The sequence below is a fragment of the Lygodium microphyllum genome, chromosome 4 (assembly GCF_053477565.2).
Source record: "Lygodium microphyllum isolate KBCC chromosome 4, Lygodium_microphyllum_v1.1.10, whole genome shotgun sequence".
Lineage (NCBI taxonomy): Eukaryota > Viridiplantae > Streptophyta > Polypodiopsida > Schizaeales > Lygodiaceae > Lygodium > Lygodium microphyllum.
In genome coordinates this window covers 148,439,952-148,512,040 of record NC_141138.1, presented here as the reverse complement: position 1 = coordinate 148,512,040, position 72,089 = coordinate 148,439,952, and positions in this window count along the sequence as shown.

The following is a 72,089-nucleotide window of genomic DNA, read 5'->3' as shown; positions in this document are numbered from 1 at the left end:
GAGGAGGGGGAGGGGGAGGAAGAAAGAGGTGGAGGTGCAGGAGGTGGCAGGGGAAGATGGAGCTACTAACTAAAGTGAGGTTAAAAACTATCCAGAGTGAGGTTAAAAACTAACTAGAGTGAGGTTGTGGTGGTGGAGGTGGAGGTTGTGGTGGTGGTGGTGGTGGGGGAGGAGGAGGGGGAGGAGGAGGAGGGGGAGGGGGAGGAGGAGGAAGAAAGAGGTGGAGGTGTAGGAGGTGGCAGGGGAAGATGGAGCTGTGGCGGCAGCACCGGCACTGACGGGGCGGCGGAGGAGGGAGGCGACGGCCGTCAATGAGGAGGTGCTGGGCATTGGTGGAGGCAATCCGAGCGGCGGCCGAGGCGGGAGTGGACGACGTAGGGTGTTGTGTAGGGTGAGGACGGCGAAGGCGGCGGCAACGGCGCTGATGGGGCGGCGGAAGAGGGATGCGGCAACACGGCCTGGGCGAACGAGGGAGGCATCAACAGGCGCGGGTGAAGGGCAGTGTCAAGAGGGAAGACGAGGGGGGGGAGAGAAGAAGGAGGAGGAGGAGAAGAGGAAGAAGAAAGAAGAGAAGGGGAAGTGGAAGAAAGAGGGAGGAAGGGAGGAGGAAGAAGGAGCAGGAGGGGAGAAGAAGGGGAGGGAGAGGAGACGTGCACGAAACAGCAAACAGGTAGGTGTTTTTTTTGTCCTTTTTCTTTTTTCCTTTGTGTTGGTTTTTTCTCTTCTTGGGTTCTTTCTGTTAGTTTTTTTTCTTTTTATTTTTTTCTTGCTTGGTTTTTTTCTTTTTTCTTTTCTTTCCTTTTCGTTCTTTTTCTCTCGTTTTTCTAAATTTTGTATAAAATGGTATTTTATTTTTTGTTTTTTAAAAAATGGAAAATAAATAAATAATAAAAAAGGAAAATAGAGGGGCAAGAAACACACCCCCGGCTCGTGCGCATGCGCGGGCAGGGGTTAAAAAAAAAATTGCAGTGACGGGGTCAAATGGGATAGGGACGGCGACGCGCGATCCACAGACGCCACGGGGGTGTCCCAAGGTGCGTAAAACCAGAAACAGGTGCGTTCACGTGCGACACGAGAAACGCGATCACACGGGAAAAATGAAGAAAAATTAATAAAATCCAAACCGTTCGTCGGATCAAAAATCCATAAAAAGGAAAAATGTGTCAGAAGACGAGGGAAAAATAATGGAAATATACAACACCGGGTCTGGGGCAAAATTAAGGTGTTCACATGGGAAAAACACAAAAAAAAAACCCGAAAACACATACGAGTATTAATATCGAAAAATCCGCGCATCGAAATGAAGTGCAGAAAGAAGGAAAATTGTGCAGAATAAGGTCGCCAACAATCCTATCATGATAAAATACAGTTTTGATCGAGATAAGATGCATTCACATGGGAAAAACCCCAAAAATAATCTTGAAAATGGACTCGAAAATTAATACGGGAAGAACCATGCACCGGAATAGAGGATAGTAAAAAGAAAAAATATCCAAAAAAAGAGATTCACAGGGCTGGTATATCAAAACTCAGTTTGGGGAAAATTAGGAGGGGTTCACGTGGAAAAACACAAAAAATGCATTCGAAAAACACTCGGAAAAATTAATAACTAAAAATCCGGTAGGTGGAAGAGGGGGGAGGAAAAAGTAAAAAGTGGGAGAAAGGCTGGCAAAACACAGTTGTCAAATCAAACTGGAATGCCGGTAAAAATAGGGCAGGTTCACATGGAAAAATGTGAAAAATAAGCACGAAAAGGTTCCAAAACTCGTAAAAATTAATAACGGATGAATCGTGCATCAGAATGACATGGAGTAAAAAGGAAAAATGTCAGGGGGAATAGGTAGGACATGTATGGTGCATCAAACTAGGGTTATGAATCAATAAAGATGCATTCACATGGAAAACCATTCAATTTACGAGAATTACTTCAAAAATTAATATCTTGCGAATCGTCTGTCAGAACAGGGGTTGGTAAAAAGAAAAAATAGGCAGTTCAAAGGGACAAACAGGCTGTTAGGTTGGATTGAGTTTTCGGTGAATATAAGATCCGTTCGTATGAAGGAGGCGAAAAACCAAGAATAAGGGCAAATGGTCAAGAAACAACCTCGGGGACAGGGTAAAATAGAACGGAAGGGTGGGGAAGGGCCCCCAACAGGATAAAATGAATTCATGGCATGGATCCATGAGCAAAAGAGGGTATATGCATGGGGGTGTACAACATGGACGCACAGGGACACGTCCCCACACTTAAAACCTTAGCAGGAAGGGTACACCGAACATCAAGGACTGACTACCATACATCAGACCAACCACGAATGTCCCCACACTTAAGACATAACCATCATTGAGAAATAGAAGGTGTAGGGTTATAAAAACTTGGCCCATATTGTCGAGGAGGAACGTCGACTATTGAGGTTGCGTCTAGTGTGGTCATCGGCTGCAGGAGGTAACAAGGTATCTTCACAGCACTCGTCCAACGTCCTTTGTGGCAGGGACCACGTGGCAGCATCCAGGGAGGTAGCTGGTTGAAGGAATCACAAGAAATTTATCGATGACAAGGGATATGGCACTCAAATCACGATCACTCAAATGGCATGAAAGAGCAGTCACTCGCCCCATGACTAATGTCACTCAAAGAAAATATTGATGAAAACCCAGAGCTCACACTCTGTGTAGAAATCGACAAAGGAATGGTGCAGAGGGAGTATGCAAGGGTGTACAATTAATGGTGCATCAGTGCGTCCAACCTCGTCGGGCATAAGTGCAAGGAGGAAGGCCAGGGAGCCTTGCAGTGCAATGTACAGAACGGAATGACGTGTCCTGTGCTGATGGCAGAGACCCATCCCGTGGGTACATAGGGGAATGGGAATGTACCGGACTCCAAGGGTCGTAATGTCCCTCAATCCTCACCTCTCAATAATTGATTGAAGAAACTCCAGTCACACTCAGCCCACCCTCTGTCTCACGCTCTGTTGATAGATACAAAGGGTAGCCCATTCGTGAAACCCATTGATGTAATCCTCACTGTCACTTGTGCAGAGGTTGTATGCCTCGTGCGCAATTGATGGTGCAACTATGCATCCCACCTTGTGCCACCATACAGTGCAAGAAGGAAGGTCAGGGAGCCTTATAGTGCAGTGCATAGGAACAGATCGTGCTTTGTGCATTGAGAGGCCCATCCCGTGCGTGCAACACTTCGTTCACACATCTCATCTCTCATTTGATCTAAAGGGAAAGATTGGTCACTCCCCCCACCCTCTGTCTCACGCTCTATTGATACAGAGGGCAGTCCATACTCACGTCCCTATCCTGTTAGGATGAAAGCTCACATCACTCAAGGGGTTGGTGATGAAGATTATGTCGGCTGTTGTTGTTATTAGGATCTTGAAGATGAGGCATACCCAGGGAGGCAGCCTACAAATCTCATACTTCAATGACTTGTAAGAAAGGTCGTCTGTTAGAAGGACAGACGGGCTGATATTGTAGAGATAGTGCACCAAGGGAGGTGGCTTCAAACTACTTTCTGAAAAGGTTATGCTGGTGATGAGTCAGCTATCCTGAACTGTGGGGTGTTACCACTTTTTCGACAGTCAGTTTCTCGCCCAAGGGTGTTTCCACCTTTTCTTGGAACGAGGACTGTTATGACAGGGAATTTCTTCCTTTTCTCCCATAACAGTTTTGTTTGTTTTGTTTTTCTTTCTCTTTTTTTGTTTTGTTTTCTTTTTTTTTTAAAATTAAGAAAGAGAATGGTAGAAATACCATATATCAAGACCAACCTCACCACCGTTGTTGATTACACGAAAAGAGAACAAGGTCGGGTTGAGATGTTCCTGCGAGGGGGTAGCAGAACGAGACTACCTCATGAGGAGAATCATAAGGGCTATCAGAAACACATCGAGAAGGACAGTGCGATGCCCAAAAGGAAAAGGGTAGGTCGACTGTGATTGTCAAGATCCCCAGGGAGGGAAGTACTTTTTCAAGTGATAGCCATTGATGAGGAAAGGATCATTGGAGGCATCAACGGTCTGCACCTGAACAGAGCCGTTAGGATTAACAACAAGTACCTTGTACGGGTCCATCCACCGTTGTTGAAGCTTGCCAGGAAACTTGCCAAATCTCGAATCATAGGCTAGAACAAGATCACCTTCTTTGAACTCCTTGTGCTTGATGAAATTGTCATGATAGGCTTTGTGTCGCGCTTGAGTGGTTTCCATGCACTGTAAGGCCATCCGCCGTATCTCATCCAAGCATTCCAAGTGCAGGAGATGGCGTTGAAGTGACTCATTATCTCCCAAGCGTTCTTTAACTGCCACTTACAAAGAGGGCAATTCTAGTTCAACAGGGAAGACGACTTTTGTACCATACAGTAGCTGGAAAGGGGTCTGGTCTGTAGCTACCTTATGGGAGGTTCTGTATGCCCAGAGGGCCTCTGTAAGTCGATCATCCTAGTCGCGATGATGTGTGGCAATTGTTCTTGTCAGAATCGAGCAAAGGATGCAATTGGTGACTTCAACTTGGACATTGGCTTTGGGGTAATAAGGAGTGGACTTGCGATGGCGGATCTTATACAGTTTCGTCAGCTCCTCCATGATTTTGTTAAGGAAATGAGTGCCTCTGTCACTCACCAGCTCAAGGGGACTACTAAAACGGGTGATAATGTTCTCGTACATGAACAGGGCTACACTGTTACCATCATCCCGCTTTACAGCTTTAGCTTCATAACACTTTGTGACATAATCTGTACATAAGGATGTATCTGTTCTGCTTCCATTTGGTGGGTGGATCAATGGGACCCACACAATCAATCCCCCACTTCTTGAACGGCTTTAGGGGAAGAATGGGTTGCAATGGCATGGCACTTGTTCTGGTGGGTTTCCCCATTTGCTGACAAGCGTCACATCTCTTGTAGTAATCATATGCATCCTTGTGGAGGTTCGGCCACCAATATCCTGCTAGCAGAGTCTTCCTGGCTGTCACTTCTCCTGGGAAGTGTCCACCACATGGTTCGTCATGGCATGCTTTCAATACTATGCCGATTTCATCCCCTGCAACACATCTTCGCAGCGCTTCATCTTTGCCTCTCTTGTATAGTGCACTACCTAGCAAAATGTAGGGGGCTGATTCTAACAGAAGCTTTTTCTTCTCATGGCTTGAGAAAATAACAAAAATCAATCAAAAATTCAGTCTTTTTCCACTCTTAGTAGAGACCCCAAAATCTAGATACCCTTAGTTAAACTCCAAGGGGAAGAGTTTACTATGTGAAATTGAAGGGGCAATTGCTACTAGATTAATCATCCCTTGAAACTTGCATGATTGATTGAAGACATCAATCTTGTTGGTGATTTTCTAGATTAGATCCTCATCAAATTAAGTATTGGAAGATATAAAAATTGAGGAGCCCTATACCTCCCCTAAGGATAGGTGTTGAATCCCCATACCAAGAGGGGATGTTTTTACCATCGTGGAAGCATGGACCAGCTTCAATGGTGAGAGGTCTCCCAATAGGGATCATATTAAGTAGGAGGTGGTTAGGGTGCGAGGGGGACTCTGGCTAGTAAATCCTTTATGCACATAAGAACTACTTGGTTCCTTGTATGGCCCAAGTTCTACTTGGGACACCTAAAAACATTAGCTATGGGTGGATTTGATCTTGGTGACATGTAGATATGCCGGATGAGGCAGCATGTGAAATTGTAATTTTTCTCATGTATGGGTAGGAGAACACACATTATGGAATATAATCAATGAATTTGTTTTATTATGATTGTATGTCTGTGAGAATTACACAAATGAACAATTGTGCATAAAAGAATTTTTAATTAATGGAGCTGTTTCTATATGTTTCACATAATGTGGTAGGTAATTAAATAACCAAGAACTTCCATAGAAAGAAGCAGGTGAATGGATTCCCGACCAATCTAGTCCTATGGCAGGGTGGTCTTGGTTAGTCAAGAGGTTTTCCAAAAAAAAGAAAAACACTAGGAAGAAACTCTAGGAAGGGCCGATTTGCTGACTTACCTAGGGTTTGGTCTTAGAACCAGAATTGTTAATTATCTTAGGGGAAAGGTATGGCGACTGTGCTAGAGCACTGCAAGGGATTTCATAAATCCTTAGCCTGCTACTCGAAAAAAGCATTGTACTCCATGAACCAAGGGTAATGGCAAATCACTCCTTTTGAAAAAGAAGCCTCTCGAAGGACATCTTTAGATGTGAGCTAGTTGTTGATAGGGGACTGTTAGGTCAATTAGGAACCTTCAGGTTGGTCCTCCATGGATAACGTCAGGACGCTTCCCTTGCGGGGTAGACCTAGGGTTAACTAATTGGACAAAATTCGATCATTCTCGTTAGAGTACGGAGTGGCGACGGCTGGAAGGTAAACTCTGGGCAACTACTAAAACGTTATCCGTCACGTAATCAAGGCTAGTATGTTTTAGAGATTGTGGCTTTGGGATGGAGAGGCAGAGGGAGAGGGAGAGGGAGAGGGAGAGGAAGAGAGAAAGAGAGAGAAGGAGAGCTTCTCATTGCTGTAGCCGCCGCCATATGCAAAGAAGAGAGAGAAGTGCACAAAGAAGAAAGAGGGGACGTCACGAAGAAGAGATGAAGAATCCATCCTCAGGCCTTGCGACAAGTACATTGTCTCGTCTTGGTTTGTTTTTGTACTTTCTTCTTTTCCTTTCTTTGTTTTTCTTGAGAATGAGATGCATTGAGGGAGAAAGAGAGGAAATGAGAGAGGGAGAAGAAGAAATAAAAAGGAAGAGAGAACGAGAGAGAGAGAATAAACATGAAAGATAACAAAGAAAGAGAGAATGAGAGAGAGAAAGGGAGGGAGAGAGGAGAATGAGTGAGAAAACAACGAGGGGGCGGAGATAAACAAAGAGAGGGGCAACAAAGAAAGAGAAAGAGAGGGGGAGAGAACACGAAACGAAGAGTGAAGGGAGAGGTAGATAAAAGCGTGAAGTAAAGAGAAGAAGGATAATGAGAGAGAGAGAGAGAGAGAGAGAGAGAGAGAGAGAGAGAGAGAGAGAGAGAGAGAGAGAGAGAGAGAGAGAGAGAGAGAGAGAGAGAGAGAGAGAGAGAGAGAGAGAGAGAGAGAGAGCAAGGAAGAGAGAAGAACGAGTGAGAAAACAAGGGGGCAGAGAAAGAAGAATGAGTGAGAAAACAATGAGGGGGTGGAGAGAAACAAAGAAAGAGAAAGAGAGAAAGAAAGAGAGGGGGGAGAGAACATGAAACGGAGAGTGAAGGGAGAGGTGGATAAAAGGGTGAAGTAAAGAGACAAAGGATAGTGGAAAAAAGAGAGAGAGAGAAAGAGAGGGAGAGAGGAGAATGTGAGAAAACAACAAGGGGACGAAGAGAAATAAAGAGAGAGGCAACAAAGAAGAGAAAGAGAGAAAGAAAGAAAGGGGGGAGAGAACACAAAGTGTCTCGTGGAGAGGTGGATAAAAGGGTAAAGTAAAGAGAAGAAGGGTAGTAGAAAAAGAGAGAGAGAGAGAGAAAGAGAGGATAATGAGTGAGAATACAACGAGGGGGCAGAGAGAAGCAAAGAGAGTGGCAACAAAGAAAGAGAAAGAAAGAAAGAAAGAGAGGAGGGAGAGAACACGAAACGGAGAGTAAAGGGAAAGGTGGATAGAAGGGTAAAGTAAAGAGAAGGATAAGGGGAAAAAAGAGAGAGCTAGAAAGAGAATTGAGAAAAAGAGACAAAAAGAGGGAGAAAAAGAGAGATAGAAAAAACAATAAATAAAGAGTGAGAGAAAGAGGGAGAAAATTGAAACAATGAGAGAATTAGAGAGAACAAAATTATAGAAAGAGAATGGTAGAGGGGGAAGAGAGGCATGAAGAGGGGTAGGGAGAGAAAGTCTTTCAATGCCTTGCTCTATGAGTTTTTGATTTTTGATTTTTGATTTTGATTTTAGCGAGATGCAGCGAGTGCAAATTGAAAGGAAAAGAGAGAAAAAGTGAGAGTGGAGAGGGAAGATGGGGGGGATAAAGAAACATTTATAGAAATGGAGGGGGAGAGAGAAGCAAAGAAGGATGAAGGGAGGAAAATAAAAAAGAAAAAGAGAGAGAGAACAAAAACCTATTGTTTGTCATAATGTAGAAAAAATGGAAAACAATGATGTTCGTGATGTCCAAGATTGCGAGGCGTATATTAATCAGTGTGTCCCGTGTCCTTGCTCTCAATGCAAGCTGGCAATCAGATGAAAGTGTCACTTGTCTATAAAACATGTAGGATGCTTCAGCGAGTTCCAATCAAAGATAATTGATCAAGCAATCTCAGACTTTGAGCGAATGGTAAGAAAAGCATATATCAATCATGCCTTACATTCTCAAACTAATTGAATATCATATACAAAAACATTAGATGTGGTTGTAAAATTTATATAGGGAGGTGACGTCTCATCCCAAGAAGGAAATTTATAACTTTTTGTGATTATTGTATGAGTCTAGCTGCACTTTAATCTTTTCTGCAGTTTATTACATATACCTTAGAATTCATCTTGCGATATGGAGATGCACTTTACTTCTTTTGATGTCCTCTGAAATGTATTTTGCAAGAACTTGTGCAAGGAGCAATGCACTTTGTGCAAGAAGTCATGCAAGAAAATTTTTGGGTAATTTACGATGCAATTACCTAATCAATTTCACCTATTATGATGTCATCTTACAACGAAATTTATCTTGTTTGTTACAAACATCACAACTAAATTCATACCTAGGCAATTATCAATCGCGTAATTAATATGATGCTTGCATGTGAATATGATTTTCACCATGATAATTATAACCTATGTTTTAACAATAGAGCAACCTGGGTTTGGAGTGATGTCTTGATTCGAGTGGTATTTATGCATGATAAACCGTTCACGATTGCGGTGCCGTCTTGATTCGAACCACCATCCACACTTGTAGGGTTTCCGGCCATCCTTGTGGATCTACGCTTCGGGGCCATACTCGAAGACACGTGTACGAGAGATAGAATTCTCGCACTCTCCTATGAAAAATTCTCGCCGCCTCTCCTTGAGTGGAGAAAAGATAATGAAGGGGAGTGTATTTTCAGAAATAATAGAGGGGACGTATGACCTCTCTTTAAGGGGAAAAAACGAACCCTCCAAAGCTTTCCTCTCTCTCTCTCTCTCTCTCTCTCTCTCTCTCTCTTTGTGCGATGACGATGGGGGCGTTTTCCTAATGACGAGGGGGGGGGGGGTTTCTGTCCACAATGGAGGGGAGGGCTCCCCTTTTAAAGTTGGGGGGGAGGGGTGGTTTATGGGGGGGGGAGACAACCATTAATGGTCGCTAGCCCTCCATCTGGGGGGCTGCATGCCCCCCTCTCTCTCTTGCACGATGATGCTCTGTAGGGCCGATGTGTCCTCCACCACCAACGCGAAGCCATTGCCTACAAGCCCGAACATGCACTTCATCTCTCCCTTAATCCCTCTCTCTCTCTCTCTCTCTCTCCCTGACATGTTGTCCGCGGGGAGAGAGAGAGGGAGTAAGAGAGTCCGAACACGCACTCCATCTCTCCCTTACTCCCTCCCTCTCTCTCTCTCTCTCTCCTCGACATGTTGTCGGTGGGGAGAGAGAGAGGGAGGTAAAAAAAATTGTACTAAATTTGAAAAAAAAATTGAAAAGGAGGGGGGGTTCTCATGGGGGAGGCATGGGGGGGGGGGGAGATATTACATCCTCTCCCCCTTAGAGGAATCAAGATGTCCTCATCTTGAGAAGACCTGGGGGTATTATTGGTTGAGAGTATTTTCATCCATCTAGGTGGCATCCTCTTTGGGATAATCTTTCCACTGGATGAGGTATTCTCTCAAGGTCCTTGATCTCACATGCCTCTCCCTAACATCTAGGATTCTATCAAGCCGTAGCTCAAGGACTCCTTGGCTAGGCATTACAATTTGCTAATCATCAAGTACATGATTCGGATTAGGTAGATACTTTTTCAATAGGCTAACGTGGAATACATTATGAATCTTTAGAGTTGCGGGCAGCTGTAGTCTGTAAGCATTAGGCCCTAGGCACTTGGTGATCTTATAAGGTCCACAATACCTTGGACTTAGCTTCTTGTACTCTCCCAAGGACAGTGAACTCTTTTTAGGGCATACACGGATGAAGACCATATCAGCTTCAATGAAGGACCTGTCTTGCCGTTTCAAGTCAGTGTAATCCTTCTGTCTATCCTTGGCAGCTTGAATATCTTATCTTATTGATTTGATTTGATCGTCCATGTCTTCCAGCATCTGTCTTGAAGCTTCTACCCTCAAAGTTGGATCCGAGAAGTTCAAAGGGGTACAACAATCATGCCCATACAATGCTTGGAAAGGGGTCATCTGAATACTCTATTGGTAAGAAGCATTGTAGGCAAACTCAACTAGTGGTAAGTATTGAATCCACTTTTTGGGTTCGTGACAACAGTATGCCCTAAGCATATCTTCAATGACTTGATTGACTCGTTCTGTTCGACCATCAATTTGGGAATGGTAAGCTATATTGAAATAGAGTTGAGTTTCAATAGCCTCAAAGATAGCCCTCCAGAAGTGTGATGTGAAAAGAGAGTCACGATCACTAATGATTCTTTTGGGTAAGCCATGAAGTTTGAATATTTCCTTGATGAATAATCTTGCGATGTCTGAAGCTTTATAGTTCATCTTGACAGGGATGAGATGTGCGACCTTGGTGAGCATATCTACTACAACCATAATAGAGTTATATCCTCCTTGAACTTGGGGTAAGCCAACAATGAAGTCCATACTAATGAATTCCCATTTCATTTGAGGAATGTCAAGTGGTTGCAATTTTCCAGGCATTTTAACATGTTCTACCTTAATGCGTTGACAAGACAAACATTCCATGACATGTTCGAGTACGTCTCCCTTGAGCCTTTCCCAATAATAGCTCTTTTTGACCGCAGTAAGGGTCTTGGCATAACCAGGATGTCCTGAGAAAGGGGAGTCATGGGCTTCCCAAAGTATCTTCTTCTTGAGAGTTTGGCTTACAGGGATACATAATCTTGTCCTAAAGTAGACAAGTCCACTATTGATGGAGAATTCTTGATACTTCGTCTTTAGCTTCGGGTCTTGATCCTTGATGGGGATCTCCCTTAGCATTTTCTGATAAACTGGGTCATGATATGCCCCTTCTTTTGGTAGCTCAAGAATCGGATTGTTTGGCATTGATACCTTTGTGGCTAGAGACCTTGCTATTGATGGATCTTGCAAAATGAGAGAATTTAGAAATGCCTTGTGACTGAGTGCATCGACAACCACATTCTCTTTTCCAGGCCTATATTTGATTTCAAAATCATATTCTTCCAGCATTTTGATCCATCGACGTTGCCTCATATTGAGCTCATTCTGGGTGAAAATCCATTTAAGACTCTTGTGGTCCGTTACTAAGGAAAATTTGTCACCTAGCAAGTAATGTCTCCAAAGTTTGAGAGGATGGATGACAGCCAACAGCTCCAAGTTGTGGGTAGCATAATTTCTTTCATGGCTCTTCAATTTTCTTGAAGAATATGCTATGGGATGACCTTCTTGCATAAGTACACATCCTAAAGCAAGTGTGCTAGCATCACTTACCACTGCAAACTCCTTACTAAGATTAGGAAGTTTCAGGATGGGTGGTGCTCATACTAACCTTTGCTTTAGTTTGTCAAAGCTGGTCTGTTTAGTAGTTGACCATGCAATTGCTACTTGCTTCTTTAGTAGATTAGTCAGAGGGGCTGCAATCAAAGCATAATCTTTGATGAAAATTCTGTACCACCTTGTCAACCCAAGAAAACTATGTATTTCTTTGACATAAGTTGTTGGCCATTCCAGAATGTCTTTGACCTTAGCTAGATCTACTGAAATTCCTTCTGCTGATACAATGAATCCCAGATATTCAATCAGTCGCTTGAAAAATGCACACTTTTTCTTCTTGGCATAAATCTTGTGTGCTCTCATTGTTTCAAGAACAATGCAAAGCTGGGGTTCATGATCCTTTCCTTGTTTTGAGTAGACTAGGGTATTGTCAAAAAAGACAAGTATGAAGTCATCAAGATAGGGCATAAAGATATCCTACATTAACCTATTGAAGATAGCAGGAGCATTCATCAGCCCAAATGACATCATTAGGAATTCGAAGTGTCCATACCTTGTACTGAATGCAATCTTCAGAATATCTTCTTCTTTGATCCTTATATGATAATATCCAGATCTGAGACCTATATTTGAGAAGATCTTCGCCCCTTGAAGACGGTCAAGTAGTTCATCTATTCTTGGAATGGGGTATTTATTTTTGATGGTTGCTTGATTCAACCCTCTGTAGTCAATGCATAGGCGAAGCATTCCATCTTTCTTCTTTTGGAACAACACTGGAGCTCCCCATGGAGAACTGCTAGGATGGATGTAGCCTTGATCTAACAGTTGCTTGAGTTGCTCTTTCAGTTTGATAGCTTCCGGGATGGACATCTTATACGGCCTCTTTGCCGGTGCAGCTCCTGGCATAAGTTTGATTTCGTGGTCGACTTCCCTTTGGGGAGGAAGCTCCGTCAGATTTTCAGGAAATACGTCTGCGTATTACTTTAACCATGAAGGTTCTTCTCTAGATTCCTGATTTTGTTCTAGCTTATTCAGTTTAATTAGATAGACAGGTAGGCCCTTTTGAACACCTTTTATTATCCGTGTTGCTTTTGCCAACTGTATTTTTGGCTTACCAGCTTCACCTTGAGTCGTGACTAGTTCCCCTTCAGAATTGTGGAGGGAGACTTGGCCCTTCCCACAGTGGATGTGGGCATCATTGGGTATTAGCCCATCCATTCTGAGTAAACATTTGTGGACACCTAGGTTCATTACCCTGAATCTCACAGAAGTTGGCTTCCCACCCAGTAGGTATTTCACCTTAGCAGTTTGCCTAGTACAAGTGACTTTATGACCATTTGCTAATTCCACAAGTAAAGTAGGTGCATCTATTGTGGTTATCCCTAATCTTTTTGCACAGATTGGTGAAATGAAGGAATGTGTGCTACCACAGCCAATCAAGGTTTTGAAGCTTTTACCTTGATATTCTGATGGAGTTTGAATCATCGAGAATTGGCGATTTGGACCCTTCTTGTGAAGAGTGGCGTGAACCGTTGCCCTCTCAATGTCCGCATCCATGGATGGATCTTCTTCATTGTCCAGCTCCTTGTTGGAAACACTGGAGGTTCTCCCTCTGGCCATAACGATGGTTCCTTGGCCATGAGTGGCTCTATTTTAACCTTGGAATTGCCCCTGGCGATGCCCTCTGCCAAGCTTGGGACACTCCCTCTTGAAGTGTCCAGCCTCATTGCAATGGAAGCAATGTGGGTTGCGATCATTGCTTTGTGTTGGAACAAAGTTGTTGATAGTATTGGCCCTGATTCTGACCCTAGCTTTCTTTCTTTGGCCCTAATTCTGACCCTGCGCTCTCTTAGTCTAAGCCTTAGACATATCCTTATTCTGATATTTGTAAGGCCAAATCCTGTTGTTCCTTGGTTTGGTTTGCACCTCCTGTATTATTGGAGCAGCTCGAATGAGTGTGTTTTGTAGGTCCGTTGGGTGCATTAATTCCAATCGAGTGTTTATGGGTGGATTCAACCCAACATAGAATTTTGACACTTGTTGTATTATATCCATTGGGGGTGCATACTTTAGGAGTGAAATAAACTTTGAATAATATGCTTCCAGGGATAATCCTAGCTGCTTCAAGTAATAGAATTCATTCATCTTTTGTGTGCAGTAGGCAGGTGGCAGATACCTCCCTCGCACAGCTTCCTTAAGCTTATCCCAAGTGACTGTCCCCTTCGAGATCGCTTGGTCTCTGCACCACTATTTCCACCAAAGTCTTGCTTTGCCTGTAAGCTTAAGTTTGGTGAGCATGGCTTGGTTAACAGGTGCAGTTCCTGCTGCCTCAAAATAGTCCTCCATGGACTCAATCCAGATCTCGGTGTTGGCTTGAATAGTCCTTCCCTTGCCATCAAACTCGGGTGGCCTAATTTGTTTGAGAAGGAATTTCTTCTCTTGAACCACAGTCAGGAGCCAGATTTGGAACCTGCGCTTGGGGTTGCATCTGAACAATAAGATCCCTTATGTTAACATCTTATTATACGTTCCCATATTATGTTGATATGACTAGCATAGCTTTTTAGCTAAGTGGTTTAATCACTTAAAACCTCAGTTAACATTTATGATCAAGATAGATAATTGTAAAAAGTCTTATTTATTCATGAAGGCATAACCCCTTGAGTATATTTATTTTGGATAAGTAGGACATGCTGATTGATACATTAGTTTGAGGAAAATAGGATTGTGTTACAATTGGCTACAGGGATAGAATAATAATATGGAGTGGGGTCATGGATTTTTAGGAAATGGTAAGTCATAGAAAGCTTGGGGTATCCCTTCCTTTGATACCCGTTCTTCTCATAGCGCCCTAACACTTTGATCCTGTCACAGCAGAGATTACCCGGGTCACTTCTTCATAGACATACTTGTTCTGCTTGACTTGCCGACCGCTAATGTGCAAAGTTGTGTTTATGCGAGCTTCGACAAAGATGAACAGCTCCACGATCTTTAAATCCTCCATCCACTTGATTTTCTTCAAGTTGGTATAAAGGTACACGAGTCGGTGGGCTGCTATGTAATATATTCCTGAGTCTCCCGTCCATCTCCACTCCGCATACAAGAGCGAAGGATTATAGATGCGGTCCAAAATATTCATCATTCCAAGCCTCTGACGATAATTCGAAGCATGCATTGCAGTCATGAACATGACCTCGAACACCAAGAACTTGCTCCATGCTTCGTGACTCTGTAACCCTGTTAACCGTCAGACAAATAAGATGGAAAATCTGGAAAAGCTAAAGCAGAAGACAAAGGCCAAGGCAAAGTGAAACGGAAGACAAAAGCGCACCAAGAAAAATCTAGAAACACGAGAGCGCAGAAAATTCCTAAATAAGAGAAAAGATGCACAAGGAAAAGCGCAAGTCAATACTTTTGTAAAAGAGTGTAAGCGCATCGTGATTTAATTTAAGGAGCGTCGGGCTCGCACCCGTGCAATTTGTAAATATAGACGGGCAGTGGAAAGGAAGCTAGGAAGATAGAAGGACAATGGGAAAAAGGGCCTAAGCCACGACTGGCCATGTAAAAAAGGGGATAAAGGGATGACCGCTCAAAAGAGATTAAGGGTTTTGTATATAAAGTTGAAAAGTAAATGAGAAGGTTATTCTTGTGTGTGGCCAAAAGTGGGTCTCCTCTTCTTCTTCTTCCTCTTCTTCTTCTTGCTTGCTTGAGCTTGTGCTTGAGAGAGGGAGTGTGAGAGTGTGAGGGAGTGAGTGTGTGAGGGTGAGGGACCGGGGAGGGTAAGCTTCCATCTTCTCCTCTCTTCTTCTCTTCTCTTCTCTTCTCTTGTCTTGCTTGCAGCTATGGAGCTTGGAGTGTGGAGCTTGAGGATGGAGCTTGCTTGAAGCTTGCACTTGGATCGTGGAGATACCGGAGTGTGTGGGAGAGGAGGTAACTTGATCGACATGGAGGTAAGCTCACTACACCCGTAGATATGGATGGTGCATCGGCTATGTGAGAGGTAGCCATTGGTGCTTGGCTTGGAACACTTGAAACAATAAGCGGTCCGTGGGTCTTTGCGATTGAGCGAAAGCTCCCACATTTTGGTTCCGTTGCTGGGACCAACGGATTCAAGCCTTGAGTGCTTGCATGCTTCGAATAGAGCATTGAAATAGGGTTTTCCCCGAACCGGTGCTTGAGGTAGATAGATAGGAAGTGAGGGAGTTTGAAGAGGTATTCGATCTCCTTAGCAAGTAGGTTTTTGTTGTTTGGACTTGGGAAAGCATGATGGAGTAGTGTAGGTATTTTTCTTATAAAATTTTCTTGCATTTAGGAAGGATAGGAGCAAAACATTGGAGCAAACAGTAGGGTTTTCTGTTGTTGTATAACAGGCTGAAACAGGGAAAAGAAGGGCAAGAAATGAAATTTTGGGTTAAATGTTAGAAACGGAAGCAAGAGTGAGGTGAGTGCAAGCCTGGATAGGGTGATAAGGCGCTAAGAGTGGCAAGAAGGGCCACATTGTGCATTGCAGGGTTTCAGGAGAGTAGGAGAGAGGAAGAAAGCTTCGTTGAGTGGATCCGCTTCGATCTTGCCATCCAGGAGATATTTGCCTAGCCTAGGTAATTCTACACCTTCCCCTACATGACTAGGTTGGATCTGGAGCTGCTCGACCAGGGGGAAGGCCTCCAATGCTCGGCGCGGCGAATTTGGTGAAGTCCGATGAAAAAAACGTGTCGTGCTCGGCATGTCCGAGTGATGGCGATTCTAGGCCGAGTCCCAGAATCAGCCCTCAGACCGGTTGACCATTCAGCCCTCGTCCCACTACCACTTGGACAACCTGACTCGGCCCACTCGACTCAGACACCCACTGCTCGGCCCATTCGAATTGACCATTTGGACCAACTTTGAAATTCTGCCTCGGCCCTGTCGACTTAGCTCAACCCCACTCGGACAAGTTGACATTCGACCCTTGACCCACCTGACTCGGCTCTCGGCCCACTCAGACAACCAGACATGGACTGGCCGAATTGGACATTCGGACCAATTACATTTGGCCCTTTCTGCTCGGCCCTCGAATGGGCCGAATCGGGCATTCGGCCTCTGCAATTCGGACCTATTGGGCCGAATTTGGATTTGTCCAAATTTTAAGCTGTAGATCCTGAAACTGACCGAGAGACCATATAGACCCGAGACCATATCATAGAGCAATCACTGGGCTGAAATCTAGAGCAAGTAGTTCAAAAATTTGGCTACAAACGGTCTTTCAAATCGCACATGGCATTTACCATAACGGCCATGCAGGCTGGGGGGGGACTGCTCCCTGGACCCCCACAGAGGGGGCTCTGTCCCCTCCGCACCTCCCCCGCGTAGGTTGGAGAGAAAATGCGCACTGTGACAGGTCCTCCAAATTAGAACCTAGTGTAGTAATGGCTCTACACGAGTATGGATTCTCACTTACAAAAGAGCAACCAAAAGCCCATACGCGAACAAAGACAAACAGAGACCCTAGAATCTCAATGGGCCAATCTAGCCAACAAGGGCAAAAAGGCCACACTGCAAAAACACATACGTGTTGCATTCGGACTGCATCTAGTCAAAGTGAAAAGCAACAACATCAAGCTACAACAGCGATAATGACTATGTACGACAGTCCTAACGATAGATGCACCTTGAATAGCATTGTGTAGGCGATGCAAGACATCAGTGGAGAATCCACATCTGGTCGTGTAGTTGGGGACTCAAGGGCATTTGTCAAAAGGCTTAAATTTACAAGCCAAGACCCGGAAGATGAAGACATAATACCACATGCTTATCTTAGGGTCAAACTCACTGTGAAAAGAGAGCATACCATCGATGCTCTAATTGATGAAGGAGCATATTTCAATATATTGACCTATGAAGCATGGACCCAACTAGGCCAACTAGAGCTCACATCGACTAATGCAACTCTTAGCCCTTACGGGGGACAACCACAAGCACTCATAGGGAAGTGCAAAATCCTTGTGACAATTGAGACTGAAAGCTTGCCTATCCTATTTCATGTTCCTCCAAATAGTGCTAATTGCGAGAAGAGAACCCTCCTTGGAAGACCCTTCAAGAGGGCGACCAAGTGTGAGGTTGACTATGTAGCACAGAGGATACACCTGACACTATCGGGTGTGAGGATAGTCACAACCTTTAGCAAGGGTGACATCATCGAACCTCGAGGGAAAGGCAAGGAAGGTGCTGACATAACAATCAAGCCTGCTAACGAGAGCAAGGACTTGTTGGAAGAGTTGATACAAGCACAGGTTAAACAATGAGAACCAGTGAGTGAGGCCATGCCTAAAACAAGAAGGTCAAGAGACAATGCCAAGGACGTGCTTTGGACTTACAAATATCGTAGAAGACCCCAAAAGAAGCCCAAGGCTTATAGATGAAGGCATCAATGGAGGGTCAATACAATGGTGAGATGGATATCTAAAGCATTGCTACGTGCTCAAGGGTATCATACAGGTAACTAATGGATTTGGGTACCAAAACCCCCTGCTAAACCACCTCTATCAGTTGAAGGCCAGATTGCATCAAAAGCAATGAAGCACAGGAGGAAATCTAAGAGAAACTCTAGGTCTCGAGGCAAGAAACCAAACATGAGTGTCCGAAAGAAAGATCCTTAGCCTAGCATGCTTAATAAGCAGATATCATATGTAACCATTGAGTGTGCACAAAGACCACTAGTGCTCAAGGAGATTTTGACTTCCCAACAGGATAATGAGCACCAGAGGCACAGCGCTGCTCGTGAGAAGACTGATTGCTCAACAAAGCAAATGGCACAATCGTCTAATAGCCTCGAGAAAATCATTCAGCCAGTGCCAAGTCCATGTAAGAGTCTTAGATCTCCTACACCCTCTTTTCCCAAACAGACACAGGAAGCACAACAGCAATCATCAAGGGTGGCTACTCAATCCCAATCTCTATCTCCATCTAAGCTTCCAAATTTCCAAGAGGTGGGGCATGACACCATCCGTAGCTCTTGGCCCAAGGATATGCCTATGCAACCTAAGGTGACTAGCTCAACTCATGCTCGATCTACACAAGTGAATGCTCAAAGGGCAACAAAAGACATGACCACTTCCGATCGCCCTAGGGACTTGATACCGCAATCCACCAAGAGTAGCCAGCCCACTAGACTAGCTGCTACTACTTCCAATCAGGGATCACAGCAGTCACAGCCCTTGGCCGTGACTATGCCCTGGCGGAGCGTGTCCTTAGCAGTACACTTGTGGAGGAGGTGCTACAACTAGTGTCCTTGACAACTCCAGCACTTCCAAAGCACTTAAAGCCTAGGCTTGAGGAGAAACCTCTCAAAGATGTGGCCAAGGAGATGGCGCATCTGACCAATCAACCTAGCAGGACTGTCCAGCACGTTGTAGCTACGTCCCATGAGGACACACCAGAGAAGGGAAAGCTGAGGCCCAACCAAGCAGATCAATGGCTGACCTAGTTCAAGATCCTGAGTCATTAAGTGATGCACCTTCACTAACCAAGAAAAAGAGGAGAAAACAATGAAAACAACAGCAGTTACAGGTGGTTGTGGACCCCAAGAACATTGAGACCATGAGAGCTAGAGAGTTGAGGAATAAAGCGTCGAGTCCATCCACCAATGAACCCATTGATGTATCTCCTAATAGCGGTGAAACCTCAGACACATCTGTGTGCTCTGAAAAATCAAAGCAGCCATTACTATCAATGGTTGCTTGCAACACTCAATCCACTGGCAACAGAACTCGCATTCACCAATCAAGAGTGGATACAATGCTGTCACAACAGGGTGACAAATTTATGCCAGTCACATCCAAGGAGAACCATGACGCAATAACAAAGCCTCAGGAGAAACATGGAAACTCCAAGAGCATAAGCAATCCTAGTGTTGACCAATCTTGCTCATCTAGGCCTGAGCCCCCAGCTATGCTAAAGCCTAGGCAAACTCCTAGAAGCTTGCATGAGATAGCAACCGAGCAAGCCCTCGTTGAACATAGAAGTGTCGCAAAATGCTTAACTGAGTTGGATGCTAAGCTCAAGGTGTTCGTACGTGTCTACGTCCTTGCAGACATGGGTGCATTCCCTAAGGATCAGCTTGGAGAATACTTGCCAATTTCCCTATCGTGGGAAGAGCAAGAACATCTTAATGAGCACTATGAAAAGCTCCTATATGAATGCATGCGACTCACCTTTGACGAGGAAGCTGACGAACTACGCTTAACTGTAACATTCAATGATGTGCTCTGCCAACCAAATCTCTTAGAGATAGAGCAACTAAAGCGACAATTAGAGGGTCCAAGTCAATTTGAAAAATGTTGCTTTGAAAACCGCGTTGCAATGGCCGAACTAGGAGCCCAGATTATGACAGTCTCAGAGGAGCGATTGGCCAAATGGTGGTCTCAAAGAGACCCAACCTATGTGGCACCAACGTCCTTTTGAGTGCTGACTACTATTCGGGGTATGGACTTAGCTGAAACTAGCCAAGAGAACTCTCTGTCTGATAAGGTTCTCACTGAGGAGGAGTTACATGTTGCCAGTAGACTCAGACAAGGTTCCATGCTACTCGATGTTGCAAAATATCTATCAGTATTGAGTAAGCTGCCACGAGTACTAGATGCATGTGACACACTTCAGTACAATCCGGAGTTCTACAATTGGCTTTTATCCTTGTGAAGTGACATGGATTCGTAAATATGTATATAAATAAACAATGACTTTTGTGACCTTGTATAGATAAGATAAACACACACAAGCAATGATAGTCAAGTGAAGGGAGAAGGGTTGAGTTTGATAGGCTGACCTCCTCAGGTCCTCCTCTCACTACACATTGAGAAGTCGTGTGACTATTCCTGCCTCCACGAGGAGGGCATGCAACCCTCATTATTGCCATGTGAAGCTCTGACCAACATCTCTGATGGTGTAGATGGGGCATCGTCCCTTTCTATACACCTTTCCCCTTTTTTGGTCTATCCTTCCACGGATGAGCCCTACTCCACTCCATGACAACCAGTCCATGCAACTTAGCATAAGCCAAGATTTGCCAATGGCTGGAGGCAAAACGAACATCATCATGGGGGCCATCCCTCTACAACAAACATTGCATGCCTCACCTCTCCCCTCCTCATCATATGCGCTTGATAACCCAATTTATAATCCCTTCCATGTGAATAATTTTATCCTGCCTCAAGGCCTAATCCTTGGCTCGCATTTTGCGGGTCCCTCTACGGTAGCCGACATGGAGCACCCAGTGTAGCTGGCTTGCAAGGACGCTGTCCATCGTCAAAGGGAGCATATAGCACAAGCTCCTCCGCCGGAACACTACGTACCTATCCTTAAAAGGTATGCAAAGAAACGAGGCCCCAAGAAACACCGCTCTGGACGTAGGCCAAAAAATCCCCAGGCCAGGGGAATAGAAGCTCAAGGGAGCACATGGGGCATGGCAACACCGGTCGTGCAGACTCCCACCAGATGCTTGGGCACTAAGCACTCGAAAGAGGAGAGGGCAGCTCAAGACAAGCAGGAATTTGACGCATTGTTTAAAATCATTCTAGAAATAGTTGCAGCTAGGGACTACACCATCCGGGTCCCAGCCAACATCTTCCCTGCTGCCCAACCTCACAGGAGCCTTGCACCAGCAGAACCTCAGTCGCCCGACTACCCAGACTTGCCCCACCTCATACAAATAGAGTAGCCCATGTTGCATAAAAGGCTTATTAAATGCTACCTGGCCATGATTTTTTGCCTTTAAATGGTTAAGTGCTGACATGTTTCCCAATTGTAGAAACTTTTCATATCTGCATTTAATGTATTTCACGTCTTTAGCAAATGAAAAAGCTAATCAAGTGCATGTGATAAGTATCTAAGTCAACACCATGGAATTCAAATAAGTGATGTCTCCTTGTGTTGCACTGGTTTATTATAGTTGTGGCATATGCCCTGCATGTACTCTCATGAAGTGACAAGTGGATGCAGGATGACGCAGGTCTTTGTGCGAAAGTGTTCAATGTCCAAGTCACCGCAAAACCACCAACCTCACAAAGAATCGCGACAAAGCCACGCTGCCGAAAGCAAAAATCACCCTTGTGAGTGCCCACGTCGCATGGCCCAAAGCATGCTCTTGACCACTTCCTCTCTATGGGTTACACTCTACGGTGGGCGCTCACGACTGCTGTTACCCCAATTGTACCAACATCACACGTTCCAAAGAGGGTTGTAATATCTCAAGTGTATCTCCCCATCTCAATGACTGCTTCTCTAACAATGAGGCTAGGGCACAATCATCACTGTAATATCCATTTCCTGAGCCTTTGAAGCTTGACATTTCCCAACCCATTGAAAGGATAATAGCCTCAACATATTGCAATGGTTGTACTCAGGCAAGTAAAAAAAGAAGAAGAAGAAAGAAATAAAGAAAGAAAAAAGAACAAGAAAAGGAAACGAAAAACAAAACGGAAAAGGAAAACAGAAAAGAAAAGAAAAGAAAAAAGCGAAAAGATATGAAGCACCCACAATCACAGCATAGCACCTAGGGGTCCTCAAATTAGGTACGTCTAGTGACCTTGGTTGACTGAATCCATCCCTAGTCCCCTAGCCCTTTAGCATCACCCACAATTGTTCAGGGCACATCAAGGGCAGGACATACCTAGGGAGCTTGTCTCGCCTATGTTAGACCTGTCACCCTGACCCATTCACATGATTCCCTCCTACATTCTGCCTTAATACCATTGCAATCAATTGTGGTAAGCACTGCATGAATGGCCATGAAAAGTACACTGTCCTCATCAAGCAAGTCCACTAGCTCCCAGCTATCGAAAGTGCCGTGTCCATGTGTTCAATTATGCTATGTTGTGCAGTCACAATGCAAAGGATGTCTCATACACCTTCACACATACTTCTTCTCCACATGGACAACTTTGCTTCATCCACACATTGTTGTGAGAAACCAGCCCGCGGTCTTCTAACTACGTAATATCTAAGTATGCACGAGCACTCATATAATATCTACACCAAATTATATACATAGTTTGGGTCCTCAAGTGCAGGACAATACTCTCAGCTTGTTTAGAGTTCAACCTGTCTTCCAAACTAATTGAACTATGTCTTGTGCATGATAGAGAAGACTAGCACTACCCCTAGGGAGAGACCACCTATGAGAGGTTTTCAATTTCAAGTATTGAAGACTCCAACGATAGTGTCATTCGCTCTTCATCGATACCCAACTCTGAATTCTTATCCTTTATCATCCTGCAAGCCCGCCAAGAATCGTCATGTGTCAAATCCCCAACAAACCAACACTTGTGCTGGCCATCAATGCAATCCCCAATAATGAACAGCCCCACCACCAACTCCAACAACCCTACCATCAGCCACCTAGGCCACCAATGTGCCCCCAACGACCTTCCTCCACACCACCGCCAACACTCCTCCACGGCAGCCACACCAATGTCCCTTCCACCCAAGTCTTTGGTGCATGCTAAAGCATGCTACCTATGACGGTGAGTGCCATGGGACTGACACTTGTCTAGGAGGGGGGTAATGTTAACCGTCAGACGAATAAGGTTGAAAATCTGGAAAAGCTAAAGCAGAAGACAAAGGCCAAGGAAAAGTGAAACGGAAGACAAAGGCGCGCCAAGAAAAATCTAGAAACACGAGAATCGTAGAAAAGTCCTAAATAAGGGAAAAGGTGCACAAGGAGAAGCGTAAGTCAATACTTTTATAAAAGAGCACAAGTGCATCGTGATTTAATTTAAGGAGCACCGGGCTCTCACCCGTGCAATTTGTAAATATAGATGAGCAGTGGAAAGGAAACTAGGAAGATAGAAGGACAATGGGAAAAAGGGACTAGGCCACGATCGGCCATGTAAAAAAGGGGATAAGGGGATGACCGCCCAAAAGGGATTTAGGGTTTTGTATATAAAGTTGAAAAGTGAATGAGAAGGTCATTCTTGTGTGTGGCCAAAAAAAGTGGGTCTCCTCTTCTTCTTCTTGCTTGCTTGAGCTTGTGCTTGAGAGAGGGAGTGTGAGAGTGTGAGGGAGTGAGTGTGTGAGGGTGAGGGACCGGGGAGGAGAAGCTCTCCATCTTCTCCTCTCTTCTTCTCTTCTCTTATCTTCTCTTCTCTTCTCTTGTCTTGCTCGCGGCTATGGAGCTTGGAGCGTGGAGCTTGAGGATAGAGTTTGCTTGAAGCTTGCACTTGGATCGTGGAGCTACCGGACTGCACGGGAGAGGAGGTAACTCAATTGGCATGGAGGTAAACTCACTACACCCGTAGATATGGATGGCGCGTCGGCTATGTGAGAGGTAGCCATTAGTGCTTGGCTTGGAACGCTTGAAACAATAAGGGGTCCGTGGGTCTTGGCGGTTGAGCAAAAGCTCCCACAAACCCAACATCCATAAGTCAATAAAGAAATGTTTTCAACAGAAAACACTGCTCTATTCTACTCACCTTCCCCTGTTTATCCCCTTCATCCCTTTATTTTCCTCCATTAAGTTCCCTTGTAATCTTTATATTTTGTTGGTTTGCTCTGATACCAACTGCAATGTGTCTGCTCGTCCACTTGTGGGACACGTCTTAGCAGCCCATCGGGAAGAGAGTCTAGAAAGCGCCACCTGGCACTCGTAAGGAATGTTACATGGTTTGCAATCTTGGTCTTCCCAAGTTTGCCCCGAGCGAAAGTATCCGACCCTTCCCACTTAGGATCGACCTGAAGTCAGGGTTTCTTTCCTATCAGCAAAGTCTCTAGGAAGTAGCTAGCGTCGAGCTCTAGATGAACCACTTTGCATAGGAGCAACAGAGTCGAAGTAGATTTATAATACACTTGGTTCATGGAGAATGGGAAACGAGAGGGATGTGAAGCTCAACCTCTCTGTCCATAAGGCATAGTCCCATTCCACTCCCCTAAAACAACATAAATTGGGTCTCTAACTCTACCAACTCTAGGTCTTCACAGTTTTGTTATCACGTCAACTAGGACCACCCTTCCGTAGGACGGACCCAAGTCACGTCCACCACACTTTCCTCGGTTTGCTTAGTTATCTAATTACCTACCACATTATGTTTGACATGCAAAAGCAGCTCCTTAATTAATCAATTTAAACACAGGTTCCTTCATGTAACTTAGGCACTGATACAAAAACAATATCAAGCAAGCTTCTTTTTCAAATATCTGATCTTTATTTATCATAGTCCTAGAATACATCAAGTATCATGTTCGAAGGCTATCTCAGCAATCAACAGGATTTTTGCTCCAAGTTTCGCCCATAGACTAGTACACGGGTCTCGAGATCCCATCTCGAGTCACATCGGCCTCTTGTGCGGGATCCGGAGGCAAGGAATTTACAGCTAGAGCCTCTCGTGGCACCCAAGCGTCCTCTCGCTCCAAGCAGCACCGACGAAGAGATCTCTCACGGCGGGTTCGGTCCATATACCTGGTGCGGCTAACAACTCCCTTGGATAGGGCTAGGCACGCAGTCGGAGGTAACTGAACCTCCCACTCCCTCCAGACTTTTAACCTGAAGCATTAAGTATTTTGCCTTGAATTAGTTCCTTGAGCAAAGAAGTTCAAACAATATACCTAAGCATACAATCATGATTATTTCAGTAGTCATTCGTATGACCAACTGCTAAGGTGTGATTCCTTCTTCCCAAATGCTCCCATCATTCGATCCTGGATCATTCGCGACTTGGCGAGATTCCAGGGGCTTGGCAAGCTAGGTTGCTTGTTTCCCCTTTTTCTTTGGGTTAGGGTTTGTACCCTACCGACCCTAATTATCCTTACCTTAGGTCTCCTTGTAAAATAGATCATGGACAACCCCGTCATCCTCGGTTGGTTAGCTTGCTTGTTATCTCCTAGATTCCTCGAAGTACCTATGTACCTTTATCTTTGATCTTAATTGATCAAGATTGTCTATCCCCTTGACCATGGCTGGTCAAGATGGTTCTATTTAGAACAGTTCCTACTCTGTCTTAAGTATAATCTTCTTAAGCTCTCTTAATAATGCTAACATGCACTAAGCTTTTACCTATCCCTCTTGAAGTCACCAAGGACTTTGACATGGGATTCATGGATCTCAGTCCCATTTGGTAAATTACAAACAACGTTGAATTTTCCCAACAACTTTAATGCACGCAACGTAATGCCATGCCTTCTTTTCAATGCTTACAAATTTGATATAATCCATACGATATTTTATGCCACACATGCAAAGGTATTTTCTATGCATGCAATCTTAACATTATTCTCTATGTAATTATTTACACGATCTATAACCTTCTTGAATGATTTGATCTTTATAACTTTTTGTGATTATTGTATGAGTCTAGCTGCACTTTAATCTTTTCTGTAGTTTATTACATGTACCTTAGAATCCATCTTGCGATATGGAGATGCACTTTCCTTCTTTCAATGTCCTCTGAAATGTATTTTGCAAGAACTTGTGCAAGGAGCAATGCACTTTGTGCAAGAATTCATGCAAGAATTTTTTTTTGGGGGTAATTTACGATGCAATTACCTAATCAATTTCACCTATTATGATGTCATCTTACAACGAAATTTATCTTGTTTGTTACAAACATCACAACTAAATTCATACCTAGGAAATTATCAATCACGCAATTAATGTGATGCATGTGAATATGATTTTCACCATGATAATTATAACCTATGTTTTAACAATAGAGCAACCTGGGTTTGGAGTGATATCTTCATTCCAGTGGTATTTACACCTGATAAACCGCTTGCGGTTGCGGTGCCGTCTTGATTCGAACCACCATCCGCACTTGCAGGGTTTTCGACCATCCTTGTGGATCTACGCTTCGGGGCCATACTCAAAGACGCGTGTACGAGAGATAGAATTCTCTCACTCTTCTATGCAAAATTCTCACTGTCTCTCCTTGAGTGGAGAAAAGATAATGAAGGGGAGTGTATTTTCAGAAATAATAGAGGGGGCGTATGACCTCTCTTTAAGGGGGGAAAAAAGAACCCTCCAAAGCTTCCCTCTCTCACTCGCTCTCTCTCTCTCTCTCTCTCTCTCTCTCTCTCTCTCTCTCTCTGTGCAATGATGATGGGGGGGCGTTTTCCTGATGAAGAGGGGCAGGGCCTGCTATCCACGAGGGAGGGGAGGGCTCCCCTTTTAAAGTGGGGGGGATGGGTGGTTTATGGGTGGGGGGGGGGGGGGGAGAGGTGGTTTATGCCCCCCCTCTCTCTCTTGCATGATGATGCTCTGTAGGGCTGACACGTCCTCCACCACTAGCGCGAAGCCATCGCCTACGAGCCCGAACACGCACTCCATCTCTCCCTTACTCCCTCTCTCTCTCTCCCCCCCTGACATGCTATTGACGGGGAGAGAGGGAGGGAGGTAAAACAATTTGTACTAAATTTAAAAAATAAAATAAAAGGGGGGGTTCTCATGGGGGAGGCACGGGGGGGGGGGGGGGGGAGATATTACAGATCAATATCTTGCCCTCCAAAAGAGGCACACATAATCAACCGGTTTGTTTAAATATGGAAAAATGAGTCATGCATCACATCATGTTAGAATTATTCTATGTTTACACCTGGCATAAAATGGCATTTATGGCCATTTCGGGTCTAGAATATTTGGGGCAATGTTTGAAGCCCAAACAATATAATACCTAGTGTCAAGACCATATAAGACACATGCATAAGTATAAATTTTATTTTTTTAGATATATAGAAAAGGTCATTTGAAAAACAGATCTTAGATACTATTCTAAATCTTTATTTAAAAAGTGCTCTAAAGTAGTTCTTCATCTTCATACCATGGTGTTGTACCACTATAGAGTTGTAAAATACCACTAGAAAAGTGGTACCTACCTTTAAAAAGTGGTCCACTAATTACTATTTCCAACTACTAGACAGTGGTAAGACACCACTAAATAGTGATCCTTCATGTTAAGACCATAGTAATACTAGAAATTGGTACTCATCACAAAAAAGTGGTCTACTAAGTGGTTTGGACCTCCAAAAAGTGGTGAGACCACTAAAAAAGTGGTCCTTCATGTTAAGATAGTGGTATTAAACCACTCTCTATTTGTAGAACAATATAAGAAAGTGGTACTCACCCCATTGAGAAATGTTACCCTACTTAGTAGTTTGGATCTCTAAAATGCAGTAAGATGCAAATAAAAAGTGGTACAGACCATTGAAAAGTAGTAGCCACCAACTAAAAAGTCATAAACACTATTAAAAGGTGGTAACCACCATGCAAAAGAGGTCTTGCAAGAAATGATGCATTTTAATGGTATATATAAAATAAAATGATAACCACCACTTAAAAAGGATCCAATAAAAAGTAATATCTACTAGTAAAAATGTGGTAACCACCATGAAAAAGAGGACTTGCAAGAAGTGATGAATTTTAATGGTATATATAAATTAAAATGATAACCAACACTTAAAAATGATCTAATAAAAAGTAATATCTACTACTAAAAATGGTAACTACCCCTTATAGGTGATCTCATAAAAGTGAGATGTACCATTAAAAAGTGGTGCCCAACAAATTAAAAGTGATACCTACCACTAAGTCATGGTACCAACCACTAAAAAGTGGTAATAGCCAAATTTAAAAGTGATGCCTACCACTAAAAAGTGGTAATGGTAGCAAAAGAGCGATTTCCATCAATAAAAAGATTTGGTACATACCACTAGATAGAGATACCCATCACTTGAAAGCTATGTTCCACCACTAAATTTGAAGATCCTAATAATAAACCCCCTCCAAAAAATGTCAAAAGAATCCTCCAGCCCCTATAGCACCCTTTGAAACTCTTAACTTAGCTTGCTACATAGCCTTTTTATAGTATATGCTCCATTGTAATTTCTTTTTTGACTTGTACATTTAATTATAATGGAGCGTCCACTTTTTTCCCATATTCTTGTTGATTTATATCCACTTATTATGGTGTCAAGATTGGTTTTGTGGTCAAGGTACACGTTTCAACTTCAAATTTTTTGCCCCTCTAGTTTCTCAAGACAAAGGGGGAGATATGCCTAAGTGGATAGTCATTGACATTGAAGTGCATAAAATAAATGCAATTGATAAGAGTTATCTAAAATATATAATTTTGAAAGGTTGTTACAATATGTTTTTGTCTCAAGCATAATTCAATTCAACAATTCAATGGTATATTTTATTATATAAATTTACTTAAGGGTTTTGAAGGCTTTGTGTAACATAATTTGCATATAGCAAGACTAGACTAGAGTAGAAGAAGAGATAGATGAACGATGCTAGACAAAAAGATACATGCAATTATTTAGATGGAGTAAAGGAAGATCCAAATGATGACCACCCTAGGATTGAGGAGATTTCACCGAATTGATAGGGATGGAAATATGTAGTTTCAAACTTGTAGGATTAAGAAACTTATCACTCTTGATCTAAATGGGTTGCTAATTAAACAAAAGAATTAAAAAAAAGAAAAAGTAAGGATAATTACACATCCACAACCTCCTTTCTCAACGCACATTGAGTTTACAAGGTTGATGAAGCACCTCTAGATTTATCACAAATAGGATGTTCCTTAATTTCTATGGGATCTAAGAAAAATCACAGATATGATGATCTAGAGCTCTTGCTCTATGCACAACATTGAGTTCATCATTAAGTTAAGCCAGCCATAGGTTTTCAATGTCATGGCTTATTACTTTTTGAATATTTTTTGAGTGGCACTATGAGAAGACATTTCTTAAGGCAATTCTTGATGCTCCAAAGGTGATTGGAGATAAGGCAATGTGTTTTAAGCTACTTTCTTGGGTCTTGAACATATTCTCTCATTATGATGCCAATTGCACACTATAGTTACAAAAACCTCCATAATGACTAGGACAACTAATCATCCCTTCCACTTTATGGTTAGTAGCCCCATACTCTTTGCAATATACAAAGTATAGCCCCTTCAATGACTTCAAGGATCATTGTATACTCTAGTTTATATCCACTTTGTACCACTAAAAGATAGTGAATGGAATGTACTATGATCTTTAAATAGCTTGAATATAGTATGACCTCTCACTAGTTTGTAATGTACTATGACCTCTTGATAGTCTGAAATGTATCATGAGCTTTGGATAGCTTACATAATACTTCTCTATAAATACATACACATTTAGACTCTTTGTGTGTTTATGCACTACTCCACGTTCTTTGAAATCTAAAATTTTAGAATCAATTTATGATTGTTTTGCACTTTAAAAGTAGCTAGTATTTTTTACAACTTTGAAGAAGTGATATAGTATTACTCTTCAATGGATGAAAATTGAATTCAAAGAAATGGTCTTATGCCATTGAGATGTTGTAACATTGTACTACTTTTGACCATACTTCAATGGTGTAGAACCACTTTTCAATAGTCTAGCACCACTTTTTGGTGGGTAGAACCACTTTTTAGTAGTCCCACAACAATCTTAGATGGTGTGGCTCCCTTAGTTAGTTCAACACCACTTTTTAGTTGGTAGAACCACCTTTTAGTAGTCCCACAAAAATATTAGATGTCGTACCTTTATTAGTTATTAAATTGAATATTGCAAACTTGAGAATCAGTTTTAGGCTTTTAGGGCGAGACTAAGTTTTACAAAGATGTAGCTTTGAATGATACATAACCACTTTTAGTAATTCAGAACCACTAAATAGGTCAAATGATGTTTTTAATCTTGAAAACTCACATAAAAATCTATTCTATAGTGCCTCATATTTTTCAAAACACACTTGACTTACCATTTAAAGGGCTTGTTATTGCATATAGCTTCATTATCTTCATTGGATAATTCAAACACTTTGGATATGCTATTGACCACTATAGGTTCCATAGGGAACATTATTTCCTTTATCAAATGGGAATATATGAAAGCTACTAGCTTATTATTCCACAACTCGTACAAGTTTTCTTATAGATACTTATACCAATGACCTATTACATAAAAGTCTGGGCCTATATCTTGTTGCCCCATACATCAATTTTCTCCTTACTTGAAAGATCGTTAGCTACAACACACTTCAAAATGTAGAAGTTAGTAGCCTTATCATCAAAAGGGAGAGCAAACTTGTTGCCATGTGAGAGAGAATCACTTAAAAGAATCATAGTGATCTACTTAGATGGAACCTTGAACCTCATTGTTTGAGCCTCCAACTTCCTAGGAATCCTAAAATATTGGCTTCAAAAAGTGTGGTATAGCCACATCTCTACATGTGATCTATTATTACAATGTCTCTGTTGGATACTTCTACAAGAAAAACAAAAGTATGACAACCATTTTATTCACAATGAAAACTATTGGTCGCAAAATACCCATTCACACAATGCATTGCACTTGAGATATTCAATGGCTTTTAGTCCCATTGTTGGGATCACTAAACACCACAAAGTTAGACCTCCCAAAAAACCATGCTAACTTACCTCCTTTGCTTACCATACATAGTAGTTTCTCATGTAATAAGGTAATCTCAAGAAAGCAATGAGTTCACCATCATAAGTCAAGTGAACACTATTTTTCTTGACTTACTCATAAGTTAGAGCCCCTTTTTTGACTAATCAAACCCCATTATGTTCTCCCTTCTCATGTTCTAAGCAAAGAAATTATCATACCAATAAGACGCCATATCTATAAACAAAGTAAAACATTCACTTTGCTTTCAATTGTGAAGCTACACCATCTAACTAAACCTAGTGTTTTGTTAAGCTGAGCCCTTGATATCAGCCATTGAGCATGTAAGAGAAAAGCATTTGCCCAAAAAAGGTCTCATGTTGTTTATCATCTAAGACAAAAAAGTGCATAGTCTTATTTATTACACCTGATGCATTGCAAAAATAAATAATCATGACAAAAATAGTAACCTACTTAGTATAACACTACATTGATTAAATCTTGTTTTTCTCCTTGAAGTAATAGTTCTCTGTGAAGTCTACAAAAGAGACCACTACCTCATTTGGAAACAAAGAAATTTAGTCCTTGAATTTTTGTGCTTGCCACCTGAACACAAAGTTGAGAATGACATACTTCTTCAAATAGTCTTAGTACACTTGCAGAAGTTGCAAGCAATATTTTCTTCTAGACAATGTCTCTCACACTCCTTCAAATGGGAGGCGCATAGCTTTAAGTGATAGTGCACTGTGGTGAAGCACTTGTAAGTGAATATAAGTGAAGCACAAAAACTGTGATGGGTAGTGTAGCACTTGTAAGTGGTAGAGCATCACTAGTAACTAGTCATGGGCCTCTTATTAGTGGTAGTAGAGTAGTGTTAGTGCTAGCGACCACCTGTGAGTTGTAGTACACCACTTGTACCTGGTTTCAATAAAATGAAAACTGGTTTATATACATAAGAGTGGCATATAAATTAAATATTTCTTTAGAGATAAAAAAGGAGTTATAGTGCACCACTTGTGGCTAGCTCCAATACAATGGAAAACTAGTTCAAAGAAAAAGGGACTCACATATATGCAAAATGATAAAGCGGTTTGGCAATATTTTGAAATAATAAAGCAAGATAACATTGCAAATTGTTACAAACTAGTATACTAAATTTTCAAATGTAAGGAATAAACCATTAGCTTTAGTTGCCACTACTAATTGATGTTTGATTGTATATAAGTTACTTTCATAGATTCTCACAAGCTTGGCAGCTTGTACTATGCTTATATTAGAGCTTTCCCCTCTTTCATAATTCAACAATATCATTGCTTTAAAAAAAAGACATATTGAAGCAAAAAATACATTTGGAATTGTTGGAGACTAGTATAGTAAATGTTTTAAGACTTCTTAGCACTGCAGCATGACTAGCAATGTGGTGCAATATACCCAAGTTAGGTTGTAATACCAATACACAATGATATGTACAAAACAAATTGCTAGCTGAGGCTCCTCACAAAGGTGGACTAGATATCTACATATGAACATCTAGCAAGTCTTTTACTACAAGTATTTTTTTTGTTGGGGGACATCCTTGTCACTTTCTTCCTAGGACATGCAATTATTCCAATGGTTAATTTCTCAAAGTGTCCTACCATATCATGTACCTATTTTATTCATCAAGCACCACATTATTGCATTTCATCCTAGATTAGACCATTTCCACATCTTGAGTCTACTTTTAAGAAGCCTAATATTCCATCTTTGTTGTCTTACACTAATCTTCAGCCTCTCTATTCATTAGTGAGGAGAGCTTGTGGATGGTTCCATTATCGCAAGGGATTTGCCTATAAAACTAGCAAGGCATATCATTAGTAGATGCTTCATTTATGTCAAAACATGAAAACATATTGTAGTGATTTGCAATAGTATTATCTATGTGTATAGAATGAGACAACTATAACCTAAGGAGGATGTATAGGAGTTGAGAAAGTGCACCCCAATTCTACATCAAAGTGTATTTATGTGTCATTATGGTGCTTCCACAGTTTTTTCACATGTGAGGCTTCCATAGGGGGGGAGAGAGAGAGATCACAGAGAGAGAGAGAGAGAGAGAGAGAGAGAGAGAGAGAGAGAGAGAGAGAGAGAGAGAGAGAGAGAGAGAGAGAGAGGTAATACAAAGCTATCATTACAAGGTACCTAAATTTGATATATAGATGGTACTAACTAAATATCTCTTTGTTATACTCTTGTAAAATAGCCAATTCCCCTTGGATTTATGTGCAATCTCCATGTTAGACAACTTGCATAGTTTGAATGTCCCTTATGCATGAATGGAGTGTATATGTCTACTTATGTCCTTAGCACATCTTTCTATAGTAAGGAATGCATATAGCGATGTGTTTAGTTATGTCCTTAGTGCATGTATCTATAGCTAGGAATGTGTCTAACGATATTTTGACTTATGTTCGTAGCACATGTATCTATAGTTATTAGGAACACATCTTATGATAGTTCATTATGCTTGACATAAAATTTGATGAGGCACCTTGCTTGTGATTATTCATGAAGTGTTAGGGAGGTACATTGTTATTAGGAACACATCTTATGATAGTTCATTATGCTTGACGTGAAATTTGATGTGGCATCTTGCTTGTGATTATTCATGAAGTGTTAGGGAGGTACAATGTTGTAGATATAGAGTTTGATATATAGAAACATTGTCTATTATGGACAACCTAAACTTTGATACATACATACATACATAGTGTACCTACATATTGGATATTCTTGGTTGATTGATGTAATAAAATGTATTTTATTTACAAGACCCCCTTGCTTCATTTCAACTTTTCCATTTTAATAGTCATTAATCTTGCTTCAAATAATGAGCATCAAGGTTACATTGTGTTTGTGTGTGCAAGATCTCACGTACATGCCTAATAAGAGTGTAGATTCACTTATCTTTCAACAATTCAGGTTTACTTGTTTTCTTGCATATATATTTATTATTATTATTCTCCATATTAATCATTGGGTTGGGAAAAATCTTTCCTTGCAACATTTCAAAATTTTTAAATAATGTACATTTGGTTATTTCTTAAATGCCAAAATAACCTTTCGTTTTAATGTGCCAAAATGCACATATCTATATGTGTATGCATGTTTTTAAAGTGTCAATGTGCCAGAGTACACCTCTCTCTCTCTCTCTCTCTATATATATATATATATATATATATATATATATATATATATATATACATCTATGGAGATTAGTATGTATCTGTGTTTATATGTATATGTGTAGATACACAAAAAGTGATTCAAGTAAATTTGATTATGGTATTTTAGGTACAATGTCTTTGTGTTTCAATGTGATTGGCTCCATCTTTGTTAATTCATATGACACAAAAAGAATAAACTTGTATGATTCAAAATATTTATGGGAATGTCTGTGAAGTTTAAGACACATATGATTGCACTATTGTAGTTTTTTAATGTGTGGTTGGGATTTTCATGCAACTAGGAACATCTAAAATGAAGCATGGCTTAGACTTTAGGGTTTCCTGTCTCAATAGCATTGTTAATACCTACACAAATATGAGCACTCATATTATATGCTCTTATATATGCTACTTTCAATTGGTTGGTATGTGCAATTGTAATGTCCTACAATTGTTGATTGTTGTCATGTCCACCATGGTATGTATTTGTGGAAACATGATTGGAAATGCCAATCATGTGGATCAAGAAGCACTAGCACTCAAGATGGATTGTGTGTGTTCTGATTATGCTAGCATGTGGTCACCAAGAATTGAGAGAGAGGAAGAAAAACAAGAAAGAGAGAGTAGTAGAATGATAAATATAAAAAATCTTATTTTAAAAAATTCATTAGATGCCTCTATGTAGGCTCAATACATCAAGTGAGAGTCAAGGTCTCCTTGCATCATAAGTGAGCTAGATGCCACTCTCCACCAAAACCTCTATCTAAATTCTAGCTACTAAGGCTTCCTTTCTCCACCACATTAGAGGTAGTTCTAATGCTATTTTCCATGTCAAACATTTAATGCTTACTTTTATGCTTTGCACCATAAAAATACATGTAAAAGGTCACATTTCACCCCCATTTTATAAATATGGATCTCTTTGGCTCATATGGACTTAGATTGATTTTACATCAATTGTCACATAGATTGTGTTGCTTATTTCCATCACCCCCCATCTGTCATCCCCTTTCTACATGGTTCTTAGACTCTTTAAATTCTAAAGCAATGGGAAAAATCCCGATTTGGTTTGGGGCTCTTGCCTCCCTCTCTTGTCTCTCCAAGTAAATGTATCCCCCAAACACTAAGGGCCATCCAAATGAGAGCAATCAAGTGTCTAGTAATCACAATGGAAACAATGCAAGTGGCACAAAGTATTAGAAGTGAATGTAGAAATGGAAGTGTATACATATGTTAAAATAGACTGCAGAGAGAGAAGAAGAACATTGTAAAAGAAGAGAACTTAGAAGAATGCTCAAGAAATGGAATCCATATACCAAGGCATAAGATCACACAAAACCAATGTGAGTTAGTGGGTGTGAAGCCATTGGCATTGGCTCCTCTCTCCAACAAAACTTGTAGATGACAAATGAATGATAATGAATGTGGAGGAGTGCTTGATGTAGGGAAAAATTAAATGCCAAGAATATGACAAGTTGGCTAGCATTAAATGCTAGCTGGCTAGTTAAAAAATGCCAAAAACCACATCAGAATGGCCAAAGAAGGACCTACTAGAATAGAAAACTACTAAAACAATTTAGCTTTCATCAATGTCTAAGGTATTGGGTCCTTTGTATTTGTTGATTATGTTTGCTAGATTAAGTTTTCCCAAGCTCTTTATGTTAATGGAGTCTTCAGTCACTTTTTTTTTAAAATCTCCAAGATCATTTGTTGAGTTTGAAATTCCACCATAGAAGTCCAAGAAATTTCAAGAGAGTGGCCATGCCTAATGTAAAAGCCTCCATAGAGTTGCTTTGTGTAGTGAGACTCCAACAAACCACTTGAAACATGTTGAATATGGCATGACAAAAAAAACTTAATGTTGATGTAGGAAAAAACTTGTTTTGTTTATTCATGAGGTGCCTCTTATATAGGCTTGATACATCAAGTGACAGTCAAGCTTCACTTATGTAAGTAAGGTAGATGCCACTCCCCACCAAACCTTCTTTCTAAGATTCTACCTCTACTAAGGCTCCCCCTAGCCACCACATTAGAGCTAGTTCTCATGATCTTTTGCATATCCAATATTTGGTGCTTATTCTTATGGTTTGCACCACAGCAATACATGTGAAGAACCACAATATTTTTAGTTTCTATAGGTCTATTATTATCACCAAGTTTTCATAGGTATGACAACATATCTAGGGGGATCATTCTTATTCCAATTCGCACATTAAAGTTCTGACATTTTTCTCCCCATCTACTTCTCTTCACTTTCATTATCTCTTAAAAGTGTGTGCATGTAAACACTTTCAGTTGGTTACACATGTTACCATTGGATGGATGCATGTCTATCAAAGTGTTAAAACAAATATTAATCTTATTTCCTCATAATGGTATGAAGGCTCATGTTTACCCCATTAGCTCTGCCATGAGCCTCACACATGAAAAACACCCATTCTTTCCATAAGGTTGATGATACATACTTTCTTTACTCTCCATTATTATGTATGTGGTTCATGTGAATATATCAATCATTTTCTTTTGTCTTTGTATGCTACTTGAAAATTTCCAAGTTTACAATTTCCACACATGAGTAATTGCTTTTATTTAGGGTTTAAGCCATAATTCCTTTTTATAAATCAACATGACAAACCAAGGTAACATGTCATTACCCCTTACCTTGAACCTTCTTGAGGCTCATTTGTGTTTGAGTGCACTCCTTCAATTCTTCCTGACCCCATGTAACATGACAATAGGCTATTATTTAGACTTGCTCTTGATTGCAACTACCACACTTCAAATCTTTTGCATTTGTGTGGATACAACAACCACTTTTCTTTCTCCATCATTGTGCCATTTCTCCACCTTGGATTTTGTTATGAATGCACATCCATGTCACTTGCTTCATCAAATGCATTTTTGAGTAAAAGGACTCAAGATTTTGTAACATCATTGGACAAGTTTTTAATATGGTCATTTGTAGAATTTAAGGGCAGCTTGCATAGGAAAATGCATTATTTTAACATTGTAAATTTGGGATGTTCAAAATAATTCAATATGTTTTCTTGGTACCCTTAACATTGTCTATATCTCTGCCATTTAGGGCACCAACTTGATATAGTGTACTTGACTTGATTTAGGATTCAGAAGATGATAAGGTGGTGTTAGACAATGAGATCCATCTAGGGCTACCTAATCAGCTTGTCTTCATCATTGAAGGATTGTAGATGCATTATATGTCACATAAGGATGTGTATCTACCCTCTATTCCTATGAAAATACATTTTTTTCCTATCGATATCCCCCAACTCCACCCATCTCTCTAGCTATTTCCATGTTGACACTCTATTTCAAATGCAATCATCCATCAACCCTTTCTCAAAGCCAATAACCTTGCTATCCTAAGATATCAAAATTCCCATCCTTTAAGTCAACTTCCCCTACCAATGATATGCAATGATGAATTTTACTTCTTTGGCCGCAAAAAGTGTGGATGAAGATTTGCAATCTAAAAATGGAGTAGCCAAGCAAGGCTACTGGGTACACAATTAAGGCTTTTTTAAAAAACAAGCAATATAAAAAATCACCTTTAGGGCATTGTGATATGTGAAACACCATACTTTGCTTTGATGAAAGAAGAGATAGGATTAAGAGGTTGTAGTTCAAGACTTGTGGCAAAAGATAAAGACCAATAAGATAAACGACAATGGATAGATGTTGTTGATCTTTGTATTGAAAATAGTTTAAGAGTATATTGGAAACAATCCTATGAAAAGTTTAAATGGCTTTCCTTATGTTAGAGAGAAATGCCTAATTGAGAGTGTAATATATCACTGTGAAAGATAGCTATTGGACTATGGTGATAACATAACATCTGAAGACATTCTTTTGTGAAGCGATCAGGTCTATCCTGACCTTGTGCCAAAAACCACCTCCTACTTTCTGGAGGTCAGGGTATCATCAGATTCGTATGCGAGAGGGTGATGAAGTCAAGACTGCTTTCAAGACTGATAGTGGGCTCTATCATTTCTTAGTGATGCCATTTGAGCTTACAAATGCTCCAGCTACCTTGCAAAGCCTGATGAATAATATTTTATAGCCTTTCCTCTTTCAGTTTGTCTTGGTGTTCTTTGATGACATTCTGATCTATAGCAAGACTTTATAGGATCACTTGGCACATATGAGGAGGTTTTTTGATGTATTGAGACATCATAGGCTTTTTGCTAAGGAGAAGAAGTGTTCTTTCATGCAGAGTGAAGTGGAATACTTGGGACATATTGTCAGTGAAAAAGGAATACAGGTTGATTCCAAGAAGGTGCAATGTATAAAAGATTGGCCAACACCTACTACTACTACCTCTCTTAGAGGATTCCTTGGTTTATCTTCATTCTATCGCCGATTCATTAAGCATTATGCAGCCATTGCAGCTCCTTTGACTGATAGGTTGAAGAAGAAGGCTTTCTTTTGGGATGCTCTTGCAGATAGCAGCTTCAACTAGTTAAAGGAACTCCTTACCTCTGCTCCTATCTTAGTATGCTCGGACTTTTCCAAAGAATTTACTATATAGTGTGATGCTAGTGGCTGTGGCATTGGGGATGTTTTGCTACAGGAGCATGGAGTGATTGCCTTTGAGAGCCGTAAGCTTATAGATAAATAAATGGCCATGAATGTTTATGACTAGGAGATGTTAGCTATCTTGCATGCAATTAAGAAGTGGCACCATTACTTGTATGGCAGCCAATTCAAAGTACACAGTGATCACAGGGTACTTAAGTATTTCCTTACTCAATCCAATCTTACTCCAAAGCAACGTCGTTGGGTAGCTACATTACAGAATTATGATTTTGACATCACTCATACAAGGGGCAAAGATAATATAGTGGCTGATTCTCTTTCTCGTATGTGGGCTTGTAAAGTTTTAGCTATGACAGAATTGCATAATGATTGGATTGAAGAATTACAGGAGGCTTATCTTCTGGATGAAGAATTCAGCCATACTTTTCAAAAATTACAGCAAGGTCTTATGGAAGAAAACTCACATTACCAGTTCAAAAATGGCCTTATTTGGTTGAAAGGCAAGATTGTTATTCCTTCTATCTCTTCTTTTACGCGAAAAATTATGGAGGAACTACATTCTTTGCCTCTAGCTGGACATTTAGGAGTTTTTAAGACCTATGACAGGATCAACAAAAGTTTCTATGGGAAAGGACTGTGGAAAGATGTCAAGGACTTTGTTATCAAGTGTATGCCTTGTCAGCAGAATAAGGACAACACCCATAAGCTAGGAGGTTTGTTACAGCCATTACCTATTCCTACAGGTAAATGGACTCATATTACTATGGATTTCATTATTGTCTTGCCTACTACCAAGAAGGGATGGAATAGTATATATGTGGTGGTAGACAGACTCACAAAGGCAGCTCATTTGATTCCAACCAAGATTCAATTTACTGCTTCTCAAGTGGCCAGTTAGTTTATGGAGCAGATTTTTAGACTACATGGATTACCGCAGGTGATTGTTCATGATAGAGACTCAAAGTTTATGAATAACTTTTGGCAGGCTGTATTTACATCTATGGGCACTAAATTGGCTCCATCTATGGCCTATCATCCCCAAACTGATGGACAGACAGAAAGAGCCAATAAATGGTCGGAGACTTATCTTCGCCATTTTTGCTATGATGTCCAAACTTCATGGGATTCTTGGTTACACTTGGCTGAGTTTGCTTATAACAATTCTACCCACGCTAGTATTGGAGTTTCACCCTTTGAGGCTTTGTATGGTTACAAGGTGCCCTTACCCACAGTCATATTTAATGAAAGGATCAATCCTCATGGGAAGGAAGAGTTAGAAAGAATGCAGACCCTTCTTCAGCAATGTAAGATGAATCTTAGGAAGGCTCAAGACCAAATGAAGATGTATGTTGATGAGAAGAGGTGGCCTTTAGAGTTCCAAGAAGGAGAGTTGGTTTTACTGAAGGTGCCCAAGTCCAAGTACTCTACATTAAAAGATGGATCTAGTAATAAGCTTGCCCACAGGTTTTATGGCCCGTACTGGATCCTTAAGCGAATTGGAGATTTGGCATACAGATTAGAGCTTCCCTCTTCCACAAAGATTTATAATGTCTTCCATGTTAGTCATCTCAAGCCCTTTTATGGTGATCTAGTGGATATAGTTGATGAGCTACCACCTATTGATGAAGAAGGTCTTATTCAGTACATCCCAGAGGCTGTTATAGGTCAACGTGAGAAGAAGCTTAGATCTCATTCTATTGTGGAATATTTGATCAAATGGAGAGGTTTACCACCTAAGGAAGCTTCTTGGAGGACTGATTCTATATTGGATGAGTTTCCTTTCTTAAGGGATACATTGGTGGGTGAAGCTTATTGATTATGGAGTTAGTGATGATGCAGATAGGATCAGGACAGCACGTTGTTTTGGAACAGTTTTTATCGTGCCTAATTTTCAGAATTAAGCTATCTACATAGGCTTAAAGTACTCTTCAAGAGCTTCATTTTGATATATGGTACGCCTCATTTGGACACTTCTACTAGAAGTTATGGCAGATTTGGTCCAATAGGGTCTATTTACACAGCAAGTTGTCTACTTTGTTTTGAGATTATTTGTTGAAGTCTTTATGGCTCCATATACTTTTGAAGTACTCCAGATCATGTATATAGTTTGTCACTCTTCTTCTCTCTTTTCCTGTAGTTATTCTCTCTCTTCTGCAGTTTCTCTCTCCTCTTTCTCTCTCCCTAGTTCACTTTCTGACAGAGCATACTGCTTCTATAGTAGCCATATACATTGAGACGTAGAGACTATCTCAATCTCAAGAAAATACTTTAGTTCACCAATGACTTTCACTCTGAATTCAGCTTGTAAACATGATTTAATTTCAGCAATGCCCTCTTCATCATCTTCAGTGATGATTAGATCATCTATATAAACCACTAGAAACACATATCCATGATCTGTATTCTTTGTGAATAGACAGTGATGTACATCACCCAATCTAAATCCATGTTGTTGTAAATAACTGTGATCCGAGCATTCCATGCTCTAGATACCTGTTTCAGCCCATATAAAGCCTTTTTCAGCTTACATACATGTGTAGGAAAGTCCGGGTGAACATGGCCTTCAAGTTGCTCCATATATACTTCCTCAACCAAATCATCATTCAAGAAAGCATTCTTGATGTCCATTTGCTATAGTTTCCAACCTTTGCATGCTGCCAAAGCAATGATAGTTCTGACTGTTGCCATTTTAGCCACCGGACTGAAAGTCTCCTCATAGTCAAGGCCATATTGTTGTGCATATCCTTTTGCAACCAGCCTTGCCTTATAGCATTCTAACGAACCATCTGACTTGCACTTAACCTTGTACACCCATTTGCATCCAATGGGGACTTTGACTTCAAGCAACTCAACCAATTTCCATGTCTCATTTTCAGTTAGTGACTCCTCATCCATGGCAGCACACCAATTATCATCTGTACTGCATCATCGAACTTTGCAGATTCTTTGTAACCTGTCACACTAGCCATGTATGCATAATGGCAGGTTGAGTAACCAGTGTATGTAAACCTCTCAATTGGTTTTCTGACTCTCTCAGGTCTCCATAATTATGGCTCACTCTGAGCTTGTCTCTCATGAGGCAGTACATAACGACTTTGCCTTGCTCCAGGTATCATAACAGATGGAATGCCCAACTCATTATCCAAACTCTCACTGTTAAATGACTCATAACTTGCTGTAAGGGGACCTGTCACATCCTCAAGCATATTTTCTTTTCCCTTATCTAATCTCCCCCTCACTGACATATCCGTATCAGTGGACATAGGAGTATGACTCTGCAAGCGTCCTGACCAAGGACTTACTGTAGGTGACCCATCACTTGTAGGACCACTCATAGATGTACTCATTGTAGGTGTATTACTAGTGTTGGATGATCCATCAGTAGCCACTGCAACAAGATTACCATACCACGATACCAGCTCATCAAAAACAACATTTATGCTAATCAATGTCTCATTTGTAGATGGTACATAACACTTGTAAGCTTTCCGATCTTGTGCATAACCAAGGAACACACTCTTGATAACTTTAGGATCCAATTTCTTCATCTTTTTATCAGGAACATGCACATATGCAATGCTGCCAAATACCTTCAAGTGTGAAATGTTAGGCTTATGACCATACAACCTCTCATATATGGAGTTAAATCATGAATCCCTACTGTAGGGGTTCTATTTAGCACATAGACAACACTCACTAGTGCTTCAGCCCAATAACCATTTAGAAAAATTTTCTCATTCATCATAGCTCTTGTAGATTCCATCAGTACCCTATTTGTCCTTTTTGCTACACCATTTTGTTGTGGTATATTGTTGCAAGTTAACTGTCTTCTGATCCCATGTTTAGCAAGGTGTTTATCAAAGTAATTAGAGACATATTCTCCACCTCCATCTGATCTAAGACATGAAATTTTACAGCTCAACTCATTTTCAACATGCTTCTTGAAGTCCTTGAATGCATCAAACACATCATCCTTATGTTTCAGTATGTAAAGCCAATGCTGAAATCATCAATGAAGGATACATAGTAATGAGCACCACCAAACGAAGCATTATGAGATGGACCCTATACATCTGAATGTACCAATTGCAAGGGTCATGACCTATTCCATACATGTCTCATAAATGGAAATCGCGTCTGCTTTCTAAACTGACATGCATCACATACATGTCCAAAGTCATGATACTTGAACTTAGGCAGTCCAAGCATAATCTCCTTCTACTGCATAGATTTTAGCTTTTGTACATTCACATGGCCAATCTGCTTATGCCATATCTCAACATCCTGTATAGCATCATCATCATGTGCAAACATGGCTGCTTTCAATTCTGGAATTGACGCATCAAGAGTAAACATTCTGCCATCTCTTCGGCCTCTAGCAATCAATTTGTAGCCATTACCATATTCTTCAACAAAGCATCCATCTCTATTTAATGTCACTTGTAGATTTTTGTTTTGCCATCTATCCAACTGATAAAATATTCTTGGTCATTGTAGGTACATGTAGCACATCATGCAGGCTCTTTTTCTTGCCATCAGGCATCAACAACGGAACAATTCCTATGTGCTGAATGTCATGTTGGGTGTCATCCCCAGTACACACATAACCATGTGAACCTACAACCATCTCATCAAACCATTCTCCATGAGGTGTCATATGATTTGAAGCCCCCGAATCAATGTACCATCTCTCATCTCTGTTCTGCCTAGATGCATTCTTAGACACATGTTGCATGGCAAACAATCAGTCAACCTGCTCATCATGCACAGCTAGAAGATCATAGTGCCCATGTTGTTTTCCCTTTGCCTTCATATCTCCCTGCTTCTTGTAACAATCCTTTGCAATGTGTCTATATCTGCCATAGTAATGACAATCCTTATCTCTATTTGACAAATCATTTGGCTGCCATGAGCCAAATCCACCACCTCTACTATGGGGTGATCTCCCCCTGCCTCTAAAGCTACCAGATCCATGCTGGCCCTGTGTATATGTGCCATGCCAGGCATTCTGCTGATGCTATCTATATAAGTGTTTCGAGTGTCTCCTTGGCCTCAAAAAGAGCCATGGCCTCTGTTGCCTCTACCACACTGGCTAGAGGAAAGAACATTGTCTCTGCTTTGAGACATACTAGAACCTGTATTCAGCCCAAGCTTAACTTCCTCATGTAGCAACAAAGCAATCAGCTCATCCCAATCAGGGGATTCAACTCTCACAGAAATAGACGTATCAAATTCTTTATACTCTTTGCCAAGTCCATTCAATGTCACTGTAATCATATCATCCTTAGACATTGAAGATCCAATGGTAGCAAGCTAATCCACTATGTTCTTGATCTCTGTAGTGTAGGCCTGAATGCTTATGCCATTCCTAGACATGTTATTGAACTGTTGCTTTAGCTGAATCTTTCTTGCATGTGCTACATTTCCATAATTCTTCATGAGTATGTCCCATGCATCCTTTGGAGAACTGCATTCGGTAATCTATATAACCATATCATCTGATATACATAAGGAAAACCAATGTAACACCTTGCATGCTCTCTTCGTCCATAGCTTATGAGCCCTTTTCTGATCATTTGTCGGATTCCTTTCATGCATTTCAAGTTCAACCTCATCACTTTGTACATAAGTCTCAATAACCTCTGCCAACCAAAAAATTCTTCATACGAAACTTCCATAAAGCAAAATTTTTGTTGTCCAGCTTTTCTTCCACAATTTGAGTGATATTGTCAGTGCCTTAAGTATTTGCCATAGTTGCAGCTTAGGTATTTAGTGATGTATATAACCTGTAAGTATCTGACTCCTTTTCCTACAGTTCAGGACCGGTTTTCGGCTATTCGGGACAGTTTCCTACAACTCAAGATAGTTTTCTTGACAATCTGCTTGCTGTAAACTGTATTCCAACAATGAAAAAACATAGTCAACTAAGCATAAATCAAGCTCAAATCAGTTTAAAACATTCTATGATAGTGGCAAAACATCCTAGCAACAAACTATGTCCATACAAATATCAATGTCTGTACTGTATGCAAGTAGCAATACCAAATATGGCCAGCCCACTGCTGAAATTAGTAGCATTTTCTATGTTAAAACAAGAGTATTCAGACCTCAAAACAGCCCCAAAACATCTCATTCAGTTGCCACTCTATGCAAGAGTTGATACATGTCCAACCGGTCAAAATATATTGCATGCAGTATGTCAAGTGAAGATGATAGGTATCCTTCCTGCAGACAATAACCAATCAATACCCTAGTATAACCAGCAACAAATCAGTCCAAACTTTGGACTTTCAGCACTCACAATATCCCAAAAATCATCTACCACTCGAGTGGTATGATCCAAGCATTTGTCACTAGCAAATAAGCATCATAGATACTTTAACCCTGTAGGTATATTGTTTCCAAATTCAGGACAACCACCAGTTCACTATTTCCAGCCTGCAAATAAGCTCCAAAACTGACCATTTAACACTCCAATATCATGCTCAAATGCATCATAATAAGGGCATATACATTGTTCGGATGAAAGCCACCAGTGCCCTGGAATCACTTGTTGTTTATTGCACTAAACAACCAGTCTGCACATGTTTGCACCGAATATCTCAAAATCTATGAGGAATTTGAAAAAACTTACTTCTGAAAAGTTATAGACCGTGTTGAAACGGTCAGGTCTTGAGGGCCATTTCTCCAAAAACTATTTCTATAGCAAGATATAGTTTCTGTAAAGAAACAGGCTGCAGGCACAGTTTCCTTTGATGACGTTTTCTTCAGAATTGATGTCTTGATGTCAAATGGCCACTGATAAGCCTTCAGGCTTTAGGAATTCAAGCTTTGATACCATGTTGGAAGAGAGGGAGAGAGACAAAGTGGAGTGGAAGACGAGCCTTAGCTCATTATTGTTCTTCTTCCATTATTCTTCCATCATACTAACTGAAAGAGACTTACATACATAGGTATGACTAACCAAGACTAACTGTGGTTAAGTTATTGACTACACCAACTTATTGAATGTCACACACGTGTACAGCTGCATCTAGCTAATGTCGGTCATACACATAAAGATAGATTGAGTGAAGAGTAACAGGAGCTTGATATTCTAACACTGTGCAGGAGTTCAGAACTCTTTGCTCTAGTATATCCAACTGCAACTGATTGTATCGCTCTTCAAACTCCCGTAACAACTCAGAAGCAACAAGACCTTTGTTGGGCTAATAGACCCACTCTCTGAATGTCTTCCGTGTAGCAATACCATAATCCTCTAGAAAATATTAATCTTTGAGCACTTTCTTGAAAACATTCGAGTTAGAGTCTTGCACAAATAAATTTGTCTCTCAAACCCGCAAAGTAGGCGTGACAAGCCGTAAGAAATAATTGCTCCAGTTGGTCGAAACTCCGAAGATGCGCATCTAGCTTTCAAAGGCTTTAAGGTAGGTTGAAACATTCTGGCCATCAAATAATTTGTGCTCACTAACCACAGCCTTGATCGCCTTGGTTGCACCAACCATATGCTCTTGTTCTTCTACAACATTTGTTGTTGATCGAATTATTGTTGATGTAACTGCTGGTGCTACTACATAGATAACTGCATGATTTGTTGATTCCGCATCATAATGGCTGAAGAAAGAGTTTGCAATAAAGTCTTCATCTCATCAGTCAAAAATGAAGAAGTAGTCAATGAAGAAGGTGGATTATTCGAAGAGTCTCCCATCTTGATGATCAGAAGCGACACTTTCACATTGGGTTCACCAGATGTTGAATGGGATTCGCGCAAGGGTTCATGGAAGTTGCTCGCCACAGGGACACTTTGAGATGGAAGAACTCCCTTCACGAAAGAAAATCCTAAAAAATGGAGCTTTTAGTTTTGATCACTTATACTATTCATTACACTTGAGTTAGAGATGTCCAACTCATATGTTTGACTTTGTTTGTAAAATATAGAGATAATTCTTTGATGTGGAGACACTTGCATATAGGTAAGCCTTGAGGTTAAGAGACAAATAATATTTCATAGGTACAGCCTTGGCCTCACCAAATCAATTGATAAGAAAGTCAATCAATAGAACTAAAAATTATGGTCCTTAGGCCAATCTTTTATTTCGAGGGTTTGAAAATAGAGCTCCTATTGCAAACTTAAATCCTCTGTAGTAGTGACATCATGCATTTTTCAAGATTATGTAATCTTTGCACATGAAGGGGTTTCGATATCAAATTTTCTAGAGGTGCTAAGTGGAGACTGATCATTGTCAGTTAGAGAACAATACAAAATAGTAGCTATATCACATAAAGTTGGATCAAGACTAGATAAATAAGGTACACCAGTCACGTCCAGTACAATGGCGATGACGATGTTGAGCAGAGAAGACATAGGGCGAGATGTTGAGCTTTGTCGCCATGTTCATGATTATGAGTGATATAAGCCATAGTGGATGACTATTTTAGCCTTCTTCTTAGCCCCTGTTGATCGTCGCTTGATGACCGAAGCTCAGGATGGTAATTAGAGGCATCCCGGATGGTTGACTGTATAGAAGACTAGGTCTTCTTCACCATCATCATTGTCTTCTCCCTCGTTACCATCATTATGACTATAGGCCGGCACGAAGGTATCCGATCCTTGGAAGTAATAGAAGTTATAGAGGTGATGGTGAATATAAGCAATCAAAGAATCTGGTGAGTACGTCCTCCAAAGCAGCAGTAGAGATCAATAGTCACCTCCTCCCACAGAGAAATGATTGCCTTCAATTAGCTTGTCATTTTTTCTATCCGTCGAAGCTTGATCTTTAGATTGCACAACTTCATTGGCATTCTCAGTAGTTGTTACTGATGAGCATAGGCCATGTTGATTGCTGACGACAATCTTCTCCTCTTTCATCAATGATGATCTCGACAATGTCTCTTCCCTCCCCCTTCTAGCCCTATTTATATTGTAATCTCAATCGAGTCTTCCCTCCCTTTACGAACCTAAAAGTGAAGAGATTTTCTTAAGAAAAACTTTTTTATTGTTGCCATCTTCAATTTAATACCCGGTTACACTCGAAAGCCCGTGCTTTTAATATTCTCTTTGCCTTGACATTAGTAAATACATCATGCACTGTAATGAAAATGTAAAAGCTTGAAAATGTTCATCACCAAATTGACAATCCAGCTAGACGATTGCGGACAGTTCTGCGGAATATAAATGATGTTGCAAGCCTTCGACTAGGATCCTCCTCTTTGTGATAACCAACACACCATGTACCATAAGTAGCTCCATTTTAGTTATGCCCCTTCTTTTTCATTGCATCTCAGAAGGGAGGAAAAGCTTTTATTGTGGCTTCACACTCCACATACTCCATTGCATCCTTTTTCAATGAATGAGCATTCATTCCTAGCCCATGGATAATCCAAGAAAGAATAGGGAAATTGATGTCCACATGAAGGAATATGCACCTCCTCGGTACTATCAAAGCAAGCTCCCCGAGTAGAAAAACCAGATTTATTGCATGCATACTAATCTCTATATCAACAAAATTGTAGCTCAAAAATATGTAGGTCTAATAAACTACATTTGTAACAAAAACTGCTTCCCAATAGCATCGACATGGCATACTTCAAGTACTTGCCAAATTGGTCGCCTATAGCAAGAGCTATCACCAAGGTAGGAGAAAATAGGTGGCTTTATAGATGTGTGAAGTTCATTGCTAGACAAGACCTTTGATATCTTTGGTGTTGCAGATTCAGAAGACATAGAAGTCTCTTGACTTGAAGTTGGAGATAATCTTAATGTTTGATTTGTCATCAGATTCGCAGCAATGCCAAAAGCCCCTTGCACAAAATCTATGGAAACAATGATTCATGGCAAAATTCATCACTCCATAATATGTATTCTTCACATGTAGTATCTCCCACAAAATCACAAAAACATAAAGACACACACACAATGAAAAATAAAACCCTAATAACATTGACTAATGTGTTCAAATTATTGGTGAAAAAAACTCTGCCCTCAAGTTTGCGGTGGTGGACATGTAGCATCACGACACTGCTAACATCTTACTTTAGCTATTGATGTACTTGAGGAGCCCTCCATAGAGATCACCAACATGCCACAAACCATTTTTTTCACATAACTCTCACCTCTTCCTCTCTTTCACCCATCCAACTTCTCTCATAAGTATGGCCATTATGCAAGAGGAAAGGGAGGAGATAGAAAAGTGTTTTACGTGAGGAGAAAGAAAGACTAAAAAAGTAACATTCTTATTTTTTTGATTCATTGCATGAGAGTAGTATCATTGCATAGAGCTCGACAAGTAGGCTTGATTACATATTTAAAAGTGCCAAACGGTGAAGATTCACGAGGAGGAGAAGAAATCAAGCGCCATAACTTCATTTTTGCTAGTGTGTGTCTCTTTTCTCCTTCTTCCTCTCTTCAAAACAATTCAATACATTAAAAATTTGCACCTCTTTGAAGCCTACCCAAGTGCCCTTTCAAGTTAGATATGCCCACTTGATTTTGGGGTATTTGTAGGCCTTCTTGGCTACTTGCACTATATCCTCCACACATAGGTCTCACAGCCTCTAGTTGCATCCCAAATGCACAGAATGAATGTTGACGTGATGGCTAGATGCTTCTTCATAATTAGTAGTCTCCATTTGGCACTTTGTTGTGCCTCAAACTTTAAAATGCTCAGTCTACCATGGGCTACTTTGGAGTCTAAAATCTTCATTTTTGCTCACAAAAACCTTGTAGATCCACCTAAAATTATCAAAAATCTTGAAAAGAATGCCTTTAAATCTACCTCTCATTGGTGACCATGAATAATGCAACCCGGTTTATCGAATCCATGAATAAATCCTACTAAGAAAATAAAAAACATGAAAGCACAATTGATATGAAAAAAATAAAACAACATAACCAAGAAAAGAATAAATGCTCAATCCCATAGCCATGGATCCTATGGCTGAAACAAGGACCAAGAGATGAGGGTTCCCCCCAAGAAATGACACTCAATAGCTAGCCCTACCATCCAATACTTACAAGGTGACCTAGATGACAACCCAACCTAGCTAGAGATCCACCTAGGAAACAACATGGCCCTACATAAGGATCACCAACACAAGCAAGAGGTTGAGACCGATTCCCCACCACTTAAGATCCACTAATGACAAAGATAAGACACTAATCCAAATTTTCCTTTTAGAAATTTGTTTATCAATCCAACAACATGTATATTTTCTTTCTTTTTTTCCCCTTTTCTTGAGTGGGAATGGCATGTCGTTCACTTTGCATTGTAGTGCCCCTAGGAGATCAAGACATCGATCTCGGGCCTTTGGCAGCTCGAACTGAAGAAGCTACCTAAACTCACAAGGTGTACCCAAATTTTATCATTTTCTCTTCTTTTTTTACGTTTTTTAAATTTAAAAAAAACACGGTTATGTCTCATCCCAAGGAGGATAGGGTGAACCCACGAATCCACCAAACCCTAATAAGGTGACAAGTATTTTCTAGCCCTTCTATTTTCTTTTGCCACATGATTGGAGTTGGAGAAAATATTAGCTAACAGGACACACTCAAAGCCCCAACCCCTCACTCACTATGAAACTTCATCATGAGGGAGAATCGAACTAGACACCCCTACTAGGCTAGCTACCCTACCAAAAATAGGCAGCCCGTATTAACTATCAAGTTGACATGCACCCAAACTTGTCTTATGAGTACCATGAAGAAAAAGCCTAACAAGCAAGGCATCCCACTCAGTAAGGATATTCAAACCCTTCAGACAAGTCTTGGCCTCACATCGATGGAAAGACATACACAAGTGATCTCAACCCCTACCTCACAAGTTAGAAATCAATAACCAACAAGGGACAATGTGATAGAGACACCTGGTATTAAAGATGTGTCCACATTGATGCCAGCACACCTTCCTTGATAATTTATGAACTTTTCTCTAAAACAACACTTAGTAATAGGCCACATCTTGAAAGTACTTGCATTGAGAAAGAAAATGAAGTGGCTCTCTTGGCCTAACGAAATATAACCATAAAGCATATCATTCATCAACCTACTACTGAAAGAAAATGCTTAGTTTCTACATAAAGCCTACTAACGGATAGAACTTAGAATAAGGGATGGTCCACTCAAGCCCTTTTGTAAATGCATCAAATTGTTGGCCAACCCCCTATATAAATGGTAGGGTGTGTCTGATGAATATGCCTTTAAACTATCCAATGCATTTATGAAATGATCAGAAGTTGATTGATTGCTACTTGACTCATTACCCACACTAACCATTGGGGACCAAAGCATGACATTTCATCATGCATTTCCCAAAATAACCTAGGTTAATAGCATCGAATAATTCTAGAAGACTCTCAAGGTCACAATTAAGAAACATGTCTTCAAAAAATGCATAATTAGCTAGGGAATTTGCAAAGCAATTCCATTGACGAGTTGCAAGTCATTGACTCAAAGGTCTCAAGTATGTCCAAGGTTGTATGATGGTACATCTATAGAATGGGATCCCTTACATTGTAGGTCCCATTCAATTGGTTAATCACCAACTGCGAGTTTCCTTTCACCAATAACATGTGAATAAAACCATGTCCAGATTTAGCCCCAAAAGCAAGGCCTCGTATTCAGCCATATTATTAGTAAAATAAATACCTAAATAAACTCCCATCTTCATAATCACTCTATGACGAGAGTCTTTGATGACAATCCCTATAGGTGTATGTTTAGTAGGTCCTTGAGAAGCTCCATTAAAATATAACATGTATAAACCAAGGCTTCATTGATGTAACCTACCATGATGGTCAACCTACTCATGCTTATAATAATCAAAGTCTAGCCTAGAGAGGGGGTGTAAAATAGGTACAATCTCTCCCTCCTCACTAAACTCAATGGCGATGCTAGTAAGAACCTAATGGCAATGGTGCCAATAGATTTGCATATCCTATGTGAAAGATCAGTCTTGCCACTTAGTAATGTGATAACCCTTATTCCACTAAGTAAATTTTTCTTGGTAGTAGCATTGCTCTCAATATAGATACTCAAGATAAGGAATAACTTTTTCCATCCAATAGTCTTGGTATCCTTATTTAAGTTGGATCCTGGAAGACCTGCAAACAAAAGGCAGCAAGTCTAATGTTAGTCCCTACATAATATGGCCTAAACTTATTGAAGTTTACTTTAGTTTGAGCTCTACCCATTGCAAATCCACTAAAAGGGCTATAGAGTAATGCTTCCCTAAACGAACAATTTTATAAGGGTCATCCAACTTGGGTTTTAACTTTCCTAAGAATAGCTCATGACGAACATTATAATAGAGGAACAATTGGCAATTGACAAATTTATACTTTTTAGCATGAAGATCATAAAGCACTTTCATCCTCTTCTTTCCTACCTTTTGATCTAATAAGGTTTGTAATCAAATCTCATCAATATGTGCAAGGGAAGTGAACCTTTCTTGCAACACTTTCTCATCACCCAACGAATGTTTAGAGGAAACCTTATTGTATGTAGCTTAATCTCCAAAGGTAAAATACACTCTTTCCCATGTACCAATTTGAAAGAGGTGTGGCATATAGCTCTTTTGAATGCCATGTCATAAGCCCAAACAACCACATACAACTTTTTATCCCAATCACAATAGCCTTTGGATACGGCCATTGATAAAATCTCCACAAGTTGCTTATTGTACTTTCTACTTGCCCATTCACTTTGGGGTTAAAAGATATAGTCATATTATATTTAATATTTAGAGATCTTTCAAAGCCTCAATCACTTTATTCAAGAAATGTATCCCATGACCAGATACAAGCTCTTTAGGTGGACCAAAATGACAAAAAATATACTCCAAAAGGAGACTACTTGTCTCCTTGGCATTATCCTTCATCATAGCACAAGCTTTAGATCACTTCATAAAGTAGTCTATCATTGCTATGATATAATGATTTTGCATAGTAGATGAAGGATGCACACATCCAATGAAATCAATGCTCCACTTTTCGAAAGGTCACTAAAATAGGGTTTAGCAATTTCTTATGATTTTCCTTAGCATCGTGTCTTTGACAGATATCACAATGCTTAATATATTCAAAAGCATCTTAGAAAACCATTGGCCACCAATATCCAGCGCATAAATCTTTCTAGGTGGTAAGATATCTAGAAAAATGACCCCCACATACTCAATCATGGCATTTCTCTAAAATGAGTGATACCTCAATAGGCACCACACAATGATAATAAACTTCATCCACACCCTTTTTGTAGTACAAGACACTAGCTATTATGGAAAAGTGAAGTGTTTGTTGTTTAACCTTCCTCTTCTTGGACTTAGAAAGAGTTTTGGTCAGGTTGTGTGTGGATAGGGTATTCATAATAGACATATACCACGATGGGATTGAGGTTGCATCAATCTTGCATAGATCCTCACAGTCAATAATATCAACCCACTCTTCCTTAAGCTCACCAAAATCTACTAAACATTCAATAATTACTTTTAGCGGTTTACTCTAAATCTCATAGTCAAACTCTTGCAAAGAAATTAACCCCCTTGCTAGGTGATGTGAGGGTTGAAACTTGCTCAACAATAAGCGTAGTTTCTCAGCCTTGGTAAAGAATAATACCTTCTCTCATAAAGATATAGAAGACTTCACCCCTTTGAGAAGCCTTAAGTACTAGCATTTTGGAAAGTTCCATTTGAACATACTCAAATGCTACATTACATGGTTTAGCCCATTCAAACATATGGCTATGCAACAAGAGATTCATCAAAGGCAAAGAACGCTTACCCAATGCATTAATGAATTGACGACAATAACCCATAGATGAGATAAAATTATGAATCTCTCTAGGACTGGTGGATAGGATCAAGGCCACAATGACTACTACTTTCTCAAGATCATTGGCAATACTAGCCACACTTACAACATAGCCCAAAAAACCATAGGATACCTCAAATACACACTTTTAAGGATTTAATACTATGCAATACTCATGGCAACACTCAAAGAATTTAAGAAGAAAAATGAGCTATCTATCTTGGATTGTGGTAACCTCCAAATTGTCTATTAAAATCTTAAGCTCTTTAAGGAAGATATCCACAAACATTTTGTCATCAGTCATTTACCAAGACCTGGAAGCATTACACAAACCAAAAGCCATAACATGGTACACAAAGGTACCAAAGACTTAAAGAATGTCATTTTCAACTTATCTTGCTCAACTATGGCCATTTGATTGCAACCCACAAAATAATCCATAAAGGAGTATATCTCTCACCTTGCCAACTAATCTAAAATTTGATCAATGAAGGGCATAGGATTATGGTCCTTTATTGTCTAGTTATTTAGCTCCTTAAAATCCACACACAGATGGATTTGATTATTCTTCTTATTCTTGATTACAACCAATGAGCACCATTTAGTGTGCTCAACAAGAAGGATCAGATCTTCCTTCCTCAAATGGACCAATTCCTCAAAAGAGGATTTCTTAGCTCAAAAGACATGTGTCTAACCTTTTCTTTGATAGGCTTGCTACCTTCTTTCAATGGGATCATATACACTAAAACAATAGGGGAAATCCCCTTCAATTCATTGTATCTCCATACAAATATGTCTCTAAGCTTTTGTAGGAGTGCCACATAGTCTATGTGCTCATCACTTGATAATGTGGTGTCGAGCTTGGATCATTAGGAGTCCCAAGATCCAATTCTATCACATCGACATCATAAATTTTATCTTTCGCTCTGACTAGCTTGTTTTAAGCACACTTGATATACTTCTACCATTGTGGAATCCTCATTAGAATTGCTTGAGGAGCTTGAAGTTCCAATGGTGCGGAAGTTCCCTCAAGTGCCTCCCATTCCATGGTGGGAGGTAATTCCTTTTCATTCAATGGTCATTTAGGAGAGGCACCCAAGATCATTATCTTCAATCCACACCCAAAAATTAGTCGACTAGCTAGGATACCTATCAAGAAATCTGAATGAATGATCCAAGTCCGTCTAAATAATTACTAGTAGCTTGGCCTCCCAGTGAATCAAATAACATGGAAGTCAAGGATACACTCAATATGTGTTATGATCACATGAATTTGATACACCATTCCTTTTGATTGTCTCAAACTATCATCAACTATTCTTATGATGATAGTCGTGATATTCTTTTGGATAGGTAGGCCTAGTCTCTCCAATAAATCCAAACTCATAATGTTCATGGAAGAGCCTAGTTCTACAACTGCACTTTCTATCAAAATGCTATCCATGCACACTTATACCCTAGGGCAGTGTTTCTCCACAATCTCATACACTATATAATAAGATACTTCATATTCAATTTCTATGCATTAGACTCACTAATTAGATCTTAACTAGCCCTATCTCTTTTCTTATGAACAATATAGTATATATAGTCATAATCCCTGGCTTATATTTTAATGTGAGAGTTTGTTCATTTGGTCCACCCATGGAATGGAAGTCTCAATATTACTAAGCAAGGACTAGGCACTTTAGACTTATAAGACATAGTGGTGGTACACAAAAGGAAAACCTATGTTTTTCTAGATTAATTTGGAATAGAACAAGGTCAAAAGAGGCAAAGAGAGAAAGCCCAAACTCATATATAGATCTTGCATTACAAATATCAAAAGAAAAGAGACAAAAATCATACAATAACGCATGTGCGAATGAAAATTATTTACAATGGTTAGCCTTAAGGAAGAGACAAGGCCAGAGACAAGGCTCCAAAAAGTAGATAATAAAAGCTTTTATTTCTCACCACGTGGGCTTGAAGAGGATACATCTTTTTTGATATTTCATCCTCTTCATGATCCTCATCCTTTAAGGTTGGCAACTGTATTTATGGTGTACACATTGTTGGAGGCAATCACTCCATAGGAATCCTATCTTTTATTTGTCGCAAAAATTCTATTTTTGAGTAAGGATGAAAATTGCACATGTATATAAGGAACTCAATTAGGGGCATACATGAGTAAATACATAGTGTCACACTGAACTAAGTATATATAAAGGGTGTGAGAGACACTTGTATAGACAACATTTGAATAATACAACCTTTTCCTTTCACTTTCTTAAGCTTCTCTACTATCCTTTCATGGTTGTCAACCATCTCTCTTCTCTTTCTTGCCTAGTCTTTTTCTCTCCTCTATACTACTTTTTTTTGTTCTACAATTTGATGTCTTCTCTCAGTCCCCTTAGTTACACGTGGTATCAAAGCTCAGATTTTGATCTACCTTTTCTTTACATCTCACATTATCTCATTTTCACTTATAAAGAATCTAGGATAATTTAGATACAAGTTATATAGACCTTTGATGCCATATCTATATAGCTAGAGAATACCTACAATTGAAAGAAGACAAATTTGAATATCAGATGGAAGGGGAAGATATGGTAGTGGATGTCCAACATAGTAACCCCTTATCGATTTCCATGCACTTTTTGGAGAAGTTGGTCAAGAAGTTGGATTATAGGAGTTAGAGCAAGTCTGAACCGCAATTACTTTTGTAGAAGAGACTTCCCAATTCTCTTTGTAAGCTTTCTTTGAAGTTTCCATGGAGTCTTGGAGCCCCGAGAAGAACACCAAGGAAAAGGGAATTCTCTTGCAAGAAAATCTATCTTGTAACATCAACAAGCTTGTTATCATGTTTCATATGATCTCAATGAAGAAAAGAACACCAGGCACAACAAATCTTCATACAGCATCATGTAGATCTCCCACGGATTTGATAGAATCAATCATATTCTTCAATATCTTCACAAAATCCATCAATGAAACAAAGAAAGCAAAGGAATACACCATCTTTGAATGGAAATACATCACATAGTATTCATCTTCAATATCTTCATAGTCTTCTCTCTCAATCTCTCATATACAATCACTCTGTTTGAGTAGAATTGGCTATCTCTGACTCTCTCTCTCTTTCTCCATCAATAATACATCATATCCTCACTACAATCTCTCAAAAATCACCCTCAATAATCCCTCTTAGGTCGTGGATACCCCTCCCAAGAGGTATGTGTGATATGAAAAGTCACCAGAGCCACTACAGTGTCCTTTCATAGCTTACTACTGTCACTTCACTCTAGTCTTCACTTGAGTCTTCAGCAACTACTTCTTTCACTTCTTCCAGCTCTTTTGCACTTGTATTCACCTCTTTCCAAGGCTAGAAAACTTTCCCAAGCTACACTCTCATCCATCATAACACATACAGAAGCATACAGAACAGTACCAGAACAGCTACAGTACAGAACAGAACAGAATAGAACAGAAGCTCTACAGAAGACCTACAGAAGGTTATAGAAGGTCATCAAAACCACATAACTCATTCTCAAACCATTCCATACTCTCACAAACCATTCAATAAGCTTTCACAAGATCTCAATCTTCATCAATCAATACTCCATCCCTCCTTACAGAAGACAATCAGAACAAAACAGACCAAAACAGAGCAAAACAGAAGGTATACAGAACCTATTAGAACCTATCAGAACATCACAGAACCACCAATAAACATCATGATCTTCCAAAACCCAATCAATATCATCCAAAACACTCTCAAACCACTTCCAAACTAATCAATCATCTCATAAAATCAACCATTCAGCTCTCAAAAACAACAAAAATCAGCCAAAAGACAAGTCATTTCAACACTCAACATAGTGGCAGAAATTTGGAGGGAATCACTAAGGAAATGTGTTAACTGATAAATAGGAAATGTGGAGGGTACATGAATGGATGGAGAAAGACAGGGTGGAGAAGGGAAAAATACCCTATCCTCAATAAAGGAACAGTATGTAAAAATGGGAATTTGAGGGAAAGATGAAGGTTGGAAAAGAAGGGGTAAAATAATTGTGGAATTAGATTGACAAAGGGAAAGATATATAGCATATCGATGAGCCATTTGTTGGTAATAGAGGAGGGTAGGAACAGAAGGTCCTAAGAGAGATCGTCTATGATAGGCATCAAAGAAGGTAGAATCAAATGGATTATGTTTTGAAAGATAGGCTAAGAGATCCATCCTCAGTTGATTAGTACTCTGGGCAGAGGTAGGAGCTGTGTTTTATCGTTGATTTAGGACCACAGAATCAATCATGGGATGCCACGAATTATCATGACAATCAGCCACTTTGGAGGAATAACTCTGGAACATGTCAGCTATGCGCAACTCCAAATGGTTGACATACAAAACAACTTGTAGTACCACATCCCCCACATACCATGCCATATCCACCTCATCTAGAATTAACAAGTCTCCTCGTAGATACATGTATGACATCAACATGGTATCTGGCGTGACAGAATCTTCAAACACCATCCTGACTACCTCTGTCAACAACTCAGCAGACCAAGCCCCACTCCAGCCATCCTCTGGAAGAGGTAAATCCATCGTGGAAAGCTTCATGTAGAAAACCAACTTCTGTAAGTGGTAGTGGACAAAGAAAGAATGGTCTGGTGGAACATATTCCTGAAACTGCTCAAATGTAGACCATAACAAGTCCATTCTGGATTGCAATCTTTCCACTTTATCTTGGAATAGAGGGCACAAGGTAGCCTGTCTCTGAAGAGCAGCCAAGTCCTGCTATGAAAGAGAAGGAATCAAGGGAACATTAGGGCTTGGAGGAACAGAGCGGGATTTTGCTAGTTGATCTTGCAACTGCTGGATTTGAGAGGCTTGGGAGGCCACTTTGTCATTAGCAATCTGTAAAGCTGAAAGTTTGTCATCTAAGATAGCTTGGAACTCCTGCACTTCTCTAGACATCCGCTCCTTCTCCTCTGAAAGGCTAGTAACCTGTGATTGAGCCTCTAGTAACTGGATCTTCAAAGAAGAGATCTCATCGCTTTGGGTGGCAACCAGTTGGGTTTGTTGTTGCATTTTCTTAAACAAATCTGCTAGGGTATCCTTAGCAGAAACTAACTCAGATGTTGCCTTATGCAACTGGTCCTTAGACTGCATGAGTTCTTCATAAAAAGACGCGTACAGCTGTTGAACACAGGCTGTCACTGACAACTCAATGGAACTTTGAATATCTTTACAGAGGAAATGAATTGCATCTCCTGAGACTAGACTGTTCAGGGAGGGAACTGATATGTCCAATGATCCTTCTCGATGTGCTCGGAATAGGTTATTATAAGTGAGAAACCCAGAAAGATCACTGCCAGAGGTAGTAGGAATGGGCACTGAAGGAAGTACGGAAGGAGCTTTATCCGCTACCCGCTTCAAGCGTTTGCACTGGATGACCAGGAGAGGTGGAGAGTCATCATCCGCGATGTCAATGGGTTCTGACTCATCTAAAGGTGGAGGAGGAGGTACTGGATCTGATGGAGGAGGTGGAGGCACAGTCTTCGATAAACCTGAATAGGTCAAGAAGGCAGACAAATATGATCCATATGTGACATTTGTAACATTACCCTTGGTGACTTTGACGAAATGCCGATCCATTTTAGTGAGGAGGTAAGTGCTCCAATCAATAGCAACTCCTTTCAACACCATCCGGGAAGCTGTAAAAAGCTCTTTGAACAAGTACTGGGATGGCGTTTTGGTAGGCATAAACCGGTCCTGGAGAAACAGACAGATCGTCTTCCATACGGGATCAATGATCATGGAAAAGGAAACTCCTGAAGAGTTGATCACCTTCTTAACATCCAGCATTTCCCTTGTTTGCTTTTGCAGCAGCTTTAGAATCTCTTCATTAGAGAAAAGCTGACGAGTGGTAACAAAAGGTTCACCTTTGAAGGGAAGAGACAGAGCCTGCCCTAAGCCTCGAGGCGTCAAAGTCATAGAAATTCCCTGGACTAGTCCTGTCTTCTTGCCGTAAGAGGCCAGAAACTCATCACATAACGACGGATCCTCTGGAAGCAATGGAAAAGAAGTAGCCACAAAAGCAACGAGTCCCGCCTTCGTGAGAGGCTCAAAAGTAAGTAGGGAAGAGTAATCCCTACTAACTAATGGGACGTACTGGATAGGGGGAGGAGCATGAGAAGGTACCATTCAGATGGTTACACACACACCACAAACACAGACAATCAAGGAGAATGCCTGCAAAGCAACATACAAAAATCCAAGGATAAGAGAACAACCAAAACAATAAAACGTGACTTGACCAACTAACCCCAAGCAAACCACAACCTAGAAAAAAATTCGACATGACCTCGAGACAAATGCGACCGAAAGCTTCATGTGATGCATCAGACAAACACCCAGAACCCCGTATCAGGCAAGAAAAGAAAAAACTGCATACCGTACCCTTAACCGTAACAAAGACAGTAAACCAAAACAATACCACATCCGACACATATCAAGACTATATCGTTGAGAAACCGGTGTTTGACCATGGAAATAACTTTAATGACTGCGCATACCCATCCCACGAAACGGTTCGTTAAAAAGGGGAATTAAGTGCAATGAGAGGGAATGAATTTAATGAAGGGTTTATTTTAATAAATTAGTAAGAATGGGTGAATTTTTATTAGGTGATAAACCTTAGCAAGAAAACGGTGGTTCCTTATTATAAATTTAATTACCAATTATTAGGTTAAAACGGTGCTTTTATTCGAATCTCGGACTTCGATACCCAGACTGGGTCTCTAAATGCAAGTTCATTGATTACAAATTAAGGTGATGTGGAGCGCTTTTTTTGCCAGCGCGTGCTCATGTGACGGCTGGTTCATTTTAATAAAAAAATTAAAGTGCCTCTGTAGCGCACGTAGCGTGTGCTAAGTGAACGGTGGGTTTATTTTAATTTAAAAAAAATGGTGTATGTAGCCCGAATGCGCATGCCATGGTGGTATTGTTTGTGTGTTTTTTTTGTTGTTAAATTGTTTCCGTGGTTGTTTTTTTTAAAGTTTTATATTAATCGTGGATTTTGGGGTAGCTTGTGTTTTTTGTGTTTTGAAAAAAAATGAATAAAAGGGAAATCCCTGGTAGTGGGTATATGAAAATGCAAAGAATACGCTCTCCTCAATCCAAAAATATCTGGATTTTGTTTTCTAGACGGTTAGTTAGTGTATGGAGGAAAAATGTGTTGTTTATTATTTTATTGAGTTGTGTTTTATTTCGAAGGAATTTAGGTGTGAAATTAAATATTGTAACAGCTGAGAAAAATATGCTAGAAATAAAGAAAAATGATAAGGAAAGTGTGAGGAATTTTTTAGAAATTAATTTGGAAATTTTAAGCATTTTTAATGAATTTTAATCATATTTTTGGCTATTTTGAAAGATTTTGGAATTTTAAAATGGGCAAAAATATTTTTGTAAAATTTACAGGTGGAGAAAAAATATGGCCATGGGTTGCAAAAATAAAACGAAAATTTTCTAGATTTTTCGGGATTTTTTCAGAATGGAAAGGAGTTGTTAATGAGTTGGTTTGTATTTTTCAATGTTTGTGTGTTTTAGTTTTTTTTTTTGTTTAAATTGAAAAGGGATTTACGGGTGTGTTAATTAAAAATTTGGGAAAAATACCCAGCAACAGGCTGTGTGGCAGCTGCCACCTAACAAGCTCCTGCACACGATCCCGCACAATCACACGATCAAGGACGAACAATCACCCACATGCGCGTACACATCCGTTGCGGGGGATCACGGACTAAAAATAGGGCGGCCAGTTGCTGCGTGCGTCGGCGGGTGAACAATGGGTTATGGAAGGGGTTTCGGTGGTTGTCTGCGAGGTATGAACCGAGGCTTGGTTGAAGTGCGACGGTTCTGCAGGGGAACAGGGTTTTGGGTAGGGTTATCGGCTGTGGGTCTGCAGGAGAACAGGGTGTTGGGTAGGGTTTTGGTGTGCTTGGGTGGGAGGGAAAGGGGGCTTAGGTGGGGGGAAATGGTGGGTTAGTAGGCTTGGGGGGAAGGGGGCTGAGAAGGAGGTGGGGAGTGGTGTGTTAGTGACACTGGGTGGAACAAGGGCATTAGTGGGGGTTACTGGGGGGTGGTGTGAAAGGGTGGTATAGTGGGGGTAAGTGGGTTAGTGGGTTTGCAGTGGGGGGGAATGGGGGTTTAGAAGGGGGGTAATGGGTTAGTGGGTGGGAAGGGGGTTTAGTGGGGGGGGGGGGGGGAAGGGGTGGCACGTGGCAGCAGGAGGGCGTGGAGGACAGGAGGCCAACGGCGGGCATACTCGGCAACGTCAGCGAGGAAGGCAGCCACAGGGCACGTGGCAGCGGACGTCGTCGGCAGCCAAACGACGGCGGCGTCACAGGTGGATGGCGGGATGTAGGGAGGTCGACCGCGGAGAGGACAGGCGATTCGGGTGGGGGGACGGGCGACGGGCAGGGGAGCAGGGCGCTGTCAGGCGGCGTGAGAGCGCCACGTGGCGAGAGGCGGCCCGACGGGGAGGACTGCACGAGAGGGGTGACGGGCCATAGGCAGCATGGGGCGCAGGGCTCCTCGTGGTGTCGTGGGCGTGGTGGGGAGAAGGCACAGACAGGGAGAGGCAAGGCATGGGCTCGACGGCTACAGCGGGGCCACAGGGCACTGTCGGGCGAAGAAGAGGTAGGGGAAGGAGGGTAGGAGTAGGGGAAGAAGAAGAGGAGGAGGGGATGGAGAAGAGGGTGGAGAGGGAGGAGGAGGGGAGGGAAGGGAGGACGCAGGGAAGAGGGAGGAGAAGAAGATGGGGGAGAGGGAGAATGGCAGGGAGGCGGTTGGGGGGGATGGGTCGTGAGAGGGGAGAGGGGATAGGGAAAGGCGGGAAGGGTAGGGGTAACGGGCGGGGTAGGGGTAGGGGTAAGGTAAGTGTAAGGGTTAGGGTAGGATAGGGGTTGGGGGTGCCCGGGGAAGGGTAGGATAGGGTAGGGTAAGGGTAGGGTAGGGTAAGGGTAGGATAGGGTAGGGTAAGGGTAGGGGTTGGGGGTGCCCGGGGAAGGGTAGGGTAAGGGTAGGATAGGGTAGGGTAAGGGTAGGGTAGGGTAAGGGTAGGGGTTGGGGATAGGAACCCAAAAAGGAGGCGTACCCTCGTTCCGCGCGCGTGCGCGGAGTGGGGTAAAAAATTTTTGCCATGACGGGAGTGAAAGGGCGCCCGAAGGCGGGGACGAGGTACGCGGATGCGACCGAGGCGCGTTAAAACGTGTAAAATCGAAAAAGAGCGCATGCACGCACGGGACGGGGCGCGTGAAAACACAGAAAAATAAAGAAAAATTAATAACTCCCAATCGGATCATCAAAACGAAATAGCGTAAAAACAAAAAGTGGGCAGGACGGCAGGGGGAAAACAGGGAAAATATACGATGGAGGATTTGAGAGGGGTAAAGGGCGGTCACGTGCAAAAAACACAAAAAACGTATTAAAAAATGCAATTAAAAATTAATATCGGAAGATCCGTGCATCGGAACGAGGTGCAGAAAAAAGGAAAACTGTGCAGAAAGATGTGCCTGACAATCCTATCACATCAAAATAGAGTGCCGACTGAGATAAGACGTGTTCACGTGGGAAAAACCCTAAAAACAAACCTGAAAATGGGATCGGAAATTAATATCGGACGAACCGTTCGCCGGAATGTCAGATAGTAAGAATGAAAAATGTCCGCAGGAAGGAATGGCACAGGGTTGTCATGTTAAACCGCAGTTCCGGTGGAAATAAGAGGGGTGCACATGTGAAAAACTCCAAAAATACGCCCGAAAATGCATTTAAAAATTAATAAGTAAAAATCCGAAAGGCGAAAGAGGGTGAAGGAAAAAGGAAAAGGTGGGGGAAGACACAGGGGACACGGCTGTCAAATCAAATTGGAATTTCGATGCAAACAGGGCAGGTGCACATGAAAAAATGTCAAAAATACGCACGAAAAAGGTGTAAAAAACCGGAAAATTAATAATGGACAAACTGTGTATCGGAATGACGCGGAGTAAAAAGGAAAAATGTCAGGGGAAAAGTGGTTGTCAGGGTGATGACATCAAATCATGGTTCCGAAGCAAGCAAAGCGCGTTCACATGAAAAACAGGCTAATTTACGAAAAATACTTCAAAAATTAATAACTCGAAAACCGTGCACCAGAAAAGGGGTAGGTAAAAAGGAAAAATGGTCAGTTCAAAGGAGGGAATAGGGCTATAAGGTTGGATTTGGACTTCAGGGAACGTAGGGTGCGTTCACATAGGAAGACCTCAAAAACAGGGAATGAAGGAAAACTACAAGGGAACAGCCCCAAGGGTGGGTGGAACATAACCGGGTGGGTAGGGACCCCATCAGGGTAACAACAAGGCATGGCATACATGCATGAGCAGGTTAAGGCATATGCAGAGGATATACAATGTAGACGCGCAGGGACGCGTCCCCACACTTAAGACCTTAACGGATAGGGTTAACCGAGCAACAGGGACCTAGGACCACGCCACAGACCATCCACTAACGTCCCCACACTTAAAACATGAACGTCACGGAGAAACCAAAGTGGGAGGGTTAGAAAAACTTGGCCCATTTCGTCAAAAAGCAAGGTTGAGTGTCGATGGCACATCCAGTGTTGTTGTCGGCGCTGGAGGTACCAAGGCATCCTCTCAGCACACATCCGTCATGGAAGGGACCACGCGGCAGCACCCAGGGAGGTAGCTGATGGAAGGAATCGCAGAAAATGAGTTGTCGATGATGAGGGATACTACACTCAACTCGCAGTCACTCAAATGGGATGAAAGAACAGTCACCCGCCCCATGACTAATATCACTCGAGGAAAAATGATTGAAACCCATATCGCATACCTAGTTGAGGAATCGACAAGGGGGAATGGTGCAGAGGGAGTATGCCAGGGTGCACAGTTGATAGTGTATTAGTGCGTCCAACCCGTCTGGCATAAGTGCAAGGAGGAAGGCAAGGGAGCCTTACAGTACAATGTACAGAACATGGTGATGTGTCTTGTGTTGATGGCAAAGACCCATCCCGTGGGTGCACAGGGAAACTGGAATATACCTGACTCCAAGTGTCGTAACGTCCCTCAATCTCACCTCTCGGTAATTGATTGAAGAAACTCCAGTCACACTCAACCCACCCTCTGTCTCATGCTCTGTTGATAAATACAGAAGGGCAGCCTTTTCCTGAAACCCGTTGATGTAATCCTCACGGTCACTTGTGCAAAGGTTGTATGCCTTGTGCGCATTTGATGGTGCAACTGTGCATCTCACCCTGTGCCGGCATACGGTGCGAAAAGGAAGGCCAGGGAGCCTTATAGTGCAGTGCACAGAAACAAATTGTGCTTTGTGCATTGAGAGGCCCATCCCGTGCGTGCAACACTTCATTCACACTACTCACGTCTCATTTGATTTGAAGGGAAAAGACTAGTCACTAGCCCCACCGTTTGTCTCACTCTCTGTTGATCGATACAGAGGGCAACCCATACTCACGTCCCCATCCGGTTAGGATGAAAGCTCACGTCACTCGATTGTTTGTCGATGAAGATCGCATCGTCAGTTGTTGAAGAGGCGGACCCAGGGAGGTAGCCATCAAATCGAACATTGTGTTGGATAGGACATGTCGTCTGCTAGAGGACAGTTAGACACTTTGTAGAAAGACCCATGACACAGCATACCAAGGGAGGTAGCTTCGGAATTGGATCCTAGGGATATCAATTAATGAACCACTTTCTGGACTGCTGGGTGTTGCCACCTTTTCCACAGCCAGCTTCTCGCCCAAGGGTGTTTACCACATTTTCTCGGAACGAGGCCTGCTATGACAGGGAATTGCTTCCTTTTCTCTCATAACAGATTTGTTTTTCTTTTCTTTTATTTTCCCCTATTCCCAAGGGTGTTTCCACCTTTTCTCAAAGAATAGGTCGGCATGACAGGGACCTAAGTTCTTTTCTCCCATGACCGATATGTATATATTTTTTTTCTTTTTTTTTTCTTTTCAAATTAAACAAGGGAATGGTAGAAAGACCATGTATCAGAACCAACCTCGCCACTGTCGCTGGTGGAAAATAGAGGATAAGAGATCAAGGCTAGAAGGGGGGTTTGAGGGAACAGAGGGTTGCGTCCACTTCATCAGGAGTGACTGAAGAAGGGCTATCAGAAGTAGCATCATAAGAAGTACAGTGCCTCGCCAATGAGGGAAAAGATCAAGTGTCCGTAATTGTCAAGATCCCCAAGGATGGAAGTACTTCTTCATGCGATATCCATTGATCAGGAAGGGATCATCAGAGGCATCAACGGTCTGCACTTGGACAGAGCCATTAGGGTTGACGGCAAGTACCTTATAGGGGCCCATCCACCGCTGTTGGAGCTTGCCAGGAAACTTGCCAAAGCGTGAATCATAGGCTAGGACCAAATCACCTTCTTTGAACTCCTTGTGCTTGATGAAGCTATCATGGTAAGCCTTACGTCGAGCTTGTGTGGCTTCCATGCACTGTAGAGCCATCCTAGGAATTTCGTCCAAACATTCCAAATGCAAGAGACGGCGTTGCAGTGAATCATCGTCCCCCAAACTCTCTTTGATAGCCACTCTCAAAGAGGGTAATTCCAGTTCAATAGGAAAAATAGCTTCTGTACCATACACCAGCTGGAAGGGTGTCTGTCCTGTTGCTGCTTTATGGGAGGTTCTGTACGCCCAGAGGGCCTCTGTAAGTCGATCATCCCAATCACGACGATGTGCGGCAATTGTTCTTGTCAGAATTGAGCAGAGGATGCGATTGGTGACTTCGACTTGGCCATTGGCTCTAGGGTAATAGGGAGTGGACTTGCGATGGCGGATCTTATACAACTCTGTCAACTCTTCCATGACTTTGTTGAGGAAATGAGTGCCTCTGTCACTTACCAGCTCTAAGGGACTGCCAAAACGGGTGATGATATTCTCATACATGAACATGGCCATGCTGTTACCATCGTCCCGCTTTAGGGCTTTAGCTTCACACCACTTTGTGACATAATCCGTATATACGAGGATGTATCGGTTCTGCTTCCTTCTGGTGGGAGGATCGATTGGGCCTACGAAGTCAATGCCCCACTTCTCAAAAGGCTTCAAAGGAAGGATAGGTTGCAGTGGCATGGCACTTGTCTTCGTGGGTTTCCCCATTCTTTGACAAGCATTACATCTTTTACAGTAATCATAGGCATCTTTGTGGAGTAGGCCACCAATATCCTGCTAGCAGAGCCTTCCTGGCTGTAGCTTCTCCTGCAAAGTGACCTCCACATGGCTCGTCATGGAAAGCCTTCAGAACAATCCCAATCTCATTTCCTGCAACACATCTTCTGAGCACTTCATCTTTGCCTTTCTTGTACAGTGCGCCCCCTAGCAGGGTGTAGGGGGCTAATTCTAGCATAAGCTTCTTCCTCTCCCGACTAGAAATACCAGGAGGATACCGTTGGGTTGCCATCAGATTGGCAATGTCTGCATACCAGGGAGTTACAGTTTCTACCAAGAATAGGGCAGCATCAGGGAGGTCTGGATCATCCTGCTCCTCATCTGCCGTTTGTGGGATACGCGACAGATGATCAGCCAGAACATGGGAACGACCAGGCTTAATAATCACCTCAAAGTCGAAATCCTGAAATAGAAGGAGCCATCTTATCATTCGTCCTTTCACATCTGCTTTGTTCATCAAGAAGGACAGGGCCTCATGATCCACATAAAATTTAAAGTGGGTAGATAGGAGGTAGTGGCGAAACTTCTCTAGGGCAAACACCATTGCCAAGCACTCCAGCTCTGTCATTGTATAGTTCCGTTCCCTATCAGTGACTTTTCGGCTTGCGTAATAGATCGGTTGATCCAACTTCGAGGAACCCTTTTGGCACAGGACAGCACCTAAACCTTCAATTGATGCATCAGTGTGTACGTGGAACTCTTTCGTCCAATCAGGAGGTTGCAGAATGGATGCCTCAATCAGAAACTGCTTCAAAGTGTGGAAGGCTTTGTCACATTCTTCCGTCCAAGTAAACTCTGCATCTTTCCTCAGAAGTTTGTGCAAGGAGGTTGCCTTTGTCGCAAAATGGGCTATGAACCTTCTGTAGTAACCCACATGGCCTAGGAATCCCCTCAATTGTTTAAGGTTGGTGGGTGCTGTCAGAGCTGCAATCTTTTCGATCTTTGCAGGGTCTGTTGATATCCCTTGTGCAGAGACAATGTGGCCCAGCAGAACTCCAGAAGAGACCCCAAAGATGCATTTGTTGGGGTTGAGGGAAATCCCATACTCCCGGCATCGATCAAAGCATTGTTCCAGGTGCTCCCAATGTTCACGGATCAAACTATAGACACAGAAGTCATCCAAATATACTTCAATAAAGTCGTGTAGATGATTTTGAAATCCGGCCATCATGACTCGCTGGAAAGTAGCAGGGGCATTGCAGAGCCCAAATGACATCAGTCGGTAAGCGTAGGTCCCCCATTCTGTGGTGAAGGTTGTTTTGGATTGGTCCTCTTCTGCGATTTGGACTTGGTTGTATTCGCTGAATCCATCCAAAAGGGAATAAAGCTCATGTCCTGCCACTGTGTCCAACAGTTGGTCTGTGAAAGGGATTGGAAAGTGATCCTTCTTTGTTTTAGAATTGAGCTTTCGGAAATCCACACATATTCGCAATTTGCCATTCTTCTTGGGTACAACCACGATGGGTGAAACCCATTCACTATTTGCCATTGAACTCGGCTTCCAGAAGCTTCAGCAGCTCTGCTTTTACCAATGTGGAATAATTCGGGTTCATTCACCTTTGTCGTTGCCATACTGGCCTGGCATCAGACTCCAAGTCAATATGATGTTGACATATTGTGGGATCAATCCCCTTTAGGTCTTTGTAGGACCATGCAAACACGTCCAAATTTTCTTTCAACAAGTTGTACAAGGTTGACAACTCCTCTTCTAGGAGACTGCTACCCACCTTCAAGTGGTGTTCAGTGCCTTCTGCATCCACAAAAGTTAACTGCCTTTCACCTTCTACTTCACGGATGAAGGTTCCACGGACTGCTTCTGGATACAGATCCGACTCCTTCAAGGGAGTGGTGTCCTCTTCTGATGTCCCACTAGAACCAATTTCTTCTTTTGGTGGAGACTTAGGTTGCTCCTTGAGATGTTGAAATGGGATTAGAGCTGTTTTGGGTTTGGTTTCAAAATTAATTACCTCTTGGCTTGAAGACTCCTCTTCTGAAGATGACACATCCAAGAACGTCACATAACAAGGACCCTCTGATGCCTGTTGGGTTTGTGGGACTGGTACTCGTTGGCACGGTGCATCATCATCATCTTTCTTTGGCAAGGATGGGTGAGGATGGCATGAGCCACTATTGAAAGACGGCTTGTTCTTCTTAATCCATTTCTTATAAAGGTTTTGCATATGAGAAGATCCATTTATCAGACCAAATGGTACCATTGCCATTCTGTCCCATAGCATGAGCTTGTCTGCTTTTGAAGCTTCTAGAACTTCTTCTTTATATATATCCTCTTTGGATGGGATAGATTCTACTAGCTCACTTTCATAACCTTCTTTGTCCATATCATATTCATCCTCTTCTGTCTCTATCTCTGTCTCTGCTTCTGCTTCTGTTTCTGCTTCTGTCTCTGTAGGCGCTCTGTAATAGAAGAATAGGTTCTCAGTTTCCTCTTCGGCCTCTGTCGCTGGCTCTGCTATGGCCATGTAACAGGGAGAGCAGTACATCCATGCTTCTATCTCACTATCAGAAGTGATTTCAGAAGTCATTCCCGGTTCAGGCAAGAAGTATTCACCCATTGATAATGGCTTTGCATCTTTTGGAAGTCGGCTTACAGTATCCATTGTTAAGAAATGTGCCACTGTTTTCTTGGGAAGGATTTGTTTGACAGCATCTTCGTCTGCTGATGTTTCATCTGTAGCCTCATTAGGGGAGTCAGAAGATAATTCCAAGGAGGTGGATCCATGTCCTTTTTGAGAACCATACAGTTTCAGTACCACTTTGTTGGGTCCTCTACCCAAGGTCAAGGTTCCTTTAAACCAATCCGTCCTTGCTCGGGCTTCAAAAAGCCATGGTCTTCCCAGTAACAGAGGATAGGATGTACCATAAGAGTTTGACTTCACCACCAAATAGGTTAGCCAATAATCTTTTCCAGCCACTGTAGTCTTCACATATGGGAGAATGCCCAAAGGTTTGATTCTGCTCTGATCCGCCAGTCTGATGAGCCATTGGGTGGGTTGCACACCTTGTAGGCCTAAATCCTTCATTGTCACATCTGTCATAATGTTCACTGATGAACCACCATCAATCAGTGCATTTGCAATAAAGCAACCTTCTATCCATACGCCAGTCTCTGGAGTACCCGGATCTAGGAAGGCGTTAGCTACGTCCACTTCTTTGACAGGCTCTAGAGCTTTATTGGACTTTGTTGCTATTGAAGGAGCAATCCTTAAACCATGTCTTCTTGTCAGTATACTTTTAAACCTTTTTCGGTAACTGGGAGACAACATCAATAATTGTCGGAATGTGAGGTTTGGTTTAAAGGTATCTAGATCTCTGACCAGATCGTATTCCTTAATAGGATCCACTGGCTTCTCTAACCGGTTAGGGAATGGGGCAACACCCATTTTCATTTTCCCTCTTTCTTCCAACAGAGGAATTACAGGAACTTCTTCTTCCATTTGTGGCACTTCCTCCTCTTCTATCTCCTAGACCTCTGGTCCTGTCTCTGTAACTGTCTCTGTAACTCTCTCTGGCACTGTAGGACTCTGTACGGCACTGTCAGGCTCTGTTCTGTTCTGTTCTTCTGGTGAAAGATTGAACTTCACTGTTCTAGCAGGAGGGTTATTTTCTTTCTGGACAGGTGGTTCCTTCTGCTTTGCACGCGTGATGGCAGCAACTTCCAATTCCACTAAATTGGAGGTAGGCTCTTGGGCCTTGGCCGGACTATCAGTAGCATTGTTTTTCACTGGGGCTGGGCTTGGACAGTCTTTTGCAGTGTGGCCTTCTCCTTTGCATCGACTGCATAAGGGCTTGTAATCCACTGACCTTCTGGGATTTGGACAATTTGGTGAGATGTGTCCCTTTTCTCCGCATCTGTAACACTCCACTTCTGTCCTCTGACCACCGCCAGACTGTCTTCCTCTGTAACTTTGAGAGGAAAATCTTCTGGGTCCGAAATTAGGACCAAACTCTCTAGGCTTGGGTCCAATATCCTGTGTTGTCATTTTGGACTCCAGCAAGTTAAATCTTGCGTCTTCTTCCTTCCTTCTCCTATCATGCATCTCCTTCAGAGAGCAAATGTCCTCTGTATGGTTCTTCCGCAAACAGTAGGAACAGAAGGCCCCAGGAATAGTTGGTTTTTGTGTACATTCAGTGGCTAAATGGCCTGCTTGATGACACTTACCACACCAAGTATTTGACCGCATCACATCTCTTCCTGCTCCTGCAACATTGGATATGCTAGCGGTATTCACTTTCAACGTCTGTAGTTGTTCTGTAATCACATCCATCAACTCCTTTTTTATGTTGGAAACTGAGTTGGATAAGTAGTCCTTCAAGCTTTCTCCTCCTGACGTACTGGCAGGAGGGTTTTGAGGAGTCTCTGTAATCACTACATAAACCAGTTGGGCTGGTACAGAGGGGTCTCTGTTCTGGTTCTGATTCAGAGCTCCTGTTTGAACTGTTAGCTGTTGGCTCCAGTTGGTAGGATTCCACTGCTGCTGTTGATTTAACATTGAGGAAATTGGTTGGGACCATTGTTGTTGTGGTTGAACCACCATTTGAGGCATGGATCGTGGCCACTGTGGATTTGGTGCACTGTACTGTGATACCGGGGGCATCTGTTGGTAAGGGTAGGGGACAGTTCTTGGGACTGCATTTGGTGGGTACATCATTCCTGGCATCAGAGGAGGTAGGACTCCTCTTCCTATATTCATTGCTAATCTAGCTTCCACTTCATCGTACAGTCTTGCACCTTCTGTTGCAGCGTGCAGTGTGGCTAGTCTTTGCAGCTCCACAAACTTACGGACTTTTGGTTGTAATCCTCTGAGAAACACTCCCTTCTAAATGCCATCATCTAGATTATGGTTAGTCCATATTTTCAGGATGGATTCCATTCGTGAGACATAAGCTTCTACTCTTTCTCCAGAAGACCGACTTAGGTTCATAAATTCCTCTCGCATCTGCTCTTCAAAACCTTCACGCTTGAATTTAGTGAGGAAGGCCAACTTCAGGTCGTCCCATGTGCCAAAAGTTCCTGCTGCTTGTCTCTCATACCACTGAAACGCCGCGCCCTTGAAAGTGGCGGGGAATATTGCTAACCAATGCTCAGGGGTTCTGGCATTGTTAGCCACACATGCTACCATAAACTCTGCTACATGAAGATCGGGGTCTTCATTGTACTCTCCCTTAAAAACTGGCAATGGAACTACATTCGCTGGCCTGTCATCAATATTTCCAGGACGGATCTGGCTTGGAAGTGGACCTCCAACAGGAGGAGGAAGGGCTTGATGTGCCATTGGGACTTCTGTAAAGAGTTC